We start from the raw sequence: 67,091 nt of genomic DNA on the forward strand, positions 1-67,091 counted from the left end.
CCGGCGAGGTCTGTGTGATGATTAGTTAGATGATCGCTATCCGTGTGATGACCGGCGATATCTGTGTGATGATTAGTTGGATGATCGCTATCTGTGTGATGACCGGCGATATCTGTGTGATGATTAGTTGGATGATCGCTATCTGTGTGATGACCGGCAATATCTGTGTGATGATTAGTTAGATGATCGCTATCTCTGTGATGACCAGCGATATATGTGTGATGATTAGTTAGATGATCGCTATTTATGTGATGACCAGCAATATCTGTGTGATGATCAGTAGGTTGATGGCTATCTGTGTGATGATCAGTAAGATGATAGCTATCTATGTGATGATCAGTGTGATGATAGCTCGGTAATGGAGCTGAATTGTTATTAAATTAACAAAGATCGAGAGGACCGCTGTGATGGTCGGGGCTACCTACAGACGTCAGAGTGTGGGATTACGATGATTACTATGATTTGAATTGCTTGACTTAGTGTGACCTCCTGAACTAAATTATATGCAGGGGTTATCATGAATTGTTTTGTTTGTTTTGAATGGTGATTGCCTTGTTTTCTTCTTGATTTGATTGATTGTTGGTTTGATTTATCTTGAACACCATTGTGGTGACGATTGTGCTCTGTGTGAGGATAGGAAGTTGATTCATTGTTTTCACCTTGATGTCATGGTGATGACAAGGTTTCCAGTGGGAAGGAAATGAGTGTGATCCTTGTGACTCACCGTTGTGCGTCAAGGGATTTTCAAACATTATCTAAGGAGGTTTTGTTTGATGGGGAATTTGTGTAATGAGATGCTAGGTTGAGAATCTGAGCATGTAGTTTAGTCATGAGTTGACCTACGTAAGCATGAGATGGAAGAGTGAAGCAGATGGCTGTAGGTGTGAGATGTATGCTTATCGTTGTTTAAGTTGGGTGACTTAAGAAATGTGTTTTGCTTTGTGGTTTTGAGTTTACTCATACGGGCTTGCAAAAGCTTACCGGGTTTGTTGTGTGGCAACCCGGTACACCATTCCAAAGGTGTAAGGGTTATTTCTGCAGGTCAGGTTGATCGTGGCTGATGCTGAGGTAGCGTGCTTGCAGCTTAACGGTAAGAAGTCAATTTTGTGACTTTACCGTTATAAAGACTTCCGCTTGTAGTGAGCTCTGAGGAGCATTTACGTTTTATTTTGTTGTTGACAATTTAATTCGTAAGCTCGTGCATTATGTGACTCTGTGGAGCGTCTCAATATTGAAATTGTGGGTTCAGGGCATCAATATGTACTTGGGTTAAAAGGGAATAAGTTTCTAAGTATTTTGTATTGATGGCTGAACGTTTCACGCATATATAATTATGGGGTTATATATCGATTTTTATTGTGTATAAAATCAGGGGCGTGACATTTCCTTTCTTTCCACTATTCCAGTCTTGTGCTGCCACGTGGCATCATATCTTCCTATTCTCTCTCAACCAATGACTCAAAAATTGATAATTTTGCTGAATTATCGGCGAAATTTTCGTTTTTTTGAGACTGATATTTTGGAGGCCTACCAACATTATTTCGTGCGATATTTTTAGAGTTTCACGATATATCCCGATATTTTTGGAAATGTGCGATATTTCCAAAATTTTAGGGAATATTCGCAAATATTCCTCAAATAAAATAAAGGCAAAACTTGACAAAGGCGAACCTGTCCCTTCCGATATCAAGTCAAAAAACACCCCAACCAACTCGACTGGGGTTAATTTTAGTTCTTGTGTACTTTTTTTTATATTAGTACGCTTTTTGATGGAATAGATTGCTAATTCCTTTGGATAATTAATTTAAACCTCTAACTTCTAAGATATAATTTCTAGCAATTAGAGATTTTTAGTTTTTTGACTCTAACATTCCTAAATACTTTTGCCATGTTGTAGTAATATTAATTAATTTGTATTTAGTGATTGAATAGTTTTACAACTTTATAAAATTTCTAATTAGAATTATTTATTCTAAAAGTACCAAATATTATACGAGCGACATCAAACATTTACTCTAAATTACTATAATTCACTATGAATTGAAGTAGCTTCACCATTTGTTTTTTTTTTTTTCCAATATAATAGATAATTGATCAAATAAGTAGTTCACAAAGTTTCACTTAAAATTTCAATGATTTTCTCCCAATTTCAGTCAATTCTTTGAAAATTTATCGATATCAAAATTTTCATTTGCTGGACCATCGATATTTCCTCGATACTCAATATTTTGGTCATTGCTCTCAACCACACAGCGCTGCACCCATTTTTCTTCGTACTTCTCTCTTTCACCACGAGACCATATAATTCATTCCGTTCCTTCTCTCTAGAATACCAGCCGACCCACCCATCTATTCATTCTCTCTCCTCATTCCTCTAGACCAAAAACACGGCAGCCTCTCATCCTTTCTTCCCCTTACCACCAAGACCACCATCTCTCTCTCTCCTCTCATCTATTCTTCACTATATATAGCTCAATCAAATTCCATCATTTCGTCAAGGATTCGGGTTTAGGTCCAAGAGAGAGTATAATTCCAATCTTGTCATGCTCACTTTTTAGTGTTGGTCTCTCCCTCTTATCTTAACTCTCCTTACTTTAATTTCTTGTAATTGATGAATTTCATTGTGGGTATGTTGGTGGATTGTGAGTAGTTTTTTATTTGGGTCTAGGGCTTGGAGCCCTAGCAATTTTTACCATGTAATGACATTAATTTTTGGTGCTTAATGAAAGAGTGTTGTGGTTTTTTGTTCATGACTTTGCGTAATTTTCGATGAAAATTTGTTATAGAAATTAGCCAATTTTATGACTAGTTTCTTGTCTTTATATGAAATTCATTTAATTAGTGGCTTAATTTTATGAATGAGCATGTTGTCATGAGCAAATTGTTAATCTTTGAAATTGAACTTAATGCCATTATATGCATGTTAGGAACCCTAGTCCTGTCTTAATGTATACGTTGATGAGAATATGAATGCCCTAGTCCGGATTTGCATTATCACTCTAAGGCTCTAGTCTAGCTTAGAGTTAGGGATTGCGCCATTTCCCTTTTGCTATGTGCCAAAATTGTTTTGTTACGGTAAATGATTGCTAGAGTGGATGACTTAGTGCCCAATTCCTTCCATTGTCTTGCAAACCTTTAAATTTCAAGCACTTTAATTAATTTTTGCAATTTTTAATTTCCTAGTTTTTAAGACCAAAAGGCGATTCCCCAAATATTTGCTCACATTTTTCATTGGAAGTACCATAAGGACTTGAGCCTACCAATTTATTTTGGTGTGTTCTTGGCTACTTTTTAGCCTAGTGAGACCTAAGCCATGTATGCGTGAGACTTGGTGTCTCACTTAGCCATTTTCCAATTTTACTTTAGTTTAACAAGTGACTTTTTTGACCCATAAATCATTGGATTTGAGTTAGCTCAAGATCCCCGAGGTACGATATTTCCAGGCTTAAATATTTCCCAATTCTTTGATAACCGTGTCCTTGTTGTGCGTAAGATGCATTTAATCACCAAATTAAATCACATCATATAAGACTTGTTTTTCTCTCTGTAGGGAAAGAATAAGTCCATATATATCGTATCCTTTAGGTATCGAAAGATATTCTTTGCACCAGTCCAATAGCGTTAAGTTGGCACAAAGCTATATCCAGCTAATAATGTTACGTCCCGAACCTAGGAATTACGATTTACTTTCGTGTTGGACGGTAATTGTTAAATATTTTCAATTTTGAACCGTTATGGATATTTTAGTGGCTCTAAAAGTTGACTTTTTATTCGGGTCAAAATTTGAGAAAATGTTCTTCACGAAAGTTGTAGGGGACGTTAAACCGAGCGCGTGCATATGTGGTTCGTAAAAATCGGACTTCGTATGCGAGAGTTATGACCGAAATTGTAAAGTTACTGTTTACGGTAATTTTTGATTAAAATAGAAAGTTACCTAGGGTAGGTTTCCATTTCCGGAAACCCACCCTTCCCCTTTCTCTCTCCTCCCCCCCGAGCTCTCTCTTCCTCCGGTTCGGCGATTTTCCTTCCTCTTCCGATTGCCGGCGATTCCGGCCACCCCAAGGCGTGCCACCGGTCATCCCAGGATCGCCTCCTCCCTCTGAGCACCCCTGCATCCTTGGTTTTCCACGATTTGGCCGGAAAACCACGGATCGAAGCAAAACCTCCTCCGGCTGCAGTTTTGGACTTTTGCCGATTTCCGGCGATTCCGGCCACCTCCGGTCCCCATCTTTCTGTCGAAGGTTTGGTTTTCATCACTGATTATTTCCCCTATGGTCTTGTAACACGATTTGAAGTGTAGAGGCCGGATCGAATTAGGGTTCTTGAATTTTCTGGGTTTGTGTTCTTGGATCGAATTCGACTGTTTGTAGTTGTAATTTGTAAATGTTGTAGTTATGAAGTGGAATCAGTGTGTTGAGTAGGTGTTGTACCTGAAATTTGGTGGCCGGAGGTGGAGGTTGGCCACTGGCGCGTGAAACCCACGCATCGCCACTGTAGGTGGCGCGTGAGACAGGGTTTTGGCCGGGAATTTTGACTGTTGAACATGTATTGGATCAATTTTACGCATAGTTAATTAATCGAAGCTTGGAAATGGATTTGGAGTTGAATTGAATATAAATTTTGATGGTTGATCAAGAAAATTGGTGAATTTGTAAATCGAATTATGAGGAATCCATCCATCGGATTTCCTCGGTTTGGCCTTTGAGCCTATATATTAAGGAGATAATATTATTAAAGAAGATTGGGAGAAATTGGGAAATTAAAGTTGATATTAGGGTTGATTTTAATTAATCCAATTTAGTTTTCCATCCCGAAATTAAAGTTACGAACGTTATATTGTACAGGACGAGAGGAGGATTTCCTCGAGGAGGGTTTGGATCGACGGCAAGCTTAGCCGTACTTTGTGAGTGGACGTTTGTTTTAAATAAGTGATGCATGCATTTATTTATTAAAGCCTGTTTTATTTTATTAACGTATTTTTCCGAGCATATAAAGATAATTATGATTTATCTTATGGAGTTACTTCTAAATATTATTTTCCATGAAGTGATTATGATTATTTATTGATTACGATTTTGGCATTGGGAATGCCTCGTTGTTGATTTATTTATTTCTTTAGCGTGTGGGACACGCTGTTAATTTATACGGCTTTTTACGAAAATCAGAGTACGGTTGGGAATCGTACCCGTATGTCCTTTATACGTGGGACTTGGGGAAGCTTTAAGGATTTAACGGTTTTTAAACCGCCATACCTAGGGTCGTTATTTATATATTATATTACTGGCTAGCCTATTATTACTCCTCCCTACTTACTATGTGTTCGTAGGTGAGTAGAGGAGAGCATGGGATGCTCAAGAGTGTGGGACACTCCGACCCGAGCCAATAAGGCTCCCTTCTTTCGTATGGTGAAAGTTCTTCCCCATATTTTAATATGATTTGACTAGCGGGGCTAGTCCGGTTTATTTTATCCAGCGGGGCTGGAATGTTTTGCACGAGATGTGAACTTAAGGAAATACGTTTTATAAACGTTGCATGCATCGAGACTTTATATTGTAAACTTGTGGGAAAGTATAAATTTATCTTCATTTATACTTATTTATTTTGTCCACTCACTCTAACGTTTTTATGTACTTTCCCCCTGGGCCCTTTGGTTTAAATTGCCCAGATCACAGTGCTGCGGACCGGCATAGGAGCGGAGGCTAGTACCACCTTTGTCATCCATTCTCAGTAGGTTATTGATTAACCTACTTATTGTATTATATTCCGAGTCTGTTCCTTAGATTGCTCTGAATACTTGTTGAGAGTGGATTTATACATTTGTATAATTATGTGTGTAAGAGAGTGGTTTATTTTGGGAGGTTGTTGAACGATTGAGTTGCTGGGTTGTATTTGTTTAAGATGTTTTGGTTGTGAAGTTCGATGTTTTTATTTGGAGAATTTTTGGATTGTTGCTAGGAAGCAGGGCGGCTTCAAGCGTAGAACTTAAATTTTATTGAGGAGTGTTTTCAGCAGGTTTAGGGTTGCCCATTTTTAGGGGAGGTTCTGTCGAATTTTCTCGAAAAGTGGGTCCCGCAGGTCCACCTAGGAGTTAGGAGGGTAATTCCGGGGTGGGTCCTGACAGTTGGTATCAGAGCATTAGGTTTCCCGTTTCCTGTCATCTATACTACTTTATACAATTGAGGACATCTAGTATCTTCCGAGTGATGGCCCGACCGCGGCGGATCCCCATCGTATGCTCTTCGATGCTAGTGTGTTCTTCAAGTGTATAAGGTAGTTGTCCTAGTATCTTCGTTGTGAGTCATCTAATTCTCTCTTAATCTCAGGTGCTATGCCTCCTAGACGCCGGACTCGTGGGGAGACCCCTCCCATTCCAGGAGATAAGCATACTCCTGGAGGAATAGCGGAAGCGTTGGGACGTATTGTGCAGCAGTTGACTGCAGCGCTTCCAGGCTCCAGAACTGACTTTACCATGGAGCGAGCGAAGAGGCATGGAGCTTATAGCTTCTCTCATGCTCCTGAGGCTATGGATGCCCAGAATTGGTTGAATAAAATGGAGAGAGTCTTTACTCAAATCCATTGCCCTGAGGATCGAAAAGTGGGCTTAGCGGTGGATTTTCTGGATGGTGTGGCTTTTGATTGGTGGTCTTATATGAGCAGGGATTTAGAGATTGATGGCCCAATCACTTGGGAACAGTTCAAAGAGCACTTTAGTGAGAGATATTTTGGCACAGCCATTCGGGATAGGATGAAATATGAGTTCATGCATCTACAGAAAGGGGACATGACCGTAACAGAGTTTGAGCAGCGGTTCACCCAGCTAGCCCAGTTTGTGCCTGATATGGTTAGCACTGAGAGGGAGCGGATTTATAGGTTTGTGGATGCTTTGGGGGGTAAGTATTCTGATCAGCTGACAGGAGTGCCATTTAGTGATTATGCTGAGGTCGTTAATGCTGCTTTACGACTTGAGACTAGGTATATGTCTGGTACCCGACCTCGAGATTTGGGTGGCCCCAGTCAGGGCCCACCCAAGAAGGCTGCTTCTACTTCTGGGTCAGGATCTTCAGCAGGCAGCGGACGGAGCAGTGGGTCTGGTGCTGGATCTCATTATAGACGCGGGGGGCGTGACAGGAGATTTCCTAGGGGCAGTTTAGTGGACGCCCGTTTGGGCAGAGCAGAGTTGGTTTTGGTGGTCAGCACAGGGCTCCAGCTAGGCAGCCAGCCCCGTTTGGGCAATATCAGTCAGTCGGATGCTTTGAGTGTGGACAGCAGGGCCACTTTAGGAGGGATTGTCCTCTATTGACTCAGGGAGCTGCATTTACTCCTTATCAGACCGCGGGTCAGTCTTCTGCCAGTACGTCTACTAGTGGTACCGTGGCTTCTACTAGCGGTACCCATCATAGTTCAGCAGCTCGTGGCAGCCCGCAGCGGGGTAGGGGTCAGAGAGGACGTCCTACCACTCAGGCTCGGTTGCATGCCATGACACAGCAGGAGGGCCACGACTCACCAGATGTTATTATTGGTACGTTGTCTGTTTTTGGTCAGCCTGCTTATACTTTAATTGATCCTGGTGCTTCGCATTCTTTTATGTCGAGTAGATTGGCATGTTTTGCGAATGTGCCATCATCACTCCTTATTGGTGAATGGAATGTATTATTACCTGCTGGAGCATCACTTAAGATAGAATGGGTTTTTAGAGGTTGTGATGTTTTGATTGAGGGTGTTAATTTGGAGGTTGATTTAATTCCATTAGAGCTTGTTGAATTTGATGTGATCTTGGGGATGGAGTTTTTGGCAACTCATCGGGCCAATATTGATTGCTTTCGTAAGATTGTGGTCTTTCTCCAGGGAAGCCAATGATTACTTTTCAGGGAGAACGTAATGTTCTAGCTTCCTGTATGATTTCCGCTTTGACCGCGGAGAGGTTGTTGAATAAGGGAAGTCAGGCTTATTTGGCACATGTGGTGGACACTAGCAGGGAAGAGTTGAGTATTAGAGAGATACCAGTGGTTAGGAAATTTGCAGATGTATTCCCTGACGAATTACCTGGTTTACCTCCTGCTAGGGAGATAGATTTCACAATTGATTTACTCCCTGGCACCACACCCATATCTTTGGCACCATACAGAATGGCCCCAGCTGAATTAAGAGAGTTGAAGATTCAGTTGCAAGAACTAGTGGATAAGGGGTTCATCCAATCTAGTGTGTCTCCTTGGGGTGCCCCGGTTTTATTTGTTAAGAAGAAGGATGGTTCTTTACGGTTGTGCATTGATTATCGAAAGTTGAATAGGGTTACTGTGAAGAATAAATACCCTTTGCCTCGTATTGACGACCTCTTTGATCAGTTGAGGGGAGCCAAGGTCTTTTCCAAAATCGATTTGAGGTCTGGTTACCATCAGTTGAGGATAAGGGAGTCTGATGTACCCAAGACTGCATTTCGATCACGTTATGGGCACTATGAATTCAGAGTGATGCCGTTTGGGTTGACTAATGCTCCTGCAGCTTTTATGGACCTCATGAATAGAGTGTTCCGTCCTTACCTTGATCGTTTTGTGATTGTGTTCATTGATGATATCTTGGTGTATTCAAAGGACAATAGTCAACATGCCAAGCATCTAAGGATTTTATTGCGGACATTGAGGGAGGTCCAGTTATTTGCGAAATTCAATAAATGTGAATTTTGGCTGAATAGTATTGGATTTTTGGGTCATGTAGTATCTGCAGAAGGTATTAGTGTAGACCCTCAGAAGGTAGTGGCGGTGCTAAATTGGGAAAGACCTACCACAGTGACAGAGATACGTAGTTTCTTGGGATTGGCAGGTTATTACCGGCGATTTGTGCAAGATTTCTCAAAGATTGCAACTCCTCTTACTAGGTTGACTAGAAAGGGTGTGAAGTTTGTTTGGTCAGAAGAGTGTGAGCAAAGTTTTCAAGAACTCAAGGGGCGTTTAACTAGTGCTCCGGTCCTAGCTTTACCTGATGATAGTGGGGAGTATGTGGTATACAGTGATGCCTCGAGGCAAGGCTTGGGTTGTGTTCTAATGCAACATGGAAATGTGATTGCCTACGCCTCTAGACAATTGAAGCCGCATGAGTTGAATTATCCGACACATGACCTTGAATTAGCTGCGGTAGTACTTGCACTTAAACTTTGGAGGCACTATTTATATGGAGCTCGGTGTCAAATCTTTACGGATCATAAGAGTCTTCAATATTTACTCACACAAACAGAGATCAATTTGAGGCAAAGAAGATGGTTGGAGTTGATTAAGGATTATGATTGCACGATTGAGTATCATCCAGGAAGGGCTAATGTAGTAGCTGACGCTCTTAGTAGGAAGACATATCCTTCCCTGTTGCCCTCCCCTTCCTTGTCGCATATGAGAACAGTTCGGGTTCCACTTCTTTATGAATTGCGAGCTACAGGAGTTAGTTTGGAAGGGACTGATGAATTTGCAGCCTTAATAGCCAGCTTCCATGTGAGGCCAATCCTTATTGATAAAGTACGAGAGGCACAGCTACATGATGAAGCTCTACAAGAAGTAAGAGAGGCAGTAGAGAATGGAGCTAGAGAAGATTTCATTGTTAGAGGGGATGGAGCTTTGATGTTTGGGAATAGAATTTGTGTACCCAAACAGGATGATCTTAAACAGGAGATACTAGAGGAGGCTCATAGTTCTCCTTATGCCATGCATCCTGGTGGAACCAAAATGTACCGAACTCTCAAGGAATACTACTGGTGGTCTAACATGAAGAGGGAAATTGCAGATTATGTACGAAGATGTCTAGTGTGTCAACAAGTGAAGGCAGAAAGACAAAAGCCCTCAGGTTTATTACAGCCCTTACCTATACCAGAGTGGAAGTGGGAGCATATTACTATGGACTTTGTATCAGGACTACCACGTAGTCGTAATGGTCATGATAGCATTTGGGTAATTGTGGACCGACTTACTAAGTCCGCACATTTCCTACCTGTCAGCAAGACTTATAAAATGGATAAATATGCAGAGCTATACTTGAATGAGATAGTGAGACTTCATGGCACACCCGTTTCTATTACTTCTGATCGTGATCCTCGCTTCACTTCAAAGTTTTGGAGTGAGCTGATGGAGGCTTTGGGCACTCAGTCTCAATTTAGTACTGCATTTCATCCGCAAACAGATGGACAGACGGAAAGGACCATTCAAACACTGGAAGACATGTTGAGAGCTTGTGTTTTACAATTCAAAGGGATTTGGGATAATCATGTCACATTGATAGAGTTTGCTTATAATAACAGTTATCACTCCAGCATTGGCATGGCTCCTTATGAAGCCCTTTATGGCAAACAGTGTCGTACCCCTTTATGTTGGAATGAAGCAGGAGAAAGGAAGCTCATTGGTCCAGAATTGGTACGAGTTACGACTGAAAAGGTCAACCTAATCAAGGAGAAACTTAAAACGGCTCAGAGTAGACAGAAGAGTTATGCTGATAACAGAAGAAAAGATTTGGAGTTTCAAGTGGGTGACTGGGTATTCTTGAAGCTGTCTCCTTGGAAGGGTATTATAAGATTTGGGAAACGAGGGAAACTTAGCCCTCGATATATCGGGCCATATGAGATCACGGAGCGGATTGGTGCAGTTGCTTATCGTTTGGCACTACCTCCGAGACTATCTAGAGTGCATGATGTCTTTCATGTCTCTATGCTTCGCAAATACATTGCTGATTCCTCTCATGTTCTCCAAGAGCAACCTGTCCGGTTGAGAGAGAATTTGACATATGAAGAACAACCGGTTCAAATACTTGATAGGAGGGAGCAGATACTCAGAAACAAAACAATACCCTTGGTCAAGGTGCTTTGGAGTAATCACATGGTGGAGGAAGCTACTTGGGAACCAGAGGAGCAAATGAGGAAGCAGTATCCTCACCTTTTTGGCTAGCAGGTATGTAATTTCGAGGTCGAAATTTATTTAAGGGGGGAAGATTGTTACGTCCCGAACCTAGGAATTACGATTTACTTTCGTGTTGGACGGTAATTGTTAAATATTTTCAATTTTGAACCGTTATGGATATTTTAGTGGCCCTAAAAGTTGACTTTTTATTCGGGTCAAAATTTGAGAAAATGTTCTTCACGAAAGTTGTAGGGGACGTTAAACCGAGCGCGTGCATATGTGGTTCGTAAAAATCGGACTTCGTATGCGAGAGTTATGACCGAAATTGTAAAGTTACTGTTCACGGTAATTTTTGATTAAAATAGAAAGTTACCTAGGGTAGGTTTCCATTTCCGGAAACCCACCCTTCCCTTTCTCTCTCCTCCCCCCCGAGCTCTCTCTTCCTCCGGTTCGGCGATTTTCCTTCCTCTTCCGATTGCCGGCGATTCCGGCCACCCCAAGGCGTGCCACCGGTCATCCCAGGATCGCCTCCTCCCTCTGAGCACCCCTGCATCCTTGGTTTTCCACGATTTGGCCGGAAAACCACGGATCGAAGCAAAACCTCCTCCGGCTGCAGTTTTGGACTTTTGCCGATTTCCGGCGATTCCGGCCACCTCCGGTCCCCATCTTTCTGTCGAAGGTTTGGTTTTCATCACTGATTATTTCCCCTATGGTCTTGTAACACGATTTGAAGTGTAGAGGCCGGATCGAATTAGGGTTCTTGAATTTTCTGGGTTTGTGTTCTTGGATCGAATTCGACTGTTTGTAGTTGTAATTTGTAAATGTTGTAGTTATGAAGTGGAATCAGTGTGTTGAGTAGGTGTTGTACCTGAAATTTGGTGGCCGGAGGTGGAGGTTGGCCACTGGCGCGTGAAACCCACGCACCGCCACTGTAGGTGGCGCGTGAGACAGGGTTTTGGCCGGGAATTTTGACTGTTGAACATGTATTGGATCAATTTTACGCATAGTTAATTAATCGAAGCTTGGAAATGGATTTGGAGTTGAATTGAATATAAATTTTGATGGTTGATCAAGAAAATTGGTGAATTTGTAAATCGAATTATGAGGAATCCATCCATCGGATTTCCTCGGTTTGGCCTTTGAGCCTATATATTAAGGAGATAATATTATTAAAGAAGATTGGGAGAAATTGGGAAATTAAAGTTGATATTAGGGTTGATTTTAATTAATCCAATTTAGTTTTCCATCCCGAAATTAAAGTTACGAACGTTATATTGTACAGGACGAGAGGAGGATTTCCTCGAGGAGGGTTTGGATCGACGGCAAGCTTAGCCGTACTTTGTGAGTGGACGTTTGTTTTAAATAAGTGATGCATGCATTTATTTATTAAATCCTGTTTTATTTTATTAACGTATTTTTCCGAGCATATAAAGATAATTATGATTTATCTTATGGAGTTACTTCTAAATATTATTTTCCATGAAGTGATTATGATTATTTATTGATTACGATTTTGGCATTGGGAATGCCTCGTTGTTGATTTATTTATTTCTTTAGCGTGTGGGACACGCTGTTAATTTATACGGCTTTTTACGAAAATCAGAGTACGGTTGGGAATCGTACCCGTATGTCCTTTATACGTGGGACTTGGGGAAGCTTTAAGGATTTAACGGTTTTTAAACCGCCATACCTAGGGTCGTTATTTATATATTATATTACTGGCTAGCCTATTATTACTCCTCCCTACTTACTATGTGTTCGTAGGTGAGTAGAGGAGAGCATGGGATGCTCAAGAGTGTGGGACACTCCGACCCGAGCCAATAAGGCTCCCTTCTTTCGTATGGTGAAAGTTCTTCCCCATATTTTAATATGATTTGACTAGCGGGGCTAGTCCGGTTTATTTTATCCAGCGGGGCTGGAATGTTTTGCACGAGATGTGAACTTAAGGAAATACGTTTTATAAACGTTGCATGCATCGAGACTTTATATTGTAAACTTGTGGGAAAGTATAAATTTATCTTCATTTATACTTATTTATTTTGTCCACTCACTCTAACGTTTTATGTACTTTCCCCCTGGGCCCTTTGGTTTAAATTGCCCAGATCACAGTGCTGCGGACCGGCATAGGAGCGGAGGCTAGTACCACCTTTGTCATCCATTCTCAGTAGGTTATTGATTAACCTACTTATTGTATTATATTTCGAGTCTGTTCCTTAGATTGCTCTGAATACTTGTTGAGAGTGGATTTATACATTTGTATAATTATGTGTGTAAGAGAGTGGTTTATTTTGGGAGGTTGTTGAACGATTGAGTTGCTGGGTTGTATTTGTTTAAGATGTTTTGGTTGTGAAGTTCGATGTTTTTATTTGGAGAATTTTTGGATTGTTGCTAGGAAGCAGGGCGGCTTCAAGCGTAGAACTTAAATTTTATTGAGGAGTGTTTTCAGCAGGTTTAGGGTTGCCCATTTTTAGGGGAGGTTCTGTCGAATTTTCTCGAAAAGTGGGTCCCGCAGGTCCACCTAGGAGTTAGGAGGGTAATTCCGGGGTGGGTCCTGACAGTTGGTATCAGAGCATTAGGTTTCCCGTTTCCTGTCATCTATACTACTTTATACAATTGAGGACATCTAGTATCTTCCGAGTGATGGCCCGACCGCGGCGGATCCCCATCGTATGCTCTTCGATGCTAGTGTGTTCTTCAAGTGTATAAGGTAGTTGTCCTAGTATCTTCGTTGTGAGTCATCTAATTCTCTCTTAATCTCAGGTGCTATGCCTCCTAGACGCCGGACTCGTGGGGAGACCCCTCCCATTCCAGGAGATAAGCATACTCCTGGAGGAATAGCGGAAGCGTTGGGACGTATTGTGCAGCAGTTGACTGCAGCGCTTCCAGGCTCCAGAACTGACTTTACCATGGAGCGAGCGAAGAGGCATGGAGCTTATAGCTTCTCTCATGCTCCTGAGGCTATGGATGCCCAGAATTGGTTGAATAAAATGGAGAGAGTCTTTACTCAAATCCATTGCCCTGAGGATCGAAAAGTGGGCTTAGCGGTGGATTTTCTGGATGGTGTGGCTTTTGATTGGTGGTCTTATATGAGCAGGGATTTAGAGATTGATGGCCCAATCACTTGGGAACAGTTCAAAGAGCACTTTAGTGAGAGATATTTTGGCACAGCCATTCGGGATAGGATGAAATATGAGTTCATGCATCTACAGAAAGGGGACATGACCGTAACAGAGTTTGAGCAGCGGTTCACCCAGCTAGCCCAGTTTGTGCCTGATATGGTTAGCACTGAGAGGGAGCGGATTTATAGGTTTGTGGATGCTTTGGGGGGTAAGTATTCTGATCAGCTGACAGGAGTGCCATTTAGTGATTATGCTGAGGTCGTTAATGCTGCTTTACGACTTGAGACTAGGTATATGTCTGGTACCCGACCTCGAGATTTGGGTGGCCCCAGTCAGGGCCCACCCAAGAAGGCTGCTTCTACTTCTGGGTCAGGATCTTCAGCAGGCAGCGGACGGAGCAGTGGGTCTGGTGCTGGATCTCATTATAGACGCGGGGGGCGTGACAGGAGATTTCCTAGGGGGCAGTTTAGTGGACGCCCGTTTGGGCAGAGCAGAGTTGGTTTTGGTGGTCAGCACAGGGCTCCAGCTAGGCAGCCAGCCCCGTTTGGGCAATATCAGTCAGTCGGATGCTTTGAGTGTGGACAGCAGGGCCACTTTAGGAGGGATTGTCCTCTATTGACTCAGGGAGCTGCATTTACTCCTTATCAGACCGCGGGTCAGTCTTCTGCCAGTACGTCTACTAGTGGTACCGTGGCTTCTACTAGCGGTACCCATCATAGTTCAGCAGCTCGTGGCAGCCCGCAGCGGGGTAGGGGTCAGAGAGGACGTCCTACCACTCAGGCTCGGTTGCATGCCATGACACAGCAGGAGGGCCACGACTCACCAGATGTTATTATTGGTACGTTGTCTGTTTTTGGTCAGCCTGCTTATACTTTAATTGATCCTGGTGCTTCGCATTCTTTTATGTCGAGTAGATTGGCATGTTTTGCGAATGTGCCATCATCACTCCTTATTGGTGAATGGAATGTATTATTACCTGCTGGAGCATCACTTAAGATAGAATGGGTTTTTAGAGGTTGTGATGTTTTGATTGAGGGTGTTAATTTGGAGGTTGATTTAATTCCATTAGAGCTTGTTGAATTTGATGTGATCTTGGGGATGGAGTTTTTGGCAACTCATCGGGCCAATATTGATTGCTTTCGTAAGATTGTGGTCTTTCTCCAGGGAAGCCAATGATTACTTTTCAGGGAGAACGTAATGTTCTAGCTTCCTGTATGATTTCCGCTTTGACCGCGGAGAGGTTGTTGAATAAGGGAAGTCAGGCTTATTTGGCACATGTGGTGGACACTAGCAGGGAAGAGTTGAGTATTAGAGAGATACCAGTGGTTAGGAAATTTGCAGATGTATTCCCTGACGAATTACCTGGTTTACCTCCTGCTAGGGAGATAGATTTCACAATTGATTTACTCCCTGGCACCACACCCATATCTTTGGCACCATACAGAATGGCCCCAGCTGAATTAAGAGAGTTGAAGATTCAGTTGCAAGAACTAGTGGATAAGGGGTTCATCCAATCTAGTGTGTCTCCTTGGGGTGCCCCGGTTTTATTTGTTAAGAAGAAGGATGGTTCTTTACGGTTGTGCATTGATTATCGAAAGTTGAATAGGGTTACTGTGAAGAATAAATACCCTTTGCCTCGTATTGACGACCTCTTTGATCAGTTGAGGGGAGCCAAGGTCTTTTCCAAAATCGATTTGAGGTCTGGTTACCATCAGTTGAGGATAAGGGAGTCTGATGTACCCAAGACTGCATTTCGATCACGTTATGGGCACTATGAATTCAGAGTGATGCCGTTTGGGTTGACTAATGCTCCTGCAGCTTTTATGGACCTCATGAATAGAGTGTTCCGTCCTTACCTTGATCGTTTTGTGATTGTGTTCATTGATGATATCTTGGTGTATTCAAAGGACAATAGTCAACATGCCAAGCATCTAAGGATTTTATTGCGGACATTGAGGGAGGTCCAGTTATTTGCGAAATTCAATAAATGTGAATTTTGGCTGAATAGTATTGGATTTTTGGGTCATGTAGTATCTGCAGAAGGTATTAGTGTAGACCCTCAGAAGGTAGTGGCGGTGCTAAATTGGGAAAGACCTACCACAGTGACAGAGATACGTAGTTTCTTGGGATTGGCAGGTTATTACCGGCGATTTGTGCAAGATTTCTCAAAGATTGCAACTCCTCTTACTAGGTTGACTAGAAAGGGTGTGAAGTTTGTTTGGTCAGAAGAGTGTGAGCAAAGTTTTCAAGAACTCAAGGGGCGTTTAACTAGTGCTCCGGTCCTAGCTTTACCTGATGATAGTGGGGAGTATGTGGTATACAGTGATGCCTCGAGGCAAGGCTTGGGTTGTGTTCTAATGCAACATGGAAATGTGATTGCCTACGCCTCTAGACAATTGAAGCCGCATGAGTTGAATTATCCGACACATGACCTTGAATTAGCTGCGGTAGTACTTGCACTTAAACTTTGGAGGCACTATTTATATGGAGCTCGGTGTCAAATCTTTACGGATCATAAGAGTCTTCAATATTTACTCACACAAACAGAGATCAATTTGAGGCAAAGAAGATGGTTGGAGTTGATTAAGGATTATGATTGCACGATTGAGTATCATCCAGGAAGGGCTAATGTAGTAGCTGACGCTCTTAGTAGGAAGACATATCCTTCCCTGTTGCCCTCCCCTTCCTTGTCGCATATGAGAACAGTTCGGGTTCCACTTCTTTATGAATTGCGAGCTACAGGAGTTAGTTTGGAAGGGACTGATGAATTTGCAGCCTTAATAGCCAGCTTCCATGTGAGGCCAATCCTTATTGATAAAGTACGAGAGGCACAGCTACATGATGAAGCTCTACAAGAAGTAAGAGAGGCAGTAGAGAATGGAGCTAGAGAAGATTTCATTGTTAGAGGGGATGGAGCTTTGATGTTTGGGAATAGAATTTGTGTACCCAAACAGGATGATCTTAAACAGGAGATACTAGAGGAGGCTCATAGTTCTCCTTATGCCATGCATCCTGGTGGAACCAAAATGTACCGAACTCTCAAGGAATACTACTGGTGGTCTAACATGAAGAGGGAAATTGCAGATTATGTACGAAGATGTCTAGTGTGTCAACAAGTGAAGGCAGAAAGACAAAAGCCCTCAGGTTTATTACAGCCCTTACCTATACCAGAGTGGAAGTGGGAGCATATTACTATGGACTTTGTATCAGGACTACCACGTAGTCGTAATGGTCATGATAGCATTTGGGTAATTGTGGACCGACTTACTAAGTCCGCACATTTCCTACCTGTCAGCAAGACTTATAAAATGGATAAATATGCAGAGCTATACTTGAATGAGATAGTGAGACTTCATGGCACACCCGTTTCTATTACTTCTGATCGTGATCCTCGCTTCACTTCAAAGTTTTGGAGTGAGCTGATGGAGGCTTTGGGCACTCAGTCTCAATTTAGTACTGCATTTCATCCGCAAACAGATGGACAGACGGAAAGGACCATTCAAACACTGGAAGACATGTTGAGAGCTTGTGTTTTACAATTCAAAGGGATTTGGGATAATCATGTCACATTGATAGAGTTTGCTTATAATAACAGTTATCACTCCAGCATTGGCATGGCTCCTTATGAAGCCCTTTATGGCAAACAGTGTCGTACCCCTTTATGTTGGAATGAAGCAGGAGAAAGGAAGCTCATTGGTCCAGAATTGGTACGAGTTACGACTGAAAAGGTCAACCTAATCAAGGAGAAACTTAAAACGGCTCAGAGTAGACAGAAGAGTTATGCTGATAACAGAAGAAAAGATTTGGAGTTTCAAGTGGGTGACTGGGTATTCTTGAAGCTGTCTCCTTGGAAGGGTATTATAAGATTTGGGAAACGAGGGAAACTTAGCCCTCGATATATCGGGCCATATGAGATCACGGAGCGGATTGGTGCAGTTGCTTATCGTTTGGCACTACCTCCGAGACTATCTAGAGTGCATGATGTCTTTCATGTCTCTATGCTTCGCAAATACATTGCTGATTCCTCTCATGTTCTCCAAGAGCAACCTGTCCGGTTGAGAGAGAATTTGACATATGAAGAACAACCGGTTCAAATACTTGATAGGAGGGAGCAGATACTCAGAAACAAAACAATACCCTTGGTCAAGGTGCTTTGGAGTAATCACATGGTGGAGGAAGCTACTTGGGAACCAGAGGAGCAAATGAGGAAGCAGTATCCTCACCTTTTTGGCTAGCAGGTATGTAATTTCGAGGTCGAAATTTATTTAAGGGGGGAAGATTGTTACGTCCCGAACCTAGGAATTACGATTTACTTTCGTGTTGGACGGTAATTGTTAAATATTTTCAATTTTGAACCGTTATGGATATTTTAGTGGCCCTAAAAGTTGACTTTTTATTCGGGTCAAAATTTGAGAAAATGTTCTTCACGAAAGTTGTAGGGGACGTTAAACCGAGCGCGTGCATATGTGGTTCGTAAAAATCGGACTTCGTATGCGAGAGTTATGACCGAAATTGTAAAGTTACTGTTCACGGTAATTTTTGATTAAAATAGAAAGTTACCTAGGGTAGGTTTCCATTTCCGGAAACCCACCCTTCCCCTTTCTCTCTCCTCCCCCCGAGCTCTCTCTTCCTCCGGTTCGGCGATTTTCCTTCCTCTTCCGATTGCCGGCGATTCCGGCCACCCCAAGGCGTGCCACCGGTCATCCCAGGATCGCCTCCTCCCTCTGAGCACCCCTGCATCCTTGGTTTTCCACGATTTGGCCGGAAAACCACGGATCGAAGCAAAACCTCCTCCGGCTGCAGTTTTGGACTTTTGCCGATTTCCGGCGATTCCGGCCACCTCCGGTCCCCATCTTTCTGTCGAAGGTTTGGTTTTCATCACTGATTATTTCCCCTATGGTCTTGTAACACGATTTGAAGTGTAGAGGCCGGATCGAATTAGGGTTCTTGAATTTTCTGGGTTTGTGTTCTTGGATCGAATTCGACTGTTTGTAGTTGTAATTTGTAAATGTTGTAGTTATGAAGTGGAATCAGTGTGTTGAGTAGGTGTTGTACCTGAAATTTGGTGGCCGGAGGTGGAGGTTGGCCACTGGCGCGTGAAACCCACGCACCGCCACTGTAGGTGGCGCGTGAGACAGGGTTTTGGCCGGGAATTTTGACTGTTGAACATGTATTGGATCAATTTTACGCATAGTTAATTAATCGAAGCTTGGAAATGGATTTGGAGTTGAATTGAATATAAATTTTGATGGTTGATCAAGAAAATTGGTGAATTTGTAAATCGAATTATGAGGAATCCATCCATCGGATTTCCTCGGTTTGGCCTTTGAGCCTATATATTAAGGAGATAATATTATTAAAGAAGATTGGGAGAAATTGGGAAATTAAAGTTGATATTAGGGTTGATTTTAATTAATCCAATTTAGTTTTCCATCCCGAAATTAAAGTTACGAACGTTATATTGTACAGGACGAGAGGAGGATTTCCTCGAGGAGGGTTTGGATCGACGGCAAGCTTAGCCGTACTTTGTGAGTGGACGTTTGTTTTAAATAAGTGATGCATGCATTTATTTATTAAAGCCTGTTTTATTTTATTAACGTATTTTTCCGAGCATATAAAGATAATTATGATTTATCTTATGGAGTTACTTCTAAATATTATTTTCCATGAAGTGATTATGATTATTTATTGATTACGATTTTGGCATTGGGAATGCCTCGTTGTTGATTTATTTATTTCTTTAGCGTGTGGGACACGCTGTTAATTTATACGGCTTTTTACGAAAATCAGAGTACGGTTGGGAATCGTACCCGTATGTCCTTTATACGTGGGACTTGGGGAAGCTTTAAGGATTTAACGGTTTTTAAACCGCCATACCTAGGGTCGTTATTTATATATTATATTACTGGCTAGCCTATTATTACTCCTCCCTACTTACTATGTGTTCGTAGGTGAGTAGAGGAGAGCATGGGATGCTCAAGAGTGTGGGACACTCCGACCCGAGCCAATAAGGCTCCCTTCTTTCGTATGGTGAAAGTTCTTCCCCATATTTTAATATGATTTGACTAGCGGGGCTAGTCCGGTTTATTTTATCCAGCGGGGCTGGAATGTTTTGCACGAGATGTGAACTTAAGGAAATACGTTTTATAAACGTTGCATGCATCGAGACTTTATATTGTAAACTTGTGGGAAAGTATAAATTTATCTTCATTTATACTTATTTATTTTGTCCACTCACTCTAACGTTTTTATGTACTTTCCCCCTGGGCCCTTTGGTTTAAATTGCCCAGATCACAGTGCTGCGGACCGGCATAGGAGCGGAGGCTAGTACCACCTTTGTCATCCATTCTCAGTAGGTTATTGATTAACCTACTTATTGTATTATATTCCGAGTCTGTTCCTTAGATTGCTCTGAATACTTGTTGAGAGTGGATTTATACATTTGTATAATTATGTGTGTAAGAGAGTGGTTTATTTTGGGAGGTTGTTGAACGATTGAGTTGCTGGGTTGTATTTGTTTAAGATGTTTTGGTTGTGAAGTTCGATGTTTTTATTTGGAGAATTTTTGGATTGTTGCTAGGAAGCAGGGCGGCTTCAAGCGTAGAACTTAAATTTTATTGAGGAGTGTTTTCAGCAGGTTTAGGGTTGCCCATTTTTAGGGGAGGTTCTGTCGAATTTTCTCGAAAAGTGGGTCCCGCAGGTCCACCTAGGAGTTAGGAGGGTAATTCCGGGGTGGGTCCTGACAAATAAGGTCACAGTCAAGGAGATATTTAGTCTATTGTGCATTGTGCTAAGTACAACAATACGCCTATTGCACTTAGAAAGGATACTTCAACCTCTAACACGTCTTCGTCATCTTCCTTAGGATGAAACGGATCCTATTTAGGGTCAAGACTTCGAACGACCATGGGAGTACTAACAGGCTTGACTTTATCTTCATTAAAATGCCTAAGCATCTTTTGTGTGCAAGCCAATTTATCAAAATTCCATCAACACGGTGTGCAAGTTCTAAACCATGGAAAAACCGAGTTTTCCCAATTTGTTTCATCTCGAATTTGAGATTTCAATGCTCTGCGGTTTCCTTTAACTAATCTAGAGTTCTAATTAGGTTCATGTCATCGAAATATACTGCAACAGTAGCAAACCCGCAACTTCTCTTATTAATGAAAACGCATGGACATAATTCATTGTTGACATATCTCTTCCCAATAAAGTAATCGCTTAGACGGTTACATCTTTCCACATTGCTTTAATCTGACGTTGATGCTTACAAAACAAAAACAAGGCAAAATATCATCAAAGCTTATTGAAGTACTGTGGCATTTGTATGAATAAACAAATTGAGTTGCCATTCAACAAATTATGAATTATCTTGGGGGTACAATAAATAAAAGTTATGATGCAGATTACAAATTGTTAACGTTATTAAGTTAATGTTAGAGAAAGAGAAGTATAATGGTTTGTCTCCCGCTTTGGAGGGGAGTAACTATGTGTTTGGGCCTTAAGGCCCAAGTTCATTACAAGATGTAATGGGATGCCTATCTATGTGGGAGGAGGTCTATTTTATAAGTAAAGGAGCTCCCATCCATTAACTTATTTTCCAATGTCGGATGCAAGAGAGTCTAGAAAAGCCTATTATGAAGCATCCTGGATATTGGTCTTGGCCACCTTCGACCACCGCGGGGTAGCTTGGATATCGGTCTACGAGATCCATGTTGTGGTCGGGTCACAACTTGGCTCGTGCACTAAAGGGGTGTTACTTATTCTTGGTGACATAGTTATACTATAGGTATCAAAACTGACAATCAAAACTCATAATCAATTATATTAGGATGCAACGGGGTACAAACTAACAATCAAAATTCATTTGGATAGAGATCACCTTTATCTCTATATGCTTCAAGTTAACACCCTAATTACATTGTTTATAACTCAGAAGCCCAATTGGAAGATAATAGAATCTTCCATACGTTGCTCAATTAGATTATCGTTGCAACTAGACATACAATAAACCTTTAGCGAGCTTCTACAATTGTACATGTGACACCGTTTACCGAACAAACTCCTCTGTTGCTGGATGAGTCTCCACTAGGACTCATTGTCTTCAGTAAAAAAGCGGGTCGTCTCGGTGAAGGAAGAGCTGCATCATTATTTAACATTGAAACGACTGCCGACATGGTTGGCCGGTCAGTCGCAAATTCTTGCACACACAGGAGTGCGATTTGAATGCACCTTATTATTTCACTAACAAGGTAACATTCACCTATAGATGAATCAATGATTTCCACAGCTCTGCCTTCTTTCCACAACTCCCAAACCTGAAAATAGTTTGGTCATTATCAAGTTAGCTTTATAAGTAGGGTGTATATTATAACAGTCATTGTTTGAAAATAGACAGACTTGCACGCTTACATGTCCAATCAAATTTGAATATGGATACTTCTCATAGGAACCAGCATTCTTTTGCCAGTAATGATTTCTAGCAATAAAACACCAAAACTATACACATCAGACTTTATTGAAAACAGTCCTTCCATTGCATATTCCGGTGACATATAACCACTGTAGAACACAAAAATCAAATGTTAAGCTTCATTCAATAACATTTATATTGGGTACGCTTGCCACAAGCTATTTGTACTTCTTTAGTGTTTGTTAAGAGTACGATAACACATAGACCAAAAAGTTATTCTGAGATTTTCTAATTTTAGGGGAAACTTACTATGTTCCAACCACACGATTTGTATTTGCTTCAGTTTGCTCCCCTCTAAATATTCTAGCCATACCAAAATCTGCAATCTTTGGGTTCAAAGAATTATCCAATAGAACATTGCTGGCCTTTAGATCTCTATGGATAATTCTTAGTCTTGAATCTTCATGAAGATATAATAACCCTCTAGCAATCCCCAAGATAATCTCGAAGCGTCTTGTCCAACTTAAAAGTGCTCTCCTTGTTTCATCTGGATAGAGTAAGAAATATAGAGTAACTAATTACTCTTGCTTGCTTGAAGAAACTTACAAATAATAATTGTAGATATATATAACAAAGAAAGACTTACTAAAGATGAAACAGTCCAAACTTTTGTTTGGTAAGTATTCATAGATTAGAATCTTCTCTTCATCTTCAAAACAACAACCTAAAATCTTAACAAGGTTTCTGTGTTGGAGTTTTGCAATCAGAAGAACTTCATTCTTAAACTCTTCAACTCCTTGGCCAGAAAACTTGGATAGTCTTTTTACGGCTATTTCTTTTCCATCGTAAAGTATCCCCTGAAATTTGAATTTGAGAAATCAAATAGAGTAGCTGACATGACGCATGAACCAATTTTTTTTTTTTTATTTCATACATTATAACAAGGGGAGCTACCTTATAAATAGAGCCAAACCCTCCTTCTCCAAGCTTGTTTTCAATGGAGAAATTGTTTGTGGCGGTGGCTACGGTGTTTAGATGAAATAATAGTAACTCCGAGTTTATTCTACTATCATCAGGAACTAATCCACCAGTAGCTTCTTCGAAGTAGGTTGACCCAGCAGTAAGGTCAAATGAATATTTATTTTGCCTACGCATACCTATTATCAAACACAAAAAACTAATTTTTTATAAGCCTGTTTTCATATTCATAGCGTGAGATAGTCAAGCTTAGTTAGTCACATGAGATGATATTTCATAATGCAAAACAGGGGAGTTTACATAAAAGTGAGGTGAAAAATGTTGATAAATGAATAGAAGGCAAGATCAAGTTTATTTACCTTTCATCTTCATCCTTACCAACCAATAAAGGGTAAGTAAGAGAATAATAACTGTAACAGATCCAACTGAAATTGCCAGCCTTGCCTTCTTGCTAAGAAAACCACCTGACTTTGCATATTGAGCTACGAAGGTATGAAATAAGTAAACACCCAAAATCCAAAGAACCGGAAAAAAAAAATCCAAAGACCTGAAAATTAGGAAATCATCAGATTTGGTGATTATTGAAATTTTATGGTTTAGAGGCAGAAAGGAAAATTACAATAATGGTCGCAGTGGGTTTTGATGGCAGCTTGGATGTCGGCGATAATGGTTGTTGGAGGATAGAGTTGGCTAGGTTCCTTGTTGGGTCTAGTTTAGTTTTTGGGTTGATGTTGTTCATGTTAGGCCAGCAAGTTCTTCTCTTTATCTATTTATCTATCTATCTATCTGAGTCATGTTCTGGTGCTCAATTAATTAGTACTCAGTTGTGTACAACTATCCAACTGACGTTTGATGTAAATCCAAGAATGGCAAATAATTAATAAGCACTTGAACTGCCTTATTATTTTTCATCACTATTGAGCACGAAAGTCAACTGACCAATTGAGTAGGTTGCTATCTATAGTTCTATAATATAAAGGGCACCAGTTGAGCAGGACTGCTATCTATAGTTTATAATATAAAAGGAAGTGCTCAGACTTCTCTAAAATTTGGATTGAGCAAATTAAATACCCTTTAGTCTAGAAAATAGAATCTCATAATCAAAGCATATTAATAGTTATTCTAATAAAACTAAAAACGCACAAAAAGCATAAATACAATTTTTTTTCTTTTTCTTTTAAGACCTTGACCAAATCACACATGCATTTCATGAGTATAAAGGTAGTGTAAATAAAAATGACCCCTCCTATTCCTAAGTATGTGGTCTATATAATTTTTTGAAGAACTACGATATTACTGCAATTAAATTGAGTATGGATTGTTAAATTAGAGCTACTCACATAAGGAATAATTTTTGAGAGAATGTGAGGTACAAATTTATCTGACGGCTGAGGGTAAATACAACTTTTAAGTTATTGTAATTTTAGTATTTAAATTTAAAACATGTGGTTGAGTTCTACTTGTCTCTCACATTCCCTTAAAACTGACCCTTAGGTGAGCAAACCTAAATATTAAATACTCCGAATTCACTATTTTTCTACGTTTATTTAGACGACCACATTTAGCTCTAGCTAGTGTAGTATTATAAACATAAAGAACGTACCTATAGAAGTTGCATCGACTCGAACATATAAATCTTGACCAACATCGGAGAAAATCCTCGTGTCCATCAAGTCCCCGTGCCATGTCATACACCCGATCCCACCGCCCCGGTCGTCCGCACTCGTGTATGCTGTGCAAGAACAATCCATCAAGCACTTTTGTCTGCACATTTCCAAACTCATGCTCATGTTCACACGTGCCGTAGACGAGTCCGGTATTTTTACACTCGCCACCTTCACGAACCCTTCTCCATTTTGACATGCGGAGGCTTCCGCTTTCCTAATGCACCCACCCTCACCAAGACTCAATCTAGGTGATTTGGATTCGAACCCAGGTAGGCACGTGCAAGACAACCTATAGTCCTTGGCTGGGTCACAGTTAGTATTTGGACCGCATTGTCCGTAGGAATCACACCACCCAGTCGGGTAGGAGTAGAATTTGATCCATTGATCCTTCCACGTGAACCCTTGAAGTATTCCTGATTCATCTATCACCATCCTTGTGATCTCTGAGTCCAAATACGCGAAGGATATCTCGTCTTCATTGTTGACAATACTTGAATTGTAGTCTCCAGCGGTACCGCTCAATCTGTGCCCAGTCCAAGGGCCGCCCCGCCACAGTGCTTCTCTACCCTTGCGCAGAAACAACTGCAGAACCCCCATCGGGTTTATCCCACATGTACAACTCCCGGTTCCCGGGTCATCTTTTGATTTCCAAGATGTTAGGTGCTTCTCCAACCCGGACCGCCGGTTCAGCCCAATCTTCATAGAGGGAAGCAGTGTATCTGAGGGGTAATCAAAGCCTTCCCACACAACTCTTTGGCTACCATCCTCAAGTAAAACAAGATTTCCTGTATCCAAAAGCTTGGCTGTAAAATTGTGTGGTGAAGAGAGAGTAACGTTTGCAGACCAAAGAGGCGTACTTAGGTCCTTTCCATGTATGACAAGGCCTCCATCACCATTGATCGATAGCACTCCATAGGAATCATTGACTGGGTTGTCTCTGTTCGCAACCCAGACAAAGGCTTTCTCTGGAATCTTGTTATACCAAACTCCAGCGTAGCGGTGCTGAGAATTTCCGAGGCTGAAGAACCCTAGTGCAAAGATTTGCTTGTTAGAGACTAAAACGTCGCCGTCTCTGATGGGACGGTCTGGCGTTAGGGCGTCAAGGTGAAGCTGGCAAATGCTAGAGGGGAGAAGAAGGAAGAGAAGCAATATCTGGATAAAAGCTTCGATACTGGAACTCATGGTTAGTTTTTCTCACTGAAAATTTTTGTTTTGGCTATTTCTATTTGCGCATCACTTATTTCCATCGGACTGACTTTATGAAGTCAATCCAAATGACTAGTTTAGAGAGCCTTCAACCACAAGTTTAAGTTCAATAATTCATTAGAGTACGTGTTAGCGAGGTTACTCCTCTCTTTCACTCATCTTTCAGCAAAAAAAAACAAAAAAAAGGTTCAATAGTTCTGACATATCGCACACCAGATTAGAATTCTAGGGACGAGACTAGCTAGATATTCCTAAAGTATTGGGCACGTACTCTACGATAAATCCAAATTGGGCTCTTGTACGCACAAGAGTGCATGCAACTGACCGGTTCATACAACAAGATGTTGACCTATGTATGACGTAGACTTGTCAAACAAGAGAGAGACTTCCGTATGACACCTGCACCACGTGGCAATACGGCACCTGCACATGGATTGAGCTTCGCTTGGCTTGACGAGCTTGAGCTTAAGCTTGCTCCAATTTTGTACCGAGTAGAACCATGTTGTTTATAGAGAACGTATTGTTTATGATCTTCCTTGTTCTACCAAGTTGTTTCATTTCCTCTCAGTGAATTATACCTGTCAATGAAGTTCCAAGATAGATCCAAATTGGGCTCTTGTACGCACAAGAGTGCATGCAACTGACCGGTTCATACAACAAGATGTTGACCTATGTATGACGTAGACTTGTCAAACAAGAGTCCTATCCTTTGTCTTGATTTGTATGCCTAGACAGAAAATAGTGGGGAAAATATGTCACATGTTGTTTAGGTTTCTGTAAAAGATAAAACTGAACCAATTAAATGATCTTTTTTAATGAGCTCAAGTTGTTGCCTCGTTTTATCAGCACACTGTTGAACATAAGATGTGTGTGTGTGTGTATTTCTACTGTTGTTGAGTCATTAGATGTCTTGTTCTCAACCTTAAATTCTTCTTGCTGCAGGAGGTCGAGATTGTTCGTACTGCACATCCTACACAAATTAGTCGTGGAACCTTAAAATACAAACATATCAGACTTTCTGTGAGCGGCTAGTGACTTTGCTCAATTTTTAGGATGTTGAACATTATGATTAAAAGACAAGTTGAAAATTTGCTTAGACTAATAATATCAAGTTACTTGTAGCATCTTTTAAATTTAAGAGATCTTACTAGTGAAGACAGAGATATGGTGATTGAAGATCTATTGTTTTTCCAACCGTATTCTCTTCTTCCAAAACCACTTTGCTGGGCGAGGGGGATTGCGTCTTAATGACATTGATATAGTGGATATTCACTAATTTTCTTTTTGTTTTATATGTTACTCTTGCTTTCATAGGTGCTAGAGATACTTCTGTATGGCAAACAGATGAGCTTAGGCACCATAAACCCACACCAGGTGATGAAGCTAGGGCAGGTAAACCTCTTCAACATTAGATTCATTGATATTCATATGCTTTGGCTCTTTGAAATCGTGTGTATCTCTTACAGACAAAATAAAATTGTATATATTGTTTACCACAGGTTTGAACATTGTGGAGCAGTCCCTTTGGAAAGCTGTACCTCATTATTTACGTCGTGTCAGCGATGCTTTAAAGAAGGTTTGTCTTCAAATTCATTTCTGGGATTGATCTGTTTCCAGTTCTTTATATGCAAATACTACCTGATGAAGAATACAAGCAGAATATTTTAAGTCAAGATTTGGAAAGTAGTTCAAATATATCTAGGTTTTTATTATTAGGATTCTTATAATTATTAAGATTATTTCTTTAGGATTCTTCAAGGATATCCCTAGTTATTCTAGAGTTATCTTAGCCTCCCTATATATAGAGGCCTTTGTAGTCTTTTATTGGCAGATTTGAGTTAATAAAAATTGAAAGCTGTTGCTTCTCTCCAGGTTTGTGTGATGCAACCTAACCTTAGGTGTGATGCCTAAGTTCTCTGGGTGTGATGCCTAGAAACCCTACTGGTGTGATGCTAGTAGTTTGATCCCTTTTCTTCTTAAGTTTCTTATTCTAAAACCCTTTTCTTTCTAACAATCGAGACTGCTGCAAATAAACCCTAGTATTGCAGTTCTTTTGCTACTTGTCCTGCATCACTACCTTCTGTCTTTCTATACTTTTTCTTAATTTATTTATCAGCACACTGGAAAACCACTTCTATTGAAATGCACACCAATCATGTATGGGTCTTCAGGGAGGGGGGTGTATTTGGTTTGATCGAGATGGAAATTCCAATGTGACAGCAAAGGTACTCGTGGGTCTTATTGATATTTTATTCGTAAATCTTCTCCTAATGGTATTATTTACTCAAATCTTGGAGAGGCCTTTCCTGTCAACAGAAGACCTGAAGCATGAACTAATCATAACTTTGGTATATATTAGATCTCTGTTATACATCCTTAGTTGTGTAAAGTTTTAGACCATCAGTTTAACCTTCATTTATGCTATTCCTTCCCTGTTATTTTCTTTGGGGTATGAGAGAGTTTCAGTTTTAAGGATTCTAGTTTGATGCCAGATTTCATGATTAGATTGCAAACTTAAGATTATTGTTTATGTAGAATTTATAATGCTGTCAGACTTACTGTCTAGTTCTTCTATATAATTATATCAATTTGCCTCTTTCTATGTCTCACTTTTATGTAGGTGGATGACTATTGATCTCTATATTCGAGAAGTGGATAGCCTGAAATTTGAACTATCCTTGAATAGGTGCAGCGATATCTTGTCAAAACTGGCACAAGAGATTCTAGAACCCGGTATGACATATTGCAGTTATTTTCAGCGGTCATTAATATTGGCTGCTTGGTATCATGTGGAGACTACCAAAGCACAGCTTCCATTGTTTTTCCTTGACAATTTCCTTAACAGGTTACTCCCATGTTTCTGATTTTTTTTATTGCTTGAACTTTGGTTTGAGGGGCTGGGATTATGTTGTTCTGAGACTAGGATCTTATTAACAGAACAGTTGTAAATCTCTAGATCACTTTTGTGTATGCAGAATAAAAAACGTTGAAAGACAGATGAACACTCTTACTTTATGTTCTGCCAGGCAGGATACACCAGATGGTTAATTAGAGGAAGTAATTGAGTGAAAAAACAGTAGTCATAGTTTACAAAATTCTATGTGTTTTATGGACCTATGGGAATTTGACTTCTCTTACCCCAACTCTTCTATGCGTAAGTACACACTGGTCATCTCTCCTGATTTCTTAAGGTTTCAATTTATTTTTAATAGATGATGAATATACTTGTGAATCAATTTATAATGTTAACGTAATTGAAATTCTCTCTTCAGAATCTGCATCTGACGATCACCAGAGTTGGGATCATCAGTGTTATAATAGGAATCAGGTAAAGCAACAAGCTGTAGCACTTCCAACACAACTTCCAGCTAGAGCTGATCAACCCTGTTGCACTGGTGAACATCCGATTATCCTCTTAAAAGTACTTTTTTAAGAAAAAATTTATAAAAAAAATTGAGGCTCTCGGAAGTTGTGTTACTTTTATATTATTTTCATATGCTGCCACATCCTTATTGCATAAATGAGAACTTGCTCAAATATGTTACAAATAGAACTGACGTCAGTTCGAAAGAAGGCAATGCGTATCACATGAACGTACCCTAGCTTGTAGTTATTTCCTTTTCAAATATGGAGGGAATCAATTTTCATAAATAAAATCTTAATTTAGCTGTATTATAGTGAGCTAGGCTTTCTTTCCACCTAGAATCTCTATTAGCTGTTACATTATTATTATTATTATTATTTTCTCTTTGATTGTTTGCCTTCCTGAAGTGTTTATTTACCAGCACCTAATGTATTCCATGACCAATGGTACTCATGGCTTCTAAGTTCTTATAAACTTGCCTCTTCATGCAGAATGCAATGTTGGTCATTCTCACTATATCAGAATTGAAATGTTGGTCATTTTAACTGAAGATTGCATTGGGGCAGGAATCTGGTAGACATGCTGAAACACTTGATGCAATTACCAAATATTTTGATATGGGCAGTTGGGCACACACAGTGAGTGGGATGAAGAAAAGAAACTGGAATTTCTAACAAGAGAGCTCAAAGGAAAAAGACCGCTAGTCCCACTTAGCATGGAGGTAAAGTAGTAGTGTTAGGACTTAGGATTACCATGCTCCAATTCAGAATAAGTTACTTCTACCCGAATTTTTCAGGAAAAAAAAAAAAATCTGACAAGAATTCTTTGCTATATATCTAATGTGTCTCTTCATTACAAAAATTAAATGAAATTATGGTAGTGATTATTTACCTACAGGGATGAACTTTAAATAAGCACAAGTTGATCTAGCATGATGATGGAGTTGTTTACTATTCCCAAAAGTTTAAGCTGTTGGGATTAAGGTCAACAATTTGTTTTATACTCTCAAACTCACTTCATAGTATGGGTTCAACTTAATTGGGAGGTTTTGCAATTGCAAGAATTCCAACTCAGGATCTTCTTTGCTGATAGGAAAGAAAGTCTTGGTTTACCACTATTGGCCAAAATCTTAAACTATGAAGGTGTGTTCAACAAAGGGGGCATGAAATAGAGAGGAAACTATAGAAATGAGAGAATTACTAACGTGGGTTTTAAAAATGCAACCTTCCTGTTATTACTGTGATGCTGTGAGAGTCATGCATCTCCTCACCAACTTCTGATGTTAACGAAGTACTGGATACCATCCGCATTGCTGCTGAGCTAGGGAGTGATTTGCTTGGAGCATATGTGATTTCTATGGCTTCTAACGTATAGCATACGACTTTCATTATTGCTTCATATTCCAGGTCTTCATTTACAAGACTAAGGAACTTGATTTTCCAACTGCAAAGTTTCTATACATGAATTGTTTGTTAAAATTGATAAAATACTACCATCTACATTGTAATTGGCAGGCAAGTGACATCCTTGCTGTGGAGCTTTTGCAAAAAGATGCACGACTTGCCGTTAGTGGAGAGATAGGAAAGCCGTGTCCTGGTGGAACGGAAGTATGGCCTCTATGTTGATACTGCTAGATTAAATGGTCCTTCTTTAGTTACATTCTTCCTGTATGTTTATTTATGTTTTACATGGCATCTGATATTTGCACTTCATTTATTCCTTGGATTACTTCTCTAGATTTACAGAAAATGATGGTAATTTTCACAATACTATAATTTTGTTAATTCATGTGCACATCAATTTGTTAAACACCTTTATGATCCATCTTGATTCCCCATTGCATAAAAAATAGATAGGGCCTTCTCCAATTAAATTTCTGTTACTTGCTATGGATCCTCATACTTATGTAGTCCATGGTTACTTATCATCTTTGACTTTTTTGGGTAAGATATTAAAGTAGGAAGGGGAAGACTGAAATTTCATTTTCTTAAACCGGGAATTAAATTAAAGCCTGTAAGTTTTTCATTACTGATGTTAAAATTGCAATTACACTATATACAAACTGAGTTTTCATACATCTTGGAACAGGCTGCGTGTGGTTCCTTTGTTTGAAACTGTAACGGACTTGAGAGGAGCTGGCTCAATGATCAGGAAATTATTATCCATTGATTGGTACAGGGAGCACATCATCAAGAACCATAATGGGTATGAAGAGGTATCTATAGAAGCACATTTTGTATTCCACTGAATCTCATGGAAATTACAAAGTTATATTGAACAGGTGATGATTTGATACTCTGATTCTGGAAAAGATGCAGGGCGTTTTACTGCTGCCTGGGAACTTTACAAAGCTCAAGAGGATGTTATAGCTGCATGCAATGAGTATGATATCAAAGTTACCCTGTTTCATGGGAGAGGAGGAAGTATTGGTCGTGGAGGGGGCCCTACATATCTTGCCATTCAGTCCCAGCCGCCTGGCTCTGTGATGGTAACCTTTTTGTTTTGCACTCACCAATCTGCTCCATCTTAATTTGATTGTCTTCATGGTTTTGAAATGTACGTTTGAAAAGGAGAAGTATTCACCAATTCGCAAGTTAACAGCTCCTTATGTCTTGAACTTGGACGTTATTGATATGCTAGTGTAGTGAAATCATGTATCTCTTGGTTGAATTATGTAATATTCTTTCTGTAGATTCTGAATTTATTTAGCCTTATCTTACATGGTTAAACAAAAAAGGCAAGTTTTCTGCTCAACGACCTAAATCTATAGTGCTTGTAAAATCTTTCAGGGTACTCTATGATCAACTGAGCAAGGAGAAATGGTACAGGCAAATATTTGGGCTGCCGGAGATTGCTGTCAGACAGCTAGCTAGAGATATACACAACAGTTGTGCTGCTTGCAACGTTGCGTCCACCACACCCTTCTCGAGAACAAAAGTGGGGTAACCTCATGGAGGAAATCTCAAAGATCAGTGTCAGAATTACAGGAGTGGTCTACGAAAATCCAGAATTCCTTACTTCCAGGAGGCTACACCCCAGGCTGAGCTTGGCTTCCTCAACATAGGAAGCCGGCCCCCAAGAAGAAAGAGCTCTACTGGAATTGGACATTTTCGGGCAATTCCATGGGTGTTTGCATGGACTCAAACCAGATTTGTTCTTCCAGCTTGGCTTGGAGTTGAACCAGGTTTGAGGGGTTTGTGGGAAGGGACACACTGAAGACTTGAAAGCAGAACATTATGAGGTCCACCTATTGAGTATTGAAACCCAATTTTATCATAATCTTCTTCAGGAAATCCCATTCCAATTTGTCATAAGCCTCACTTATATCAAGTATCAGAGCCATAAAACCTTCTTGTCCTCTACGCAGCCTGTGCATATAGTGAGCTAGCTCCGAATCCACGAGAGTGCTGTCTGAAATCAAACGATCCGGGACAAACGCACTCTGCTGTGGGGAAATAATGTTCGAGAGAAAAACTTTAAGCCTGTTAGCTAGCACCTTGGAGGCTATTTAATAAGTAACATTGCAGAGGGCTATTGGTCGCAGTTGGAACATGTGCTTAACCTCTTTCACCTTTGGGATGAGCACCACATGCGTAAACTTCAAATCATGAGGCATCTCTTAATTAATCAGAAAGAAAATCATTGCCCTACTCACCTATGAACCAACTAAGTCCCAATACTTCTGGAAGAAGAAAGGAATTGTACTAAACCATATGAGTCTATGGTCTAGTACACAGGTTATGAGTAAAACATGCAAGTTTTGTATCTTGTGGAATTAAAGTTACCGTAAGAATTTAACAGATGTGTATTGAGCAAGTATTGTTACCAGAAAGTTAATGAAAAGGATGTGTGAAAAGTATAAGAGATCAGATAAGAAGATCTGCAAATATCAATAGAAAAACTCATACATCAAATAATTTTGTCACCAATTTTGCTAGTTACTTTTACAAAGCTTTAAGAAATAGAATAATATTTACTAACAAAATGATGACGAAACTATTGCCAAAAGTTGAAATCTTGAAATATTCAGGTTGCATCATTCCAGAACATCTTGAGCGAGTAAGGCACTTGATGAATTGGTGGCGGCGACTGCATGTAGGAAGGATTCTGCTGTTGGTACTGAGGCTGCGGCTGCATGTAAGAAGGATGAAGTTGTTGGTACGGAGGCTGCAGCTACTGAGAGAATGGTTGATAGTGCTCGTAGCAAGGCTGAGACATCATTTGTCGGTAAGAATGTTGTTGTTGCTGGTAGAAAAGCTGCTGCTGCTGCTGCTGCTGCATACAAGGAACATAAAAGAACAAATTTGTATGAGTTTTTTTGCTCACACGTGGCAAGTTACGAGTGTGAGCCTAGCACTCCCCTTTGATTCATATGCGGTCTTCATAATCAGCTTATATTCATTTGGATCCAACGGAGATTGTTCCTATTTGAAGCAATGATATAACATGTCACAACTCTATTACAGAGTAGTAGCTTGGTTGTTTAGTAAAAGCCTAAACTTGAAATATAAATGAAAATTGTAGAAACATATGATTGCAATGAAAGTCAAGTGGTTGAAAAGAAGCTACTTACCTGGTCTGCTTTCAGACTTGTATCTATAGGCGTTGGAACTGTTTCAATGTCCCTTGGAGATTTTGCCTATTGGAAGCGATGATGTCAAATATCAAACTCAAGTACAGAGTAGTAGCTCACTTGTTTGATAAAAACTTAGAATCAAAGTATATATTGAAATAGTAAAAACATATGATTGTAATCAAGTCCTTGAAAAGAAGCTATCTACGGTCTGTTTTAGACTTGTTTCTATTTTGGCGTTGGACGGTTGGAGTTAATTAACTGAAGGTTGTTGCTTTTGAACTAAAAGGATCAGTAGAGTTAATTAATTGAATGGCCAAAATTATTGTTCAGCCTCAAATATGAATTTAACAATTATCTTAAAATGAGAGATAACTGAGGACTTTTCAGATTCCAGAAAAAAGAATACTGACAACGATTATGAAAAGTAAAAGCAACTGCAGCACCAACAAATATGGTTGAGAACATTGAAAATCAAACAACTCCCAAGGTATGATATCTGCACCCCTTCTCAGAAAAAGAAAAAAAAAAGGAAGCATATGACAACAAGAGATCATGATCATCTTTATTGTGCTTGTAAAATTTAAAAGTTTATGGTCTGGAGCTCTGGAACTCACCTCTAAACCAATCTCCAGCTCCTCCTTCAGCAATGTCATAAACTGAGACAGCACCTTCCTGACTTGGAAACGAATTCTAGTTCATGTCTATTATATATGAGAAGTATAACTTGGCATGGATACAGAATTTTGAAAGTAGAATGACTGATAAGCAGACAAATATTTACTTTTTCAGACCCCTGAACTTAAACAATTTGCTATAAAATAGTACACTACATATGCTATGAGTGTTGTAAATAATTATGGCTAATATCATGTAAATAGATGGAGAGTCATATATGCCTTTCACTATAGATTAGTGATTGATAGGATTGTGAATAGGAGTAATTGACGTTGCTATTAAACGTTGCCTATTTGTATACATCATGTACTCCTATATAAACCCCCTCATGGTAAGATGAATGGATACAATCTGATTCTCTGTGTCCAAACTCTCTCTCTCTCTCTCAAAATTTTTTCTGTTTTACAACACGTTATCAGCACGAATCTCTAACCCAAGTGCTAGCCAAGAAAAAAAAAAACCCCCCCTGCTGCAGCCTGTTTGCACGCCCCGAAACCTCTTGATCGGGATCTCAGATCAAAATCTTTCCTTCATCAAAGTTGTTCGTCTCTGCCTCTTCTATTTGCCGTCCAAATTTCAGCCCTATTGGAGTCGTTTTAAGACCTGTACACCATTCGAAGTGGGAGCTGTCCAGAAGAGGCGAATAGCTCTTGGATTGGCTGAGAAGACAACCTTCTCAGTTCTGCACATATAAAAGATTCATCCGCTCTTCATCAAGTAATGTTTTCCAAAATCTAATTTTATATTCACGTTTATTGAGCCTATTGATTGAACATGAAAAATCCTCCATGATGCATGAACCCTAAATTCTAATTGTTTTATTTGGAATATATATACATGTTCATGTTTTGGATTGTTTGATTGGAAAAGAAAAAAATTAGGATACTTTGGCTGCACTTGGTCCAGTAGCACCAATTCACAACTAGAGAGCATCAATCAATCATGTAAAAATAAATTCTGCTATTTCTGGGATTCGAACCCAGCCACAGTGTGTACCAGCCCAGCATGTTGTCCACTGTGCCATTATGGCCAATTGGTAATTATCACCACTATTTAATATTAATACTGCCAGAAGCAGATTCAACTCCATTTAATTGGTGATTGATCAATTGATTCAATTCATGTTTTGGTTTTGATTGACATTTATCCAAAACAATTGCCATAATAATTTCACAATGTATCTTTTATTACTACATCTGAATATTGTGTATTGCGTGAATTATGGGCTTAATTTTTTGTTACACAAATTTGAATCTGCCATTATAATTCTTTATGCTAGAAGCATTATGAGCTAAATTATTACGCGATTATTACATAAACATTGTGCCATAAGCATTTGCCAAATTTATTACCTGTACGTAATGCCAGAAGCATTAATGGGATTTGAACCCATTTCCTTAGGTATATAACCGCTGCATTAATTTATATATGTTACGATTTAATAACATATATTGAATTTGGTTATGTTATAATTGTGAATATTAATAGAGGCTGAGTCAGAAGCTCAAATCAAGCCCAAAGTCATAACAACAAATTTGAGCCAGAAGCTCAGGCCCAAGTTGCAAGGCCAGAATAGAAGCTCACTACATGTTACCAAGACAAAAGTTATGAATCTTCTCAAACTAGGCTCATCCAGTTGGATGCGATGTCTAGGAAAGGTTCAGATGAGGCTGTGTACTTAAGCGAGCCTCGCTCCACCTAAACCTCATCTTTCCTTACCTGGTCATATTCAATTGGAGTTACCGAAAAGGTTGAGTAATAACTTTTCATTCCTTGGCAGACTAGCCTGAGCCCAGCAGGTCCACTCTCCCTCTGCAGGACCTAGCAGCCCAGCAGGCCTCACATACTCTTTGACTAGCGCATGAAAGCCTAGGTCACGAGCCCGCAGACTAAGCCCGATAGGCTTCACTATCAAGTCCACTCCTTCTTAATTATTTGGTCCAGCAAAATCAAAATAAAAGGAAAAATGATTTGATATTGTAAATAGATTCACCATATTTAATATGTGTAATTAATTGCCAGAAGCATTTATTTACATAGTTGTGTGATAATTAATCTGTTATATTACTAGCATGCAATTAATATCTCAATTGATTTATGATTTCCATTTATCCAATTTGTGAGATATTATTATAATTTACTTTATTCAATATTATTGTGTTACTTGTCCAAATTTTCGCATTAGAATATATGTGTAGAAAATGTAGGTATCTGATGAACCAGTAGTTCATACATAAATCGAACTTGTAGTTTCGATAATGCCATTTAAGAAACTTGAAGTTTCCTTCATAAATTCACCACACATGATAAAACCAGTAGATTTTACATGTCTAATCCGATTTTTCATACCATGTTATAGGACCTGAAGTTCTCATTACTTGCTTATGGATGATATTACCCAAAGCACTAATATTATTTGTTCCTTTCCTGTAAGAAATGTCAAATCTCAACATGTTTGACTTTGTTGCTTTGGAGGTCTCCAGAAGAAACTATCTAAAGTGAACTCAAGATATGAAAATTCATCTGACTGCAAAGAAGATGAGATCAACAATCAATGCTAACAATGTCGTCATTGAGACTTTTAATATGAGTGCGATAATTTTCATAAAGAAACATATGGAGAAAGCACTCCAAGTTGAGTATCCGATGAAGAGGATATACAGACTCTTTGGGTCGCTCTGGAAGAGCACTTTCACCATCAGATGACCATTTTCTTGCTTGAAGCAAGACATGATTGGCAGAACGAAATTAGCCCATATGACCGTCTGCCACTTGGCCAAAGCCTAAGAGGCCATGTAATTAGGCTCCACGTGGTCAAGGCCCACGTGGAAGGAACCATGATGCCATAACTCAGCAAGCCCAAGTTGAAAGGAACACTGGTCCGGCCCGATGCCACTAGAATCAGCATGATCTTTGTTATCGATGTGGAGGAATTGACTGCTGGTCCCGCACCTATTGTGCGATAGCTGAAGCAGTAGATGAGTATTACGCCGGTCGCGGAACTCGAAATACCAACTTTATTGAAGGGTCATTTTTCTATCGATTCCACACTAGAAATCATGAATTTTCATACAGTTACTGAACATACTGAGGATTAGAACTCAAAGACATGGGTATAATTGGCCCCTTGTGCCATATCTATTTCATCTTAATGAATGAAACATCTTCGGATTTTGGTGATTTATGTTTTCAATTATTTTGGATTATAGAAATGTGGTTATGTTCGAATATATTTAATTCAATAAACTTATTCATACATGTGATCCATTGAATTAAATAAATGAATAGGCATATTCTGTGGGGAAGTTTGTTGTCTGGTTAAAAGTGCTATTACACACACCATACTCCTAGATCAGAGATATTTTTCAAACTTATTGTCTATTCATACCTCTGTGACAACCGTATAAGGCCAATCCAACCTGATAGAGGGTTATGGCAAAACCCACTATATGTTGTCCAATGGTACTAAACTTACCATTAATGAGGCCTTATATTCTCCACGTTCCAGAAGAACGTTATTGAGTATTAAGGATATTCGAACCAACAGTTACCACGTTGAAACCACTGAGAAAAATGCGTGGAATATCTTTGCATAATCTCCGAGTGTGCAGCCAGAAGCGTACATTGGAGAAATTGAAATCTGTTAGCTAGAAGCTAACTAATTCAAGCAACTACTTGCTATGGCATGACCGTTTGGGACACCCAAGTCAAAGTATGATGCACCGTATCCTCAACTCATCCCAGGTGCATCCCCTTCTGAATAAGGGTCCTGTATATAATGACACACTATGCCATACTCGTTAAGAATATTTAATACTAGACCATCATTTGCAAAGACTAGTACATACACCACCATTTTTCTGCACAGAATGCAAGGGAAATTTGTGGACATATCCAACCACCATGTGGACCAGTTAAATATTAATGGTTTTGGTTGATGTATCGACAAAGTGATCACATGTTACACTACTGTCCATAAGAAAATACTGCTTTTGCTAAACTCTCGCCTAGATCATGAAATTGAGGGCTCACCACTCGGATTATCCCATAAAGTCCATAAGACTTGATAATACCGAAGAGTTTACATCGAAGTCTTTCGATGATTATTGCATATCCTTTGGGATTGATGCTGAACATTTAGTTCCCTATGTTCACACCCAAGATGGTCTTGCAGATAGAATCTTGGTAATGCGCACCAAGCTTCTAAATTCTGCATGGAGCTATGCAATCTTGCATGCAGCTATGTTGGTCCCGTTGAGGCCCACTGCTACCAACATTTCTCTGCGTTATAGCTGGTGACTGGGTACGAACCTGATGTTTCGTACTTATGTTCATTTGGGTATGCAGTCCTCGTGCCAATTGTGCCGTCACAACGTACAAATTTGGGTCCTCAACAAAGGATGGGCATACATGTCGATTATGAATCCATCCATTATGTGCTCTTTAGAGCCCTTGACAGGCGATCTCTTTACCACTATTTGTGGATTGTCACTTTGATGAGACAGTCTTCCCGCCGTTAGGGGGAGATAAGAACATGACTGTTCCTGATGAACGGCGTGAATTAACATGGAATGTCCCCACAATGTCTCATCTTGATCCCCAAACCGCATGAAAATAGTGAAGTGCAGACAATTCTAGATCTATAGAGTATAGAATACAATATGCCAGACACCTTCTCTGATCTAGCTAAAGTGACGAGATCAAATATACCTGCTGCAAATGTGTCTGCAAGGATAGACATCCATGTAGGATGTGTCGTCCCAGATGGACGAGGTACGACCATGGCGGCTAACCAGTCATATGTCCCTGCCCAAAAGCGAGGTAGACAATTAGGTTCATAAGATTCTTATCCCTGGAAGAGGATAAACTTGGCACAAATGAATCCTCTTAACATCGCAATCTCAAACCAATCCATCTCATGAGATAAATCCGGATTATGGGTTTGTCCTAGAAGAGACAATGTTGGGGGACGCTCCAACATTTGAACCCACTCCCGAGAATAGAGAAACTCGGTAAATTTAGTGAGATTTGGAATCGGGTTAAGATTATCATCGATGATATATTAGTATTTGCGGTGGCCACCGAATCTATAATATGCGATGACCTCAAACCTTGCTTTGTTGATCAATATCAATGAAAAGACGACTGGCTAACAAGGAAATAAGCAATCCAGGTCAAAATAGATTCCTTGACAAAGAGAAAGGTGTTTGGACATGTTGTTCCTACACCTCCCCATGTTAAACCCGTAGAATTTAAATGGGTATTTGTAAGGAAGCGTAATGAGAAAAACGAGATTGTGATATAGAAGGCTCATCTAGTGGCGCAAGAATTTTCTCAACGCCCTGTGATTGATTACGAGGAGGTGTATTCTCCCGTAATAGACGTCATAACGTTCCGCTACCTTATCAGTTTGGTAGTTTCTGAAAAACTGAATATGCAGCTTATGAATGTGGTCACGGCTTATCTCTATGGGGATCACAATACAGAGATATACATGAAAGTTCCTGAAGGACTTATGATACCCGATGCAAATAGTTCTAGACCACGGAACACGCTCTCCATTAGTTTTGAGGCGTTCACTTTATAGATTGAAAAAATCTAGACGGAGGTGGTATAACCGTCTAAGTGAATATTTGATCGGGATGGGATATGTGAATAATAAACTATGCCAATGCATGTTTATTAAGGAAACAAGTTCCGGGTTTGCAATTATAATGGTCTATGTCAAAGACATGAATTTGATTGATATTCCTAAAGAGATCAAGGAAACCGCAAAGCACCTGAAGTCGGAATTTGAGATGAAAGGCCTTGGGTGAACAGATTATTGTCTTGACCTGGAGCTCGAGCACAGTGCAGATGAAAAATTTGGTCCATCAACCAAATTACAATCCAGAAGATGTTAAGACACTTTAATGAGGATAAAAGCAAGCACACCTATGGTCGTCTGAAGTCTAGAAAGAACCGTATCATCTTGCAGATGATAACGAAGAGATATTGGTGCCAGAAGTCTCATATCTAAGTGCAATAGACGCATTATTGTACTTGGCTTAATGCTCTAGACAGGACATCTCATTCGATGTGAACTTGTTAGATAGATATAGCTCTGCGCCAACACACCGCCATCGGAATGGTATAAAAGACATTTTTCGCTACCTTAGAGGTACGGCGGATATGGGCTTATCCTATCCCTATGCATCAAGGAATTAATGGATCAAACCCCCTTGATCCTCAGAATGATGCTCGCCTTGTTGGATATGCTGATATAGACTATCTATCAGACCCGCACAAGGCACGTTCCCAAACTGGTTATGTCTTTACCATTGGGAATACTACAATTTCTTGGAGGTCTATGAAATAGACACTTGTTGCTACCTCTTCGAATCATGCTAAGATACTACTAGCTCTTCAAGAAGCAATATGTGAATGTACATGGCTAAGAGTCATTACAAAGCATGTTCGAAGCACATGTGGACTGTATTCCACCACTGATGAACCAACCATTATCTACAAGGATAATGCTACTTACATAGAGCAGATAAAGACAAGTTTCATCAAAGGAGACAACACCAAACATATTGTACCGAAGTTCTCCTTCAATCAGCAACAACAAGAGCATTAGAAGATTGAAGTTAAGCATATTTGATCTGAAGACAATCATGCAGACCTCTTCACCTAGTCACTACCAAAGTATACATTCCAGAAGCATGTTCAAGATATTGGTCTACGTAAACTATTTGAATTACCTAACTTGTAATTTTCAAGGGGAGTTGAAATCAGGGGGAGTATCCTGAAGCATACCCACTTGACCACGTGTACTCGTTTTGTCCTTCGTCTAGGGTTATTTTATCCCACTGGGTTTTGTTACCTGGCAAGGTTTTAACGAGGCACATCTTTAGCATGGTCACCCCAATTATAGTACATCCTGAAGATGCTTTGATTTGACATATATGCATTTGCTCATCTTTTCCCTTCGACCACGGGTTTCTCCCACTGGGTTTACCGAGCAAGGTTTTGGTGTAGCAACTCTAATGCATCCCTCTCGTAGACATACTATCTACTTATAATGCTGATAAGAAGACTTCACCTATCTCTATTGTGATACGACTACTCCACATTCACGCGCGTTGTGCTCTTTTTCTCCTTCGACCAAGGTTGTTTTTCTCCCACAAGGTTTTTATTACTTGGCAAGGTTTTTGATGAGGCAACTTAGAAGCACTCAGCCTAGGCAACACTATTGACATGAAATATCCAAGGGGGAGTGTTGTAAATAATTATGGCTAATATCATGTAAATAGATGGAGAGTCATATATGCATTTCACTATAGATTAGTGATTGATAGGATTGTGAATAGGAGTAATTGACGTTGCAATTAAACGTTGCCTATTTGTATACATCATGTACTCCTATATAAACCCCCTCATGGTGAGATGAATGGATACAATCTGATTATTTGTGTCCAAACTCTCTCTCTCTCTCTCAAAATTTTTTCTGTTTTACAACAATGAGGAAATAGTAGGCTAATAAAACCGAAACTTTGGGGAAAAAAAAATCAACTACAAAAAGTGAGGGCACTAGTATTTGAGGACAAAACAAATTCTCACCTGGATATTCCCCGTAGTTACAGCCTTTGCCATGTCTGTGAAGACAAAATTTCCCACTGAAACACTCAAACATAATAATGATCACTTACAAGCAATAGAATCATTTGAGCACCATGACCCCCGTAGACTCAGAAGTAAAGGTGAAAAGCTATGAACACAATGCACATGTATATCATGTATATATGCAAGTGCATCATCTGTAAATGATATAGTCAATTTCCTAACCACATGAAAATGAAAATTTTCCTTTCAATTTTCAGAAACTACATCAAATAAAAGAACACAAACAATCGGGCAAGAATTGTGCTAAAACAACAACTGACTCCTCAAAATTTGAACTTTAAAGAGTAAAGGTGTTCCCAATGTTAGAAAAAAGGGAAGAAGAACCAAAACAAAAACAAAAACGTAACTTTTCTTATTTGTTAAGTAGAAGAAAAAGGCTGTTACCTGCCATGGCATTTACAAATGTCATAATTTGAGAGTTGCTGCTCCCATCATTCTTTGCTAATGGTGCAAAATCTTGGCCAACATGTTGAGGTGTAGAATGGCCCTTCAGCGCTCCGATGGGCACCACATATCTACCTTAGACATAGAAATTTTGAGGAATAATTGAGCTAGATTGTATTAGTGCATCCACACATTGAAACTATACTAACATATAAAATCAAGAACACCACTTCAAAAACATATGTAATTACAGAATGGATGTATGTATTTCCCAACTAACGGAATTGATCAATATGTCAACAACTTTAGAAATCAGTCTTAGGAGTGTAGACCTGTTCGCATCCTAATATAGGATTTCAGTAGAACTTGAATCCTAATTGAAATTGCAGATCTTTGATGACGTTATGATTTATTCAATTTGCCAAACCATCCAAAGTAAAATCATCACAAATAACATAAGATCTGTTGACGCAGTAAAACCCTCTAAAGAGGTAAACAACTGCGGGCACTATGCCGGTGAACAATCCACTATATGAATATGAAAGTACATAAATATCTTACACAACTCATCTACTAGAACCAATCTAGTGGGCAGCGGTGTCTCCTCGTTTTTGCTACTTCCAAATCAACGACCTTGTTCTCCTTTGTCAATCTTGAGATGGCACAACTCTCACCTCGGTTGTCAATCACCTCAAGGCACAAATCATGCATGAACTACCAACACACATGAAGCATAAAACTAGAAAACTTTTTTGACAGAAAAAGCTTGAGATTTGATAACCCTTCAAAAGCTAAACAAGGAACAGCTTATGAAGGATTCTCACATGAAACTTTAGCTCAATGCTTTCTGAAGATAAAGGCAGAAAACTCTCAAGAAGGCAATGACCAAATATTCTGATATGTTCCATGCCTTGAACAACCCTAAGAGAAACATATATATAGGAGATGACGAGCTAGGGTTTCTGATGTACATGGGCTTCATGACTTCCTTTAAAAAGCATGGATTAAAATAGAATCATCATTTAGAAAAGCCCATAAACCAATTTAAGAAAGTTTAAATGCTTTTGATTAAACCATCTGAAACAACGCAGATCAGTACAATAGGATTGTAAAGAGGATTGCATCCTATAATAGGATTCAAAGGCAAGTTCAGTCCTAACCACTTTACAAGGATGTACATGTATGCAAGACATACCTGATTGATGAGAGTTTTGCATGAAGCTCAAAGCATTCCATTCTTCTAAGGATCCAAGAGTAGAAAGTTATTACATGAAAACATGACTCTTGATTGTTGTGCTTAGGAAATGCCAATCAATTAAACATTGCACTAACAATCTCCCCCTTTGGCATTTCCTAGGCAAAACAACATATACATTTAACCATACACAATAGTTGATCCTATGCTACTATGACCCAAGAAATATGAACTTCCAAGTTGCAATCTGCACACAAGAAACATAACACCCGTGAAGAACATGTATGGTTGAAGTAGTATAAGCATGAAACATTAAACTTCCAATCTCTCCCGCTTTTTGCCAGGAAAGGACAAAGGGACCAAAGATTTCACTGCCCCTAAATTCAATACCCATGTATTGGTAGCAGCGGAAACAAACATTAATCAGGGGGCTAGGAATAACATGTCAAACTATCCTGCAATAGAAGTGAACCTTCAAACACTCTTGAATATCAGTATGTTATGACAATGAAGATAAAGAAGAATAGTGTATATGTTTGAACCAAGGTAACTTGCACTTTGTAGCAGACACAATTGAGAAGAACCAAGCAGATATGATGCATGAGACAGACCATTACCACACACAGGGCAATCAAGCAGAGCTTTTCCAAGATAACATCAACATGAACACTTCTCAAGATCATCAACCAGCATATTTGAAAGAGAGCAGGTCTCAGTAACGAAACACTATTTATTTCAAAACCAAATTGAGTTAGGCTACTAAAAGTACTATGCTGAAAAGTGAACTCAGATCATCAGAGACTTTAGAGAGATTATCACGAAGAGGCACAATATATATATAAATGGAGACATGATCTATGAGGGCGCATTGAGCGTTAAGCAACTGATATACCTTTTTTTTTTTATTGTTGCGACCCCCTGCTTTCCTTTTATTTATTTATTTTTTAATTTTTTTAATTTTAATAGAAAGATCATGAGTCAAACCATCCCTATTTCGACCTGAAACACACTAGCTTTACAAGGCAGGTGTCCCATCTACATTTGGAGATAGCCTGACTTTCCTAGACCACCACCATTTCGACCTGAAACACTCTAGCTTTACAAGGCAGGTGTCCCATCTACATTTGGTGGTAGGCTGGATGTCTCCTTAAAGAACCACTGGTGCCATTACAAGAGTGATAACTCGGTCTGCATACCCCACTCAACATCTTAGGTGTATAAGTGCAAGAAACAAAGCAAGGCTTCAGTTGCCGTAAACACAAGAAGGAAGAGAAAAGAATAGGGTTTAATTCTGGACCTTTAAACACTCAAAAAGCAAGAAAAGATCACTACAGGAGAAGGCCAAGTGATGTAACTACATCTCAGTTCATGAGTTGCTCTTGAGGTGATAATGTACTACAATGCACATGCTAGGATTGCAACAGAACACGCATCCTAAACTAGGATTGAAATAAACCTGGAATCCTAAATGCATAAATTGCAACAAATAAGCAGATAGTCAAGTAACTCGAAACTAAATGAGGACAACAGTAATCAAATCTATACTACATGCAAACACACAGCTGCTACAAGCACAAGTTAAAAACTGGGAACCAACTTAGATCACAAATTCTAATGAATCGCTTGAGATTGTCAATACATACTTAATCCAAGGACATTGAAAGTTGGCATTCATTTAACATGAACTCAAGTGCAAGAGAACTTCTTTCAGCACCATTGAAAACACCACATGATATGTTCATATTATTAACCTTACCTGTCAACTTATCAAGGCATATTGAGTTGTTGATGCCAAAGTTCCAGACCAATTTTTTTGTTTTAAACTTCGGCAACCTAGCTTTCTTTGGAAATTAAGCATCCAACCATTCATGAATTAATCCTGCAACTCAACACTCTCAAACAAAAATACCCGTGAGGCATGGTATGGTATGATATAAAATCAAAGCATACACTTCAGTTTTTCCCTTTTTTTTTCTTTTTTTAAATAAAGTCCCTACAAAAACAAAACCCAAAAAGAGAAAAGAACATCCTTATAGAAAATTGCAGAAATAAACACAAGCTACTAAGATCTTAGGATTAAAAAGCATATTCAGTCCTAACAAACCAGAACATATTAGCAATAAGAAAACTAATGTAAACAGAAAGACACTACTCCCCCTATATATGTGCTTATGATGGAAAAATCATGCTATTGGCAACCAAGAATATATTTTTCACAAGCACATATTGGAGAGTTCACTTACCAGTATGTGGAAGCTTAGAAAGATCAGGCTCTTTTCGTATCCAGACTTGCTTCATCTTGGGCATAGGTGAGAATGGAACTGAAACAAATCTTGCTATCTTGTTTACTTCTTTCAAAAGAAATTCAAGCTTTTCTTGAAGATATTCTTTCTTTTTGTTCATGAGTGGCTTCTTGTTGTCATTCCAAGAATTTTTTCTTAGTTGATTCACTTCTTTTGGATTTCCTATCCTTGAGAAATTTTCTGAATTTTCTTGTGACAAGATCAATTTCATCTTCATCAGCATCCTCTTCATTTGTTGACTCATCTTCACTGTCTTTCTTCACTTTAAGAGCTATGCTTTTGCTCTTCATTTCATCAGGGAGTTCCATCTCATATGTGGTTAAGTTTCCAATCAATTCTTGCAGATTATAGGTATTCAGGTCCTTCGACTCTTGAATGGCTATCTTCTTGGAATGATATTTCATAGGAAGAGACCTGAGTATTTTCTTGACTATTCTGTGCTGAGGTATGGGATCTCCTAAGTTGAAACAGCCATTCACAACAACATTGAGCCTAGCATAGAAATCAGCAAACATGTCATCATCACCCATCTTCATATTTTCAAATTGCTGTATAAGTTGCTGAAGCTTGGATTCTCGGACAGCAGTAGTGCCTTCATGAGTAACTTGGAGAATATCCCATGCTTGCTTTGCAGAGTAACAATGAGAAATAAGCTAAAATTTATCAGAGGATACCGCTGTGAAGATAGAGTTTAATGCTTTCTGATTATTTGTACTCTTGGAGTTCTCATCTATAGTCCATTCACTCATCGGCTTCTTAACTTTGGCTTCAACAGTAGAACTGCCCTCTCCAATCCCTTTTGTGTCAACTTTTTCAGTCTTAGTTGGAAACTCCCAACCACTTTCGATAATAGCCCATACAGCTACATCCTTTGCCTACAAAAAGGCTTTCATCTTAGCCTTCCATGCCACATAGTTTGTTTTGTCATCAAGAAATGGAGGGTGACTTGTTGACCCAGCAGCACGATCACTTGTGCCTTCCATTCTGTTCCTAACCAGGATCACGCTAAGTTTGTCCAGCGACCTACTCTGATACCAATTGTAATTACAGAATGGATGTATGTATTTCCCAACTAACGGAATTGATCAATATGTCAACAACTTTAGAAATCAGTCTTAGGAGTGCAGACCTGTTCGCATCCTAATATAGGATTGCAGTAGAACTTGAATCCTAATTGAAATTGCAGATCTTTGATGACGTTATGATTTATTCAATTTGCCAAACCATCCAAAGTAAAATCATCAGAAATAACACAAGATCTGTTGATGCATTAAAATCCTCTAAAGAGGTAAACAACTGCGGGCACTATGTCGGTGAACAATCCACTATATGAATATGAAAGTACATAAAGATCTTACACGTACAACTCATCTACTAGAACCAATCTAGTAGGCAGCGGTGTCTCCTCGTCTTTTCTACTTCCAAATCAACAACCTTGTTCTCCTTTGTCAATCTTGAGATGGCACAACTCTCACCTTGGTTGTCAATCACCTCAAGGCACAAATCATGCATGAACTACCAACACACATGAAGCATAAAACTAGAAAACTTTTTTGACAAAAAAAGCTTGAGATTTGATAACCCTTCAAAAGCTAAACAAGGAACAACTTATGAAGGATTCTCACATGAAACTTTAGCTCAATGCTTTCTGAAGATAAAGGCAGAAAACTCTCAAGAAGGCAATGACCAAATATTCTGATATGTTCCATGCCTTGAACAACCCTAAGAGAAACATATATATAGGAGATGACGAGCTAGGGTTTCTGATGTATATAGGCTTCATGACTTCCTTTAAAAAGCATGGATTAAAATAGAATCATCATTTAGAAAAGCCCATAAACCAATTTAAGAAAGTTTGAATGCTTTTGATTAAACCATCTGAAACAATGCAGGTCAGTACAATAGGATTGTAAAGAGGATCGCATCCTATAATAGGATTCAAAGGCAAGTTCAGTCCTAACCACTTTACAAGCATGCACATGTATGCAAGACATACCTGATTGATGAGAGTTGTGCATGAAGCTCGAAGCATTCCATTCTTCTAAGGATCCAAGATAGAGTAGAAAGTTATTACATGAAAACATGACTCTTGGTTGTTGTGCTTAGGAAATGCCAATCAATTAAACATTGCACTAACAACATACAACAACAAAATTCAACCTTAACTTCTACAAAAACGATTCTTTTATGTTACTGGAAAGCGATCCTAAGAATAGCTAAACAAACATAACATATTCTCAGCTGAATATCACACGCAGAATGATAATCTACTGACCATGACTAGTTTTCCAACTACGCTTGCAGCTTGAAGTGGTGAAAGTATTATTAATGCTGTAACTGCCGCAATGGTTGATAGCCAAATTCATCTATAGAATTATCACAGAAAACAAAAATGAAGTATTAAGAGATATTATTATTTCAGCTTTATTTCTTATTAGTGGCTTGAAGCAGAGAACAGAACAGGTCACAACCAGTAAAGATAACCACTGGAAGAAACTAAAAGATTGAAGATTAATTTGCTTTATCTCGACTTGGGAGTTTGGATTTTCTTTACAGAGCAGCAGAGAAAGAAAGCTGTGGCAACCGGTGGAACACTGTTAATTGTTAACCAAGACAACCCCGTCAATGGTCAATGGTCAAAGCATCCGGGCTTACTACACATATTGGATTCATGGGAGACTGCAGCATATACAAAAGACCTTGAGGGACAGTGCAAGAGAGAACTTGAAGCCCAATAGTGGTTTTGATTATTTGATGTACTAAATTTGAGTGCCTAATGATTCTATTAATATAATATATTTATAATTTTTTTTTTATGATATTTAGTATGGTACATCACACATTATCTTAAAAACTATTTTAGTAGTCATTTTACCACGTCACATAGTCATATCATTTGGTACTTAAAACTCTACAACAATACAATGTTCTCAATCATTTAAGGAGAATTGCCATTTTTAAATCTCTCACTCTCTAATTTTCATTTTGTAATGTAGTGTTATGATCGGACTTGATTGAAGTTCATGTATTTCTCTTTCTTTGTACAATGAAATAGTTAACACTGCAAACTTATTATGGCTCGTCTTTTTTAGTACAGTTGTCCTTGAATACTTTTTTACGACGTCAGAGCTAAACAAGCCCATTAAATGCACAATGAACATGGGCACAGCCAACTTTAAGAACTTATTGAGAGCCCAAGGAGAAATAAATCCACGGGTTTTGACTAAAAAAAGTTTACTATTTTGTTGAATTAAGGTCAGTCCAAGAATTTAACTTAGGTGTACTGAGCAAATTTTGTTACGAAAAAGTAAAATGAGGTGTGAAAGTATAGGAGATCAGATAAGAAGATTTTGAGATATGAATATAAAAACTCATAGTATAAATATCATCAAATAATGTTTTCACCAAACTTTGCTAATTACTTCTACAAAGCCTTAAGGAATAGAAAAATTTCCTAATAAAATGATGACGAAACTAAATTGGCAAAAGCTGAAATCTTGAAATATTCGGGTTGCATCATTCCAGAACATCTTGAGCGAGCAAGGCATATGATGAATTGGTGACAGCGGCTGCATGTAGGAAGGATTCAGCTGTTGGTACTGAGGCTACTGCTGCTACACGTAGGAAGGATGAAGTTGTACGTTGGTACAGAGGCTGTGGCTGCATGCTAAAAGGATGGTTGATAGTGCTCGTAGCAAGGCTGGAACGTCGTCTGTTGGTAAGGATGTTATTGTTGCTGGTACAAAGGTTGCTGCTGCTGCTGCTGCATACAAGGCACATTCGGTGACGATGGTCCAACTTGAGTATGAAGATGAGGCACCTGATCAGGTGTCACACAATGAACGCAACTCGAATAGGTCCCAAATCTTCTCATATGTGTTGTACCACTATGTGAGGACTCCATCCTAAGAAAAAGAACAAGATCAACGTTTTGCCACCAACATATGTAGAATTCACCCACTCTCCATCATGGTTAACCAAAACTCTAACTTCAATACTCCTGCTGCAAATTAGCAGAAAAAGTATACCATGAATGATGAGACAATGAGAAACTAGCTAAATAACTTGTGTCTATTTCATATACCCCGAACATATATAAACCCTAAACAAAACCCCACTTTTCGGTTTATTATAGCTCTGGTATCCCAAACAATACAGCAATAGTAGTGTGGTGGTAAATAATTAAAATAAGAGTAATGCTAGGTGAACCAAATTAGTAGAAGATATTCAAGCATTTTAGTAGCTAAAGAAGACAAGTACAAATGATCAATAAGTCTAAGGTTGTGTTACCAAAAGTATCGCAAATTTAAAAGTTGAGAGTACCTTCCAGAGGAATTCGGCAATGGATGCTTCAAGTGCATATCAGAACAAATGCTCTGATCAATAAAAATTTTGAGGTCATCATCATTGATTATCTCCACAGGATAAGCCGGTGATTTTGATTATCGATCGTACTGATCTTGATCTCATTTTCATTTGGATGCACTCCAACAATATGATACAGTTGATCTAGAAGCTCATTATAAGTAATGTCTTCTGAAACCACTATTTCTTTTGTCTCACCACCTATGTAAACAGAACCAACCCACTTTCCGCCATAGTTAACGCCAAATCTGAACTCACCCATTTCCCTGAAAACAAAGATGCTAAAACAATTAACAAAAGAAGTATAATAATTAATTTACATGCAAGAAACTGAAGATGACTAACTTTTTATTATGATTAGTGATGTTTTCCTTGTTCCTCAAACTAGCCTTCCCCTTATGTGTTTTGTCTCCATTCAATAGAGTATGAGTTTGTTCTTCATATTCTTCAAATGGCTTCATCAAAGTTTCGTTCTTCTTTCCCACTTTAGATGCTTTTCTGCATTCAAGAATCTTCAAAAGCTCATTCAAACACCATTTTGAAGAAGCATAGTTCGGTGAAACGATGACAACCCAAACCTTTGATCCCTCAATTGCTTTGCCGAGTTGTTTGCGAATGGACATGCCTTTCTCAAGATCTTTGTCATCTCTAAAGGTGGAAATTCCGCACTGAATTAATGCAGCATATAGATGGTCCGTAAAATTCAAGCGGGTATCCTCCCCTCTAAAACTTAGAAAGACATCATGCTTCTGTCGACAAAAAGAGGACCAAGAAGGCATTGATAGCAGACTTTTAATGGCAGGTTTTTTTTTTTTTTGAAAAAGAAGAATACAATTTCCTCCATGGCTCATCAACAACTTCTTGAATGAGTTCTGCTTCGGGCCTATACAATGAACATAGATAAGATACTTCGATTAGGTTAAGGAACTGATAATATTCTTGATATACTTATTTAGGGTCTTGAACTTATTAGACGAAAATTCGGTGAATTAGTTTCCATAATTAGATGACAATAATATATATATATATATATATGTGGTCCTTCTAGTGAGGGATCCCTCATTTTTTAACCATTTTAAGATATCGCTCATTAGACCCACTTTTTGATCACATATTCAGTTCTTAACTGTTCAGTTTTTAGGTATATATGAGTAAGTCATCTCTGCAAATTTTCAGCCAAATTGATAATCGTTAAGACATTCAAAACTGCGATTTACAATTATAAGTATGAACGGTTCAGGTTGGACAGATTCGATTAATCCATTGATTTAATCTAGTTCGATATTTTAACGGTCACTAATTTAGATGAAAATTTTCAAAAGTGATCTATACATTATGACCTAAAAATTGGACGGTCGAGATGCCAAAATGCGATCGAAAAGTGGGTCCCACAAGAGATCCCCTAAATTGACAAAAAAAAAGGAGATCCCTTAGTAGAAGGGATCTCCATATATGTGTGTGTGTGTGTGTGTGTGTGTGTGTGCGTGGAGGATCTAGAGAGAACCTCCTTCAACTTGAAAAGTGAGGGCGTTTTCATTTTTAGCTTGTAGTTTAATAATCTAAATCATTCATCCTCTAATTACATACATACATATGAATCCTACAAAAAATTAGCCAAATCGAAAAACGTTTAACCATTTGATTACCACAATATTCATTTCAATTTTATCTAACGGACCACATTTGTCTACATAATTTTAAATAACTAAATGATTATGGATTTGGTTGATTTTTTATAGACACAATTCTTGCCTAGGAGTCTAAGGAAGCAACGGTTGAGATCATTAAATTAGGTCACATACTAGTGTAAAATAGTGAAAATCCTCAAATTCTTAAAGTAAGGAGGTTCCCTCTAGAACATGCACACACACACACACACACACATATATATAGACACACACACACACGCATATTATTGGAAATTCTTCTATGCACCTATAGTGCAAGTGATCCAGCACCTATTAAATGATCTCAACCATTGATTTTTACAGTTAACATTTTTTATAATAATAAAAAAGTCAACTTGATGTTATTTAGCCATCCATTCATATTGGTGCAAGTGCATGTCGGTGCTCTTAATCCTCCCTTATATGTGTGTGTGCGTGTGCGTGTGTTGATTCCAAGCGCTTCATTTAAATGAGTCTAATGAGAATCTTGTTTTTATGTTTTTGTCTTCTCTTTATTGTCACAAAATTTCATGGTAAATTTCATATTTTTCACATTTGAGTTTTGGGTTCTTGACCCAAAGCACCAAAATTAACTAAAATGATCCCAATTACCCCGACAACAAAATTTTATTCCCACTTACCATATTTCAAGAAAAATGACAGTTTTACCCTTGACATAATTAACAAACTACAGTATATGCCACTCAGACTCTCCAGCGCGACTCTCTCTCTCTCTCTGATCTCCGATCACCTCCTACGCGGCGTCGAACTCCGGCATCACGATCTTGGATGACATGCAGCGATGGCGAGTGTCCAAGCTTGAAGCTCTGGTTAGAGCTACCGAAGTAGAACTCCGTCTCGATCAGAGCCACAAAGTAGCCTCGAAGCCACCTCGATGAAGTTCTGAGATCGTCGACGGAGAGGCTGAACTTCCGGTCGATCTGAACGTCGTTGTCTCTCTTCACTCTCTCTCTCTCTCTCTCTCTCTCCAGCACAACTCCTCTTCTATCTGAGGGTCTGCAACCGGTGAAAACCGGCAAAGAAAGGTTGAGGGGTGGGTGCCAAGAGCATTTTCTGGGTGCCCAAATCTTTTTTTTTTTTTTGTAAACTGTGGGAAGAAGAAGTCTGAGAAGGAAAGAAAAAAAGAAAAAAAATTGTTTTTTTATTTTTATTTATTTTTATCTCGTAATAAGGGTTATTGGATGGCAATAGACGTTTTGAATTAATATAATCTCCTCATTTTTTTTCTTTAATCAAAGTTTTATTTGTCTAAATTTAGGGAGATTAGTTCATATTCCAGCTACTGAAAGTTCTATTAGGGGGGCAATAGACATCTTTTGGGGGCAATAGACGTCTGTTGGGGGCAATAAACCTTTTCGGCGACTTATGAGAACTCCGACGACCTTTTTGGGCATCTTCGGCTAGGTTTTCAGAAAAGTCCTGTGGGCGGGAGTCGGGGACAGGAATCCAGCAGCCGGTGACCGGAATCCGGCAACCGGTTACCGGAATTCTGTGAAAGTTAACCGAAATCCAGAGAACGGTTACCCGATTCAGGGGAAAGTTAGCCTGAATCCGAAGACCTGTAACCGGTGACGGGGCTCCGGCGAAGTCTCATATGGTTTCTCTCCCTTCCATTCTCTCTCTCTCTCTCTCTCTCTCTCTCTCTCTCTCTCTCTCTCTCTCTCTCTCTCTCTCTCTCTCTCTCTCTCTCTCTCTCTCTCTCTCTCGCTCTCTCTCTCTCTCAGTAATAAAGAGGTGAGGGTAAAGTGGTCTTAAAAAAAAAACAAAAAAAATAAATTTATGAGATATTAGGGAAGACTTCCTTAGAGTGTTTTGAGTAAGGGGGAATTAAAAAAACTTAATGGGGTAAGTGGAAAAAAAAAATCCCTAGAAATGGGGTAAATGGACAAAAACCTTGAGTTTTTATATTGAAAGTTTGGAACCTCCAAATTTACGCACTTGACCTCCTATACTTTTTATACGTCCTATTAAATTTTTAAATACTAAATTTACCAATGACTAAAATATCGAATATCGACAGTCCCAAAAATGGAAATTTTGACGGAAATATCGATATCGTGTAAAAGAAAATTGACAATTGGAATGGTCTACTCATTTCATTTCATAGCCCTTTTATATAGGGAAGGAATTACAACGGAAATATCGATTACAATGATAATATTAAATGCTGATTGATCCGTCTTTGATGCTGATTGATTGGTAATCACTGATTCCTTGATTCCCTCTTCGTCAGTTACTTTGACGAAGGCACATAATGTTATTTTCCTTTAACACTTCCCCTTGTGCCAAGTCAAAGATGAAATGGTGCATGAGTTGTTGCCTCACTAAAAACCTTGCCAAGTAACAATAAAAACCCTGTGGGACAAAAAATACATCTTGGTCTAAGGAAAAGAGCACAACGCACCCTTTTTACATTTGAGGATGACATGTTTGTGTTAGACTCCCCCTGACGTCTACACCTCCCCCTGATACTTACATTAATCAGGAGCTTGGAAAGTCTTCGCATTCCTATGCTTTTCACATGTTTCTCAAATGTGGCCTTAGGCAATGATTTGGTGAACAAATCTGCCACATTCTCCTCAGACCTTACTTGATTAACTTGAATCTTGAGGAGGGCCTGTTGTTGCTGATTGTAGAAAAACTTTAGCGATATGTGTTTTATATTATCACCCTTGATATATCATAGCTTCATCTGTTCGATGCAAGATGCATTATCTTCATAAATGCAAGTAGGCTCTTCAGTGGTAGAACTCAAACCACTAGTCCCTCGAATATGTGTGATGATAGCTCTTAACCATACACACTCACGAACCGCCTCATCTAGAGCAATGATCTCTGAGTGGTTCGAGGAGGTAGCCACAAGGGTTTGCTTGGTTGATCTCCAAGATATCTCCGTGTTCCCAATAGTAAATACATAACCAGTTTGGGAACGACCTTATGTGGGTCAGAGAGGTACCCAGCATCAGCAAAACCAATCAAAACGTCATTTGGCGTTTCTGTGTAGTGAGTGGTGCTTTCGCCATCAACATTTCCTTTAAGGATTGCATTTCCATCTGCGGTCCCTCTTGTCTCTCTGTAAGGAAAGAACAGTCCCAAGTCAATGGTTCCTTTTAGGTATTGGAAGATGTTCTTGATACCATTCCAGTGACGCTGCTTTGGCACTGAGCTAAATCTAGCTAACAAGTTCACTGAGAATGTAATGTCTGGTCGAGTACATTGGGCTAAGTACAATAATGCGCCTATTGCACTTAGATAGGGAATTTCAGCTCCCAACACGTCTTAATCATCTTCCTTTGGACGAAATGGATCTTTCCTTGCATCCAAACTTCGACCGATCATGGGAGTGCTAGCAGGATGCGCTTTGTCCATGTTAAATCCCCTGAGCATCTTTTGGACATAGGCAAACTGGTGGATTAGTATTCCACAAACTCGGTGTTCTAGTTCAAGGCCTAGACAGAATCGAGTTTTCCCAAGATCCTTCATCTCAAATTCAGATTTCAAGTAGCTCGCAGTTTCTCTTATTTCATCAAGAGTACCTATTATGTTCATATCATCGACATATACTGCTACAATTGCAAATCCGGAACTTGTTTTCTTTATGAATATGCAGGGGTACAATTTATCGTTCTTATATCCATTCCCAATACCACATCCACCCGGATTGTTTCAATCCGTAAAGTGAGCGTTTCAACTTAATTGCAAACGCACTCAGCGGTTTAGAGTCACTTGACTTGGGTAATGTAAGGCCATTAGGCACTTATATATATATATATATATATATATATCTCTCTGAATATAGATCCCCATAGAGATATGTAGTAACCACATCCATGAGCTGCATTTCCAGTCCTTCGGAAACTACCAAGCTAACTAAATAGCGGAACGTTATAACGTCCATTACGGGAGAGTATGTCTCCTCGTAGTCAATTCCAGGGTGTTGGGAGAAACCTTGCGCCACAAGGCGAGCCTTATACCTCAGGACTTCATTCTTCTCATTACGATTTCTAACAAAGACCCATTTATGTCCTACAGGCTTTACACTTGGTGGGGTTAGCACTATCGGACCAAATACCTGTCTCTTTGTCAGAGAATCTAATTCTGCCTGGATTGCTTCTTTCCATTTAGGCCAATCTGCTCTTTGTTGACATTCTGTAACAGAGCGTAATTCTATATCATCGTGCTCTATGATTTCTTGAGCAACAGTGTATGCAAATACATCATCAATGTGTATGGAAGATCTTTCTATCAACTTATACGCACTCTCGTAATCCATTGAGATTTCTTTGTTCTCTGGAATCATTTCAAACATCGGAGCGTCCTCCAGTATTGATTCATGGACATAACTATAATCAAAGACAATCTTATGAGAGGGATTCTCTACATTGATGATTAATGGATCGGTTTGTGCCTTACTCGCCCTCTTCTTCCTTGGGTGAGTGTCAATCGAACCAAGTGGCCTCCCCCTCTTCCTTTGGGGAGCCACGGCCTCAACCACACCTCCACTAAGTGTGGTTGCAGTGCCTCTATCTGCGACACCGTGCCCCTTGTTGGGGACTTCTAACCTTGCATGCACATTTACAGTTGGTATATGTGATCTCGTCACTTTTGCGATATCAGTAAACGCATCAGGCATCGAATCTGCTACGTTCTTAAGATCGATTATTCTTTTCACTTCACTTTCACATTGTGAAGTGCGGGGATCAAAATGAGACAGAGTGGGGACAAACCACGACAATTCCTGTCGTTCCCTTGGAAAATCCTTTTTCCTATCTCCCCCTAACGACAGGAAGACTGTCTCATCAAAGTGACAATCCGCAAATCTAGCAGTAAAGAGATCGCCTGTCAAGGGTTCTAAATAGCGGATAATCGTTGGAGATTTGTATCCAACATAAATACTTAATCGTCTCTAAGGACCCATTTTGGTGCGTTGTGGGGGCGCAATAGGCACATATACTACGCAACCAAATATGCGTAAGTGTGAAATGTCAGGCTCATATCCAGTTACCAACTGGTACGCAGAAAATGGTTGGCTAGCAGTGGGTCTGAAAAGAATGAGTAAAGCTGCGTGCAATATTGCATAACCCCATGCAGATATAGGCAGGTTAGCGCGCATAACTAGTGCCCTGGCAACCATCTGTAGCCTTTTGATGGTGGCTTCTGCGAGACCATTTTGTGTATGCACAAGGGGTACAGGATGCTCTACATCAATCCCAATAGACATGCAATAATCATCAAATACTTTTGATGTAAACTCTCTAGCGTTTTCAAGCCTTATAAACTTGATAGGGTAATCAGGGTGGTGAGCCCTTAAGTGTATAATCTGTGCTAGGAGTTTTGCAAATGCAGCATTTCTTGTGGACAATAAAACGACATGTGATCAGCGTGTCGAGTCATCCACCAGAACTATAAAGTACTTGAATGGTCCGCATTCTGGATGGATAGGTCCACATATATCTCCTTGTATCCTTTGTAAGAATGGAATGTTTTGTTTTGTATCTTTAGAATAGGAAGGTTTTGATCCTGTTTTTGCTAAAGAGCAGGCTTTGCAAAATGAGTGATGTGCCTTTGAAATAGTCAATGAGGCATAATGGGAGAGAGGTAGTGCTTCTGGTACTTCAGAAGGCAATGGTTGCATTTGAGCAATACTAGGACCGACACCTTGCAGTGTGGCGGATTTTTCTCCCATTTTATTTTTCACCCGAAAGAAGGGATGTCCGTGTGAGTTCTTTAAAATACGGATCATCATGTCACAACCGGGGTGCCCAAGGCGGTCATGCCAAAGCCTGTATGAGTCAGTATCCCACATTTCATTGTTGGTGACAACATATGATTCAATGATCCGAATCGTAGTGAGGTACAGTCCACTAGATTGACTCATAAGTTTCTCTAAAATGCTTTTCCTTCCACATTCATTAGAGGTAATATAAAGGTATTCAGTTCCATTCTCACAGTGTGTTTCTACATGATAACCTAGGGGTCATCATGGGCCGGGCTAGGGCCGGCCCTACCCTAAATTTTAGGGCTTAGGGTCGGGCCGGGCCGGGCCTAGTCAAAGTCAACAAAATTTAGGGCCGGGTCGGGCCGGCCCTCAAATAGGGCCAAATAGGGCTGAAATGGGCCAAAAAGGGCCTTATTTTGTTTAACAAAAAAAAAAACATTATTTTTTTCTTCTCAAAATATGGCTTAATGGTATATATTGGTGATACAAGACTCATTGTTTTTTATTGAACATATTTTATATTAATATAATACTTGTAACTTATAACATTTATTAATATTACTTAAGGTGGTTATATTCAATTAACTATTTATATAAATCTCCCAATATTAATTGTTGTCTAACAAAGAAAATAGAAATTAAAGAAAACAAAACTTATGAAATCAATTACAAAGAAAGAGATAAATTGCATATTATAGAAAAAAGAGAAACGTAATTAAAAAATAGAAAGAAAAAATATGGCTTATTCGGGCGGGCCAAAAATTTCGAAATGGAAATTGATCAATCTGACAATGCTCATGGAGGGTAACAAGCCTAATAAACTAGTTATACTACATTACAAGGCATATAAGGATTATGTGCGATCCAAAAATTTTAAAATGAAAATCGACCAATCTGAAAATTCTTATATGTTTATACAATAGTGATAGGTATTGTGTAAAGAAATTAGCCAATTAGGCCGATCCGCCGTGAATAAGGCGTCCAAAGTAGCGGTCAACGCTTTGCACAAGCAAACTTCCCTAAGGGGAGAGGCACCATGCACGGACAAACGTTGCGGAATTTTGACATCCGTAAGTAGACCCCCTACCCATGAGAGTGTAGGAGCTGAAAGATCGAAAAAAATGAATTGCCAAGGACCGATTAAGAGTATATTTGTTTTATGTTCTATTTAGGATATTGAGTTGACCGGGTAGATCGAGGTCCAACCGAAGGCGGAAATTGCTGAAATTTCTACCACTAACATATATTCATATGAAAACAACATCCAGCGGTTCATTTTAAAAAATTCCATTTCGTCCCCCATTTTTCTCATGGAGGGTAACAAGCCTAATAAACTAGTTATACTACATTACAAGACATATAAGGATTATGTGCGATCCAAAAATTTTGAAATGAAAATCGATCAATCTGAAAATTCTTATATGTTTATAAAATAGTGATAGGTATTGTGTAAAGAAATTAGGCCGATCCGCCGTGAATAAGGCGTCCAACGTAGCGGTCAATGCTTTGCACAAGCAAACTTCCCTAAGGGGAGCGGCACCATGCGCGGACAAACGTTGCGGAATTTTGACATCCATAAATAGACCCCCTACCCATGAGAGTGTGGGAGCTGAAATATCAAAAAAAATGAATTGCCAAGGACCGGTTAAGAGCATATTTGTTTTATGTTCTATTAAGGGTATTGAGTTGACCGGGTAGATCGAGATCCAACCGAATGCAGAAATTGTTGAAATTTCTACCACTAACATATATTCATATGAAAACAACATCCAGCGGTTCATTTTAAAAAATTCCATTTCGTCCCCCATTTTGCTCATGGAGGGTAACAAGCCTATAAACTAGTTATACTACATTACAAGACATATAATGATTATGTGCGATCCAAAAATTTTGAAATGAAAATCGATCAATCGGAAAATTATTATATGTTTATACAATAGTGATAGGTATTGTGTAAAGAAATTAGGCAGATCCGCCGTGAATAAGGCACCTAACGGAGCGGTCAACGCTTTGCACAAGAAAACTTCCCTAAGGGGAGCGGCACCATGCGCGGACAAACGTTGCGGAATTTTGACATCCATAAGTAGACCCCCTACCCATGAGAGTGTGGGAGCTGAAAGATCGAAAAAAGTGAATTGCCAAGGACCGGTTAAGAGCATATTTGTTTTATGTTCTATTTAGGGTATTGAGTTGACCGGGTAGATCGAGGTCCAACCGAATGCGGAAATTGTTGAAATTTCTACCACTAACATATATTCATATGAAAACAACATCCAGCGGTTCATTTTAAAAAATTCCATTTCGTCCCTCATTTTGCTCATGGAGGGTAACAAGCCTAATAAACTAGTTATACTACATTACAAGACATATAAGGATTATGTGCGATCCAAAAATTTTGAAATGAAAATCGATCAATCTGAAAATTCTTATATGTTTATACAATAGTGATAGGTATTGTGTAAAGAAATTAGGCCGATCTGCCGTGAATAAGGCACCTAATGGAGCGGTCAACGCTTTGCACAAGCAAACTTCCCTAAGGGGAGCGGCACCATGCGCGGACAAACGTTGCGGAATTTTGACATCCATAAGTAGACCCCCTACCCATGAGAGTGTGGGAGCTGAAAGATCGAAAAAAGTGAATTGCCAAGGACTGGTTAAGAACATATTTGTTTTATGTTCTATTTAGGGTATTGAGTTGACCGGGTAGATCGAGGTCCAACCGAATGCGGAAATTGTTGAAATTTCTACCACTAACATATATTCATATGCAAACAACATCCAGCGGTTTATTTTAAAAAATTCCATTTCGTCCCCCATTTTGCTCATTAAGAAGTTAACATTACATTGGTAAAAAGGTTTCAACTCGACCAATTGATTATTTTTAGTTATGTTGATTACTTGATTTATTTCAAAATTGGTATTACATGAATATATTGTCCAATTTGAAATAATAGCTTTGTAATTATTACAGTTAATTAGTTAACAGTAATTATTGGTAAATATTAAAATACCCATAAGATTATATTAAAACGGCGGCGTTTTTGCCGAATTAACGGTTAATTCTTTAAAAAAAATTATTTTTTTCTTCTCAAAATATGGCTCAATTTAAAAGACTCATTTCCTAATATGGTAGATTGAAATAATTTTCTACACTTCCATAGTTTTATTACTTTTATACATATAACACATGTAATAGAAAATAACAAAAATAAAATATAAATTTTAGGGCCGGGTTAGGGCCGGGCTTTAAGGGCCGGGCCGGGCCTAGCCCTTACGGGCTCAATCGGGCCTGGCCGTAGGGTAGGGCCGGGCTTTATTTGTGTGACCCATACCCTACCCTAAATAAAAAAGGGTCGGGCCGGCCCGCCCTAATGGAAGGGCCGGGCCGGGCGGGCTTAGGGCCCAAGGGCCATATGATGAGGCCTATGATAACCGTTGGCACGAATATCTTTGAAACTTAACAAGGTTCGATTAGCTCTTGGTGCATATAGAGCGTCTGTGACTTTAAATGTTGTGCCATTAGGCAGCAAAAATTTGGCAGTTCCTCGCCCTTTTATTACTTGTGATGATCCAATCATCGTAGTCACAGAGGAATTATAGGCTATTAATTCAATAAATAATTGCCTATTCCTTAATATTGTGTAGGTAGTCCCACTATCAACTAAGCACTCAAGTTCTCCTCGATTCATTCCTACAAATAAATGGGAGGTATTATTAATTTTGAAAATATAACTCATATTCTTTAGAGCATGTCTATTTTAGTAGAATGATAATTTTTTCCATTCTAATATTTTTTCTCTAGATGTATTGCTTTATCTTTATAGTGCTTTTTAGAATCATGTGAATATGTGTAGTACATAAAAATCGAATAAATTCAATGCTTCAGAATAAAATCCGAAATTTATTAATAAGTCAACGATAATCAAATCAAGGTCTTGTTCAGAAATCTAATTCATCAAACTATTATTAAAATAAACTTTAAGACTACGTAATAGTCTAATTAAAAATGAGGCATTATGCCTTCACAACTGTTTTTGGAAAATAAAATAAATAAAGCAGATCAGTCAAAATCTGAAGCATCCACTGACTGAGCAAGTTCCTTGTTGCCATTAAAGTCTACAATTGTGAGGTTGACATCTGGGTCACGGCCTCCTTCTTCCATATAGTGAGCCTCTTGTTCTTTAAACTCCTTATACCTCTTGTAATTGGCTGCTACTTTGTTGCTTGCTTGGCAGTTCTTGTACCAATGCCCCATGACTCTACACCTATAGCATGGTTCATTGCCAACTCTACCCTGTTTGACTGAAGGGTTCTTAGGTGCCCTTTGCACCTTGTTTCCATGACCACTAGGGCTAGCACCACCATCTCTGCGTCATACATTGGGAGGGCCTCCAAGGCCCATACCACGAGCCCCACGTCCCTTGCCACGTGGTGCATTGTTGCCACGTGGGTAGGGATCAGCACGTCAAACCCCCTTTGCATTAGGGTTCTTTCCACCTTTAACTTTGCCATAATTAGCCTCAGAAATTTTCTTTGTCCCAACGGGCCTAGCATTGTTGCTCAAAAGAACCTCATCATGTCTCGCAGCCACTTGCTGTAGGTTGATCAGCTTATTGAAAGTTGTGATTCTTTTGTTATCATACTGCAGCCTATACTGGTTCGCTAGTATAATTGCTGAAGTAGGAAAAGTGGAAAGAGTCTTCTGGATCATATCATCTTCTGTGAGTTCCTTTCCACAGAAATTTAGACGTGCATTTAGGCGCAACATGTCCTTGTTGAAGTCATTGACCCTTTTGTAGTCAAGCAAGCGGATTTCATTCCACTGAACGGTCAGTTCTGGGAGCAGGGTGTCATGAATGTTCCCAAAACGTCCCTTAAGGGCATCCCACAGTTCTTTGGGTGTCTTCAACTGAAGGTATTCCCAGCATAGGCTAGGATCAATATGTCGCCTCAGAAACATTAAGGCATTTGCCTTCACCTTATCAGATGGTCCATCGTCTTTAGGGTCAGTCGTAGTTTTGATGGTGGCAGTGTAATCTTTTGCCACAAAGGCAGTTTCTACATCGGAAACCCAACGGTGGTACTCAAGTCCTTCTGAGTCCAAAATGTCAAATTCAGGTCGAGTTGGATCAGCCATCTACATAAACAACAGAAAAGATATAAATTACGCAGTCATAAAGACATCCACGTGAATTATTTTCCAAAAAAATATGAATTAGATTTCAAGACCAAGATTCGTAATAGTCACATTTTTTTTCGATGCTATGTGAAAATGTTTTATCACGGTAAGTGTGTGTGTATAATGCGCATGAATTTTCATTATCACGGCAAAATGGAATTTATATGTTGCATTACAAAAATAACTATAACACATTTAATAATAAATAAAACATAGCATATATAAAAATTAATCACATGGCTTGCTCAAATTGCACAAATATACAACAAAATATATGCTACATATATCATGCATAAAAATAAAACATAATATAAAGACATGCTAAGAAATAATTATATAAGCGTAAATAAAATAAACCATGCTTGAAATTTCATGATAAAAACATAAACAATAAAATATAGAGCATGCTTAAATTTCTACGAATAATAAAACATATATAAAATAACAAGACATGTTTAAAAATCAATATTATCTAACTAAACATGTTCAATAGCAAATTATAATAAAAGCATTAACAATAAAGTATAAAGCATGCTTAAAAAAATAGAAAACATAAAATTCACATGCTTGGTAAAATTCATAAATGAAAATAAAGAAACCATACTTTATTTCGAGAAAAGAAAACGATCATAGCGCACGCAGGTTCTTTGGGCCTTCTGTTTTTTTTCTTTTTTCTTTTTCTCTTCTTCCTCCTTCGTGTCTTCTTCTTTATGGTTCTCTGTAAGGCGGGCTGGAGGTGCTGGGCTCTGCAAGGCTGGCTGGAGGCAGGCTTATGCAAATCGGGTTGCTGCTCGGAGGCTGCAGGCGGGATCTGCAGGTGTCGGGGCTACTGTTGGCTCTGTGGTACGTTCAAGGCAGAGGTGCTGCTTGGTGAGAGGGCTGGGATCGAGTGCTGCTGGGATAGAGGTCGATCGACTGCAAGGGAGGTCGATCTTCTTCTAGAGAGAGACGGTCCGACGTGTGCGCTGCTGCTGGGCGTGCGTTGCTGTTTCTGTGGCGTTGTTGCAGTTGTGCGGGGTAGTGGCCAGTAGGCTTGTGGGCAGCGCGAGGCGATGTGCGAGGGGCAGTGGGCTAGTGCGCGGCTGCGCTGGGTTGGGCTGGAGGCCACGCGGTCAGATGGTCTGCCGGTGTTCGCTAGGGAGGGCAGGGGGTGGGGCTGGGGCTGCTACACAGGGATTTTTTTTTTTTTTTGGTGGCAGCCGAAAGAAGAAGAAAAACTTCTGCTAGGGTTTTTTGTTCAACAGAAAGAAACTAGAAAATTAAGATTTTTTCCTTGGCTATTGGCTCTGAGCGTGCTGATAACGTGTAAAAGTAAATTGACAATTGGAATGGTCTACTCATTTCATTTAATAGCCCCTTTATATAGGGAAGGAATTACAACGGAAATATCGATTACAATGATGATATTAAATACTGATTGATCCATGTTTGATGCTGATTGATTGGTAATTACTGATTCCTTGATTCCCTCTTCGTCAGTTACTTTGACGAAGGCACATAATGTTATGTTCCTTTAACATATCGATAAATATTCGAGAAAAATTATGGAAATTTAGATAAAACCTCGGAAATTTTAAATAAGACTTTTGGAAATGTTATTTATTCAATTATCTACTATATTTTAAAAAAAAAATGTTGAATGAACATTGTAATATATTGACTTATAGTAGTAATTTAAAATAAATTAGTATATGCTGAATTGTCTAGCATTTCATAAAATTTAATTCAATATTTTTTTATACTAGATGGATGTCACGTCCCGAATTTTGAATAAAGAAATTCAAATCTGAAACGCGAGAACAAACACAAGAAAACACACATAGAAAAATTTTTCATTTAAATTAAGCAACAAAACAAACTGAGCTCACAATGTCAATACTGACTCAATCTTTAGAATCACATATTACATTACAGATAGTTTACAAATCAAACTGAATGACAATTCAATAAGTAAACACACCCACCACAACTCACTACACAGCGGAAGACTTAAAACTAAGAGCACCCTTCCACGTCCACGCCATCGAACGTACACCTCAACTTTGATAATAATCACTCGATATTCTAACATGCACAATAAACCATACACCATAGAATAGTGCACCGGGAATGAACAAAACAAACCCAGTAAGCTTTTCAGCCCGTATGAGTAAACTCAAATAAAGTGACTCACGTCACGCATGCTTATAATTTCTCAACACGTGAGAAGATTAAAACAACAATATTTAATTCCACAAAACACAACCAAACATCAAGTTCATATCATATCATATCATATCATCTCAATGACAAATCACACTCACTTCCCCTCAACATAAAACATTTGTCAAAACGATGACCTCACAACTCATTCCCCAATCACTACAGATCACAACCCACAATTGTACCCACAATAAGAATTAAGTAAAATCAGTAATCCCTGCATGGAAACTTAGTTCAGGATATCACATTAAAAACAAATAATAGAAATCATATAAATCCCTGCATGGAGTTTAGTTCAGGAATTTACATTAAACAAACAATTCAAAAAGCGGTAATCCCTGCATATAACTTAGTTCAGGAGATTACATTAAAACAAATAATACAAAATACACTAATCCCTGCGTAGAAATTTAGTTTAGGAGATTACTTAAAAATCAATCATAGAAGAGAAAAAGAAACCAAACAATAGAAATGAAAAAGGAAATTAATTAAAGAAATCAACAACTCATGCTAAAACCAAGACTTCATCCTTCAACTCCAAATACACCATCTCCAAAATAACTAGTTTCAAAACTAGACATCGTTACCTTAATCGTAGCCCGTCACCGACTAGGGTTATGGCTGCCGATACACTAGCCTCAATTGTAGCCCGTCACCCTCCCAGGGTTATGGCATCCTATACTCTCAACCAATCATAGCCCGCCATCCGCCTAAGATTAGAGTATCTGATTCCCTTAACCGATCATAGCCCATCATCTGCCTAAGATTAGAGCATCCGATTCCCTCAACTAATCGTAGCCCCTCATCAGCCTGGGATTAGAGCATCCGATTCCCTCATACCAGTCACTACGTCGACCCTAAATCCAAAATTCGCAACATACAGGATAGCTTTCTCACGACATGTTCAACAATTCATTATTCAACATCTTACGTGCGGAAATAAAAGCTTGAATAATAATCAATCATTTCCAATCATCTCATCACTCGATAATACGCCAATCAATATATATATTTCACGTAGATATACATATACGTAGTCATTCACGCAGGAATGACCACTAATACCAACTAAAGTTTACAAATTAACTACTCAAAAATCATTTTATATCAAAACATGTTTTAACTTACCCATGAACCATTGTCGATCAAGTTCATATATTTTAAAACAAATAATTTGTTTCGAAAATGATTTAACAATTAAACAAGTAATTCCGAGTAATAAATAATTTCGTTCGTAAATGAACCACGTGAGATTTACTCACCTCTAATCCAGCTGCGGCTTCACACAAAACCAAGACAAGCACCAAATCATCCAAACTCCGCTCACACAATTCCGTCAATCACCTAATCACATCAAGGTCACACTCAATACAACACAAATCACACAATTCACAAAACACAATTATACGACGATCCAACAGTCGGATCGTCATCTGAGACCATCCAATGTCTTCGAAACACTTCTACGATTAATAAATCAAAACTACAAGTCGATCGAACGGCCGAATCCTCACGGATCGAAAAC

At 39.1% G+C, this 67,091-nt stretch overlaps 2 protein-coding genes, 2 long non-coding RNA genes and 1 pseudogene across 4 annotated transcripts; 2 read left to right on the forward strand and 3 right to left on the reverse strand.

Moving 5' to 3' along the window:
• Positions 1-21,833: 21,833 nt before the first annotated feature.
• Positions 21,834-26,315, reverse strand: LOC112202636 (G-type lectin S-receptor-like serine/threonine-protein kinase RKS1). The gene is given in 8 exon segments (XM_040506467.1): positions 21,834-22,305; positions 22,400-22,449; positions 22,452-22,549; positions 22,710-22,947; positions 23,047-23,257; positions 23,355-23,557; positions 23,738-23,860; positions 24,982-26,315. Coding segments are annotated over 8 exon segments (2,472 nt in total). The 5' UTR covers positions 26,228-26,315; the 3' UTR covers positions 21,834-22,002.
• LOC121048910 lies at positions 26,176-27,908 on the forward strand. The gene is made up of 3 exons (XR_005799876.1): positions 26,176-26,228; positions 27,566-27,643; positions 27,751-27,908. It is a non-coding gene; the product is annotated as an uncharacterized LOC121048910 (long non-coding RNA).
• Positions 27,909-31,206: 3,298 nt separating this feature from the next.
• LOC112203597 lies at positions 31,207-33,733 on the forward strand (annotated as a pseudogene).
• A 153-nt stretch (positions 33,734-33,886) lies between these two features.
• On the reverse strand, positions 33,887-34,891 carry LOC112202641. Its single transcript, XR_002937503.1, has 3 exons — positions 34,806-34,891; positions 34,189-34,254; positions 33,887-34,039 (listed from the first exon to the last, which is right to left on the reverse strand). It is a non-coding gene; the product is annotated as an uncharacterized LOC112202641 (long non-coding RNA).
• A 15,933-nt stretch (positions 34,892-50,824) lies between these two features.
• On the reverse strand, positions 50,825-51,557 carry LOC121049183 (TMV resistance protein N-like). The gene is made up of 2 exons (XM_040505810.1): positions 51,124-51,557; positions 50,825-51,044 (listed from the first exon to the last, which is right to left on the reverse strand). Exons 1-2 carry the CDS (start codon positions 51,555-51,557, stop codon positions 50,825-50,827), a joined length of 654 nt encoding a protein of 217 aa, XP_040361744.1.
• Positions 51,558-67,091: the final 15,534 nt, after the last annotated feature.

Source organism: Rosa chinensis, chromosome 5 (genome assembly GCF_002994745.2).
Source record: "Rosa chinensis cultivar Old Blush chromosome 5, RchiOBHm-V2, whole genome shotgun sequence".
Taxonomy (NCBI): Eukaryota; Viridiplantae; Streptophyta; class Magnoliopsida; order Rosales; family Rosaceae; genus Rosa; species Rosa chinensis.

What these genes read in the sequence shown, in the direction of transcription:
- LOC121049183 (XM_040505810.1), bottom strand. Translation starts at nt 51,557, where the DNA reads ATGCCTTCTTGGTCCTCTTTTTGTCGACAGAAGCATGATGTCTTTCTA. An exon ending in ATCACTAATCATAATAAAAA is followed by an intron (nt 51,045 to 51,123) that starts GTTAGTCATCTT and finishes CTTTGTTTTCAG; the next exon opens with GGAAATGGGTGAGTTCAGAT.